Genomic DNA, 72,089 nt, shown 5'->3' on the forward strand with positions numbered 1-72,089 from the left:
AAAAAAATGCAATCAAGAAAATAATTAACTCTTTCGCCAAATCAAAGGCAAATGGACCTCAATATCCCAATGTCAAGGATAAGGAAACAATCCATAATCCATGGATCACATGCAGCCACCAAGAACATCCATGTACAGAACAAGATTCGTTAAGATGACTAAGGAAGATTTTTCCTCATCAGGTATGGAAAACAATGAGAGGAAAGGAATCATTCTAAAAAAAAGTACTAAGAATAAGGGCAGGACTTTGGAATAAAAGAGATTTCAAAGCATTCCTCACCTTGGCCTCCCTTGGGATTGTTCTGAGTCTCAACAGAGACTTCTTCATTGTCCTGTGGTTGCTGACCTTTTAGTTTGTTTCTCCTTTTGTTTTCTTCAGACAGCTGGGAAAGAAGAACAAAAAGAAAAATCTCATAGTTAAATCCGATAGAATCGCTGATTAACGAGCAAAAAGAAAATCAGCCCGGTGTCTTCAGCCTTCTTACATTTTGCAATTTCTTCTTGAGCTCCAAATTCATAGCCTGATATCCTTTCGATGTGGCATTGAGATAGTAGATGCTCAACCTAAAGTGGGGAAAGCGTATATTTTATGGCAGTTAATGATGATGACAATGACACCGGTATAACAACCATCTTCAAGTTCAAAAGATAAATGACTTATAAAAGGAAGAGAGGAAAAAGCAGGCTGTGTGGAATGGAATGGATATACGAGTTCACAAACTACAGATTGTTCCCACCGAGATTAAAATCCTTCCTGATTTTCTCTGTCTCTAAAATTACCCACCTTACAGGGCTGTTGTGCAGATAAATAGGAAAGGGAGGCTCACGGAGCTTCTTGGGGGAAAGGGAGGACAGCAATATAATAAATGGAATAAACATTGCGATGGGGAATGTTGTACGTACACCATCAGAAGAATGAAAGGTAGGATCACACCAGGGTTGGAGACCAGATTGAAAACCTTCCGAAACCAGGAAGGGAAGTCATGCTCCAGAGTTTCTCCAATAACTTCAAACATTCTGGTTTTACCACTAGTAACAGAAATACACAGAGATGTAAATAAAAACCGCAAGGTTGTTAGTAGGGCAATATTGGAAGAAGGAATCTTTGCCTACTTTGCAAGAGTGGTTTTCTAAAGTATCTTATCTGGCGGAAATGGCAAAGATTTCGGCTTTTTTAAAGGATCAATCGCAAGAGAAGTTTTTTGTGGTATGGGAAAAATGGATAGATTTTATACAACACAAGTTGGATATAAAAAAATATTATTTAGTTTTTCAATAACTTATATATAAATTTTAATATTTTATAGACTGTATTATTTTTTCTTTTTCTTTATATTTTTTATTATTACTTTACTTTCTTATATTTCTTTTCTTCTTTCTTTCTCTTTATTCCTTTTCTTTTCAAGTATTTTTTTCTTTTCTTTAATATTTATGGTTTTTTATATATATATATTATTGTTAATCATTCTATTAGTTGTTTAAGTAACATATTTAGACTTATCTATGGTTTATACTTTTTTTAAGAATTCAAGAAACTTTTATTAAGCCTATATTCAGCTCTGGGAAGGTTGAGGGAGGGAGTGGGAGGGTTGGGGTGGGCTGGGGAGGGTTGTTTTTTTCTTGTAAAAATTTTAAAAATTTTCAATAATAATAAAAAAGAAATACACAGAGATGTAAATAAAAACCGGATGAAGACTGACTTCAAATTAATACCAAATAAAAAGAAACGGCATTTCTAACAATAGCAAGAATATTATTGCATCAGTCTGGATGGTTTATTTATTTATTTATTTATTTATGAGACTTATATACCGCTTTAAGTGCAAGCACTCTCTAAGCGGTATACACCAATAAGCAATGTATATTTACATTGCCCCCAACAATCTGGGTCCTCATTTTACCTACCCCGGAAGAATGGAAGGCTGAGTCAACCTTGAGTCGGTGAGATTTGAACCGCTGACCTGCTGAACACAGTCAGCTAAAGTGGCCTGCAGTACTGCACTCTAACTGCTGCGCCACCTCGGCTCATGATTATTGGATTCCAGAGTGTGTTAAGGAAGAATCCTTTCATGGAGACTTCTTACTTCTTATAGGAATTTCTTCAAAGGGGTAACTTTGTTTGAAAAACTTCCAGCTATGGACACCCTATAATTTCAGGAAGGAAGCTGTTCCGTTATCTCATGGTCAAAAAAAAAAAAATGCTCCTTATTGGTGAAAAGTGGAACAGTGCAGTGGTTGGAATTCAGTATTGCAGGCAGCTTGGAGTTTTGTCCTGATGGAGCTCAAGGTTGACTCAGCCTTCCATCCTTCCAAGATCAGTAAAATGAGGACCTAGACTGTTGGGGGCAATATGCTCTGTAAACCACTTAGAAAGAGCTGTAAAGCACTAAGAAGTGATATATAACTCTACATGCTCTTGATAGTATTTTCAGTTTGGATTTTTCTCTGTGAATCTCCCATCTATTGGTCACAGTCTCCCAGCCCTAGGAAACAGGGAGTGGCAAATCACTTCCAAAATCTTGCTTTAAAAAGCCCTTTAGAGATTTGACCAGACCAAGGATAGGCAACCATGGCTCTTTTATGACTCGTGGAGCCATGCTGGCTCAGGAATTCTGGGAGTTGAAGTCCACGAGTCATAAAAGAGCCAAGGTTGCCTACCGCTGGTCCAGACAGTTGTCAGGAATCAAAATTGACTCAAAGGTGTGTGCCCATAAGCACACTTTCACACACACGACTCTGAAAAATGTATGGAGCATTTCTGCAGATCACCAGTGATACCACAGATCAAAGATTATTACAAATTCTCATAGCTAGGACTACCTTGCACGTTTCTATCTCCTTCACCAATTTTAGCCCTCAAACATTGTCAAAATCCTTAAATACAACTAATCTGCCCCTTTGAAGAGTTTCATGTTCCGAAAGGCAGGGACCTCTACCTCTCTGACACTGAGCAATGATGTCAACAAGCAAGACTTCTTTTCTTCTATCAATTCTAACATATATACTGTAATCTGTTTTCTCAAGCTAAATCTTTTCTGTCTTCTGGAACTGAAAAAAAAAAGCTTACGAGTCTGTATTGTATAATCATGTATCACACTGAAAATGTCACATAAGAAAAACCCTCTGGGTTCAGCTTGACAGATCTTTCCCTTCCTGTAATGATTTTTTCTATAGCTTGTTATAACCAATTATACAAACTGTTATGAATTTTAAAAAAGGTTACACTAACAAGTTAACAAATACTGCAAACTGAATACAACTAGCATGTAACTGAGGCTCTTTTAAATGTGTTTGGAAATACCCCAGTTGCCCTTGTGATCAACAACCATAAACCCTCAGCTTTTTTAGACTAGTAATTTTAAGAAAAATATATGCACTGGCATAAAAACTGTGAAATATGGACATAGATACTCACAAACACCCTGAAAGCAAATCTAACAAAATCTCCTAACTATTGGATGCTCTCTACTACCTCTGATTTTTGTCTGTTTGTTGGCTTGTAGGTGTCCTGTCCAAAAAAGAAATGAATTTTATATTGTAAGCATATCTGGTAAGCATCAAGGTATGTTTTGCTGACCATGTAGGCACCCACAATTCTTCTATTGAAAACGAAAGGTGATATGGTAGTTCAGACATGTATGTTACAAGGTTCAATCCACTTTACTCCTGGATTCAAATAATGTGATGTGAACTATTCATCTTGTAAGAATCTACCCAATATTATTAGTTATCTATTCATCAGTCCCATATCACTTAATAAAGAAAAGGATACTTGAAGTAATAGACCTGAATGGACCACAATCAAATGATGGTGGAATGGATACGATGGTATAGACAACGGGCAGTGTCGAGAGGAATAGAATGAACAGAAGCATCGCCATGTAGAAGTTATTGGATCTTGAAGCTTTGAAGACTCTTTCATGGGGAACATTACAGCACATCACAGCCCAACACTGAAGGTACATAGATGTATGGAGGCGGAGAACATTGATGGCAGGAAGACATGGTGCATAAAAAGAACCCATCCTAGAAATAATAATAATGACAACCAAAGGATTACATGCTGGTCACGACTGAGCTTTTATGACCCCTGAACCTTTCTCTGCTTGTTGACTTGGTTACAAAGCTTACAAGTGTGATTTTTTTCTGGATCGTGAGTGCCTGACCCACCAGACCAGGGAGGCAGGGAATGCTACAGGTCTTCTCTCCTAAGAAGGTACAACTAACAGGACCAAGAAGAAGGCCGTCTCCCTGGTGGCTCTCTCCCTATGGAACATCATCATCACAGAGAAAAGATTGACACTCTATCATAAGGCTTTGCCAACAGAGTAGGAACCCATTAAGTGGCTTAAAAAATAATCTTCAACATAGTTTACCAATCTATATCACTTTATTTGTTCAGAGATGCTTTTCACAGAAGCTATTTCCAGTGTTGTCATATAAGGTGATGGATTAATACATTGTATACTTATTATCTCACATGTAAGATCATATTTTTATTCTAAGTTCAGTTGACTAATATAGAAGAAGATGAAGTCCTTTTATCATTTTCCTAGATATTCTAGATTTTTGATTGAAATAAATGACCTGGATGTTCAAGCAAATAAATAAAACTGTGTTAACAAAATTGGCCATGCTAGATTTTTGCTAAAAAAAAAAACATTTTTAAACTGCTTTCACCGACCACTATCCATTTCAGCAAATGGAGATTTCCATACCAGTCAATAAGGTGGACAAATTAATAGGAGTTGTTCATTTTTAGAAGGGGCAAGGACCTCTTAAAGCTTCATTTCAAAATATCTTGGAATTGTTTCTCTTGGTAACCCACTAAGTCAGGAGAAAGAGAATAGGGGAGGAAAATAAAGGAGAGGAAGATGAAGAAGAGGGGAGAGAGATAAGTTAAAGCAGTGGTTCTCAACCTGTGGGTCGGGCCCCATTTGGGGTCGAACGACCATTTCATGGGGGTCGCCAAACAACACAGTCCGCCATTTTTTTCCCCTTTTCCTTAGCTGTGCTACTCCCTTTTATTCTATTGGCTTTTGAAAACCAATAGAATAGACTCTCTTGAATAGAGTCTAATTCTATTGGCTTTCAAAAGCCAATGGGAATTGCCCAGATTGTCTCTGCCCTGCTGAGCCCGCCAAAAGTCCCGTTCTGCAAACGGTGCTGCGCCAGTTGAGTAGTCCTCGACTTACGACCGGTTGAGTAGTCCTCAACTTACGACCGGTTGGGGGTCGCGGCATTAAAAAGGTTGAGAACCACTGAGTTAAAGAAACTGGGCAAAGAAAACAAATGCATTGGCTATGGTCACTTTCATCCCTGACTGGTCTACCTTAGCTTCTGCCCAGAGGTCTGCATGGGGGAAGAAGATTAAAAAAACTAGGGTTTCAATGCATGACTGTGGTTGCCATCTGGACCACCGGTAATAACCTTTGAGAATAGCCTCTTCTGTGTCATTAAGTACTATTATGTAACACTTGGCTGAAATTAGCAATAACAATAGCTCTTAGACTTATATACTGCTTCATTGCGCTTTACAGTCCTCTCTAAGCAGTTTACAGAGTCATCCCATTGCCCCCAACAATCTAGGTCCTAATTTACCAATCTCGGAAGGATGGAAGGCTGAGTCAACCTTGAGTCAATCAGGATCAAATTCCTGGCAGTGGGCAGAGTCAGCCTGCAATACTGTATTCTAATCACTGCATCCTTCAATCCTCAATAATAATTGAAGGAACTTGGAGCAAGTTAAACCTGAAATATTGAGTTAGCTGGGCTTGTCCCCCAAGTAGCCTATGTCACGTGCATTTAATGGCCTATAGTGGAATGAGCAGTGAGTTAGCCTGAAGTACTGCATTCTAGCCATTGCACCACCATGGCTCCCTAGGAATTAAGAATGATTATGGTCTCAGAGAAAAGTAAAAAAGTGCAACAAGAGCAATACATTCCACTTTTATTTATGACAGCTGACACAGAGAACCAGCAATGTTGCTTGAGCAGGCATATGTTTTAGATTAAACTAAGTGGTGTTTACTCCTTTTCTCTCCTGTGGGATATAAAATTGTGCAAAGCAGACTGAGATCTAACAAAGCTGAAATATCATTCCTCCCCAAAAGAGGTGAGGGTGAGAAAGGACACTAGACACTAGATTTTGGCATAAGAGTAATTTTTACGGGGTCCTTGGTGCTCTCTGAATTTGGTGATCTCTGACCTTGGCCCCGATGATGTTACTTAGTTTAGTAATGAAACATCTGCAAGAAAACAACCAAGCTCTGAGAGCACCAAGGACCCCTCATTTCAACCCTGAGCTACAAATATTCGCCTGTATGAGTAATTTTTTGCTAGACATTTAGTAAAATTCAAGAAAATAATCACCTTGTTTTGATAGTTCATGCCTAGTTTTGGAAAACAGATATAAAATTTCTTGTCACAAATACGTAGTCATCATCTCACCGGAAGCATGATGTCAGAATATTGGGGTCCCTTAAATCCATATGTTGAGCACTAAAAGAGGAGGCAATACTATACCCCACTACTTCTTTCTAAATGCATTACTTGAACAGCATAGGTGAATTGTCTCAATGGATTCACAACAGCATCGATGTTCATTACAATATAAGGAGGTCTGTGCCGAATTAGTCTTGAAGTGATTGATGGGATTTCTAATTCTGGATGACCTATTACGGTATTAGCATATAATTGTTCAATTGCTCAAAGAATTTAGTAGTTCACCATCCAGCTTCTACGGGGGATATGAATATTGTGAGTTTAAGGGAGGCTAAAGCAAGCGAAGGCAATCTGCGTCCTAAGGCACATCCTGCCCTTAGTTTAACTTCATAGAGGCCGGTTTTGGAAGACCTTTGGAAGTGAGCAATTCAGCCCTCTAAAAAAAACTGGCTGCAGGAGGAGAAAGAAAAGAGGATATCAGACTGTGATAAAAGGAGTGGCCAGAAAAATGAAGGGATCAGGAAAAAAGGTGACTGTATTTACAGATAGTCCTCGACTTACAGCCATTCATTTAGCGACTGTTCGAACATTACAACTGCATTGCAAAAAGTGACTCACGACCGAGTTTCACACATAGGACCGTTACAGCATCTCTGTGGTCATGTGATCAAAATTTGGACCCTTGTATTTATGACAGTTGCCGTGTCCCCAGGATTATGTGATCTCCTTTTGCGGCCTCCTGACAAACAAAATCAACACAGAAACCAGCTTCACTTACCCACCGTGTCATTAACTTAGCAACCGCCGTGATTCACTTAACAACCGAAGCCAGAAAAGTTGTAAAATGAAGCAAAAATCACTTAACAACTATCTTCCTTAACAATGGAAATGTTGGGCTCAATTGTGGCCGTATGTCGAGGACTACCGTAATCTGTTTGCTGCTTGTTTTAGACCTGCTTACCATTGGCATGTAGCATGCCCACAATAAATCAGCCTTATGAAAAAACATATTACCCAGAAGGCCTGTGGATTAATAGGTGTCGTCCAATCAATACACCCCAGCAGGGCTTTTTTCCCTCATAGAACGCCCAGAACAGAGTTCCAGCACCTTTTTAAAATGGAACCTTGTAGGGTAGGCAAGACAGGTTGTATGACGTGTGTGAGTTCCGGCACTTTTTTTTTTTTTTTTAGAAAAAAAGCACTGCACCCCAGTATCAATTGCCCCACTCAGACCTGTGAAAGCTCTCCAGTCTACTGGCCAGGAAGGAAAGCGGGGGTGAAAATACAAGCTCAGTTTACTTTCTTATGTCTGTTGCCAATCTCCACGCAACTTCGCGAGTGACATTTTTCAGAGGAGATGGCCCACTTTCCTTTGAGGTTCTCCCTGAAATAACAGAATCTGTCCCAAGCTGCTAACATTCTAGTGCAGGGGTTCTCAACCTTGGCAACTTTAAGACTTGTGGACTTCAATTCCTAGAATTCCTCAGCCAGCTTTGCTGGCTGAGGAATTCTGGGAGTTGAAGTCCACAAGTCTTAAAGTTGCCAAGGTTGAGAACCCCTGTTCTAGTGAAGCCTGTCTTGACAAAAGAGACGTTGTGTTATAGCCAATTTTTCCCCCTGTGAAATGGAACAGAGGGAGAGGAGATCTGCCAATAGAAGAGCATATTTGTAACTCAGAATTGAACTGTAGAGTCCTTGGTGCTGTCTGAGTTTGGTGGTTTACTTGCAGACATTTCATGACCCAACTAGGGCACATCATCAGTGCTAGAAGAGAATGGGCTTGTTATATACTAGTGGCTTTCCCTTTAAGTGTGTGTGGGAGGGTGTTCTGGTGGTTCTTGATATAATCAAAGAACTACCTAACCAAGAACACTCCCACTGACAGTGACAGGGCAAGCCACTAGTAAATAATAAGAGAGCAAATCCCACTTTCTTCTAGCACTGATATTGTTATCTGGTTTGGTAATGAAATGTCTGCAAAAAAATCCAACCAAGCTCAGAGAGAACCAGGGCCTGTTCTATTCATCCCCGTTTCCATTATCCTGAAACAAAAGGGGGGGGGGAATTGCATGGTGAAATGATCCTATAAAATCTAGAGCAGTGGTTCTCCACCTGTGGGTCGGGACCCCATTTGGGGTTGAACGACCATTTCATGGGGGTCGCCAAACAAGGCTGTCTGCCATTTTTCCCCCTTTTCTTTGGCCACGCCCTTGGCACCCAGTGATGTATAAGTGGTTGGGGGTCACCACAACATGGGGAACTGTATTATGGGGTCGCGGCATTAGAAAGGTTGAGAACCACTGATCTAGAGCAAAGAACGGGTAGAGTAACCACAGCAGGACCCTGCCAATCTGGGAGAGTTAGGGAAATATCAGAGTTGTTGTCATCCAGCAGGGCTCAAAACTGTTGTCATTGGGCTCCTTCCCTTGGGGCTTGATATAGTGGACTTTGAAGTCTGGGAAGCATCTTGAAAAATGAAAACAACACATGCAATTATATCACATCCTTGTATCTACTGAGTTCCTCAGGTTTTACCCTCAAGGACAAACAGATGTCACAGCAACAGCACTGAGTATAAACTATTTATTAATAATTGCCATGAACATGTTGCTTCTAGTTTTCAAACAGTAGCTTTGCCAGTCACATTCATAAGACAATGGAAGGCACAGAAAAGTAAATCACAGAAGGAAGAAAGTGCATTTCTAGAGGAAGGCTGTGACCTCTGTGTGAGATTTTTGGAACAGAAATTAATGGTCCGTTTTCTCATTTCAAGTGGTTAACGAATGAAAACAGTGGTGTTCAATTACTTGCCGGGAAGATGGGATGGCTTTTGTTTGAAGGATGCCAACCCATATCTTTCTAACTTCAGAGAAAGAACCAGATCTTGTGCCCAGTTTATACTAGGTTATTTCATAGCAGCCAGCAGGGAATTTCAGGTCACACAAAAGTCAAAATTGACACCATGAAATGGAGACTCAAAAGGATCAGAGGGACAGGAGATCTGCCAATGGAAGAGCATATTTGTAGCTCAGAATTGAATTGTAGAGTTCTTGTGCTCTCTGAGTTTGGTGGTTTACTTGCAGACGTTTCATGACCCAACTAGAGCACATCATCAGTGCTGAAGAGAATGGAGTTTTCTCTCTTTTATATATATTAGTGGCTTGCCCTATAAGTGTGTGTGTGAGGGGGGGGATGTTCTGCTAGTTCTTGATATAAACTCCTTCATAATCAAGGAACCACCTAATCAAGGACACTTGATTACACTTAGGTGTAATCAAAGCCATATTACAATTGTGATTACGTGCCCGGATCTAGAGATCGAACAAACAATTCACTCTCATGTTACAACCCTGTTCCCATGTTGTAGCCTCTACAAAATCTTTTTTTGGGGGGGGGGGGTGACCTTTTGCATTTCCTAAGTTGCACTGACCAGATCATGCCTTGATTGAAGATCAGACCAAGCACATTTCCACTAATGTCAAATTCTGAATAGGAAGGCTGAGGGAAAAGAACAGAACATTTTCTTAGATTTGCACAATAACACCATTTAGGATGGTGTGAAAAGCAAAATTATTCCACTGCAATTGTTTCGCAATAGGCTTTCCTTGTGCCAACACATATTTTTGAACAATAGTTTGCCACCTGCAGGTAGACATTTTAAAGCTGAGTTTTGCATTGTGTTAGTAGAGCTATTTAAGCATAGAGACTTCTTTAAGGTTCTATATTATTTATAACTTATACAGAGGCTGTCAAACAAGTCAATCAAATAGTACAACTCCAAAACATTATTGACCAGGATTGCTTGAAGGATTTGAGAAGAGAGGCAACAGGCAAATGGCAGCCACAATAGTGCAATGGAGATTGTTTTTGTGTGCATGATAGTGTTTCAATAGCACTGTTGTGGCTGTCATCTTTATAATACTTTAAGGACACCTTTATTATTCAATGATGGGAGGGTGGATAGGAGGGTGAGGACATTCTCCCCACATCTACCATGTAACAGCCTAAAATTTTGAAGGCCGATGTGTCTCTCCTCAATGCATTGTGTTTCCTGAATTTCTCTAAAAACTAGAAAAGGCCTCCCTACTCTTTTAACCTGCTTTAAGATCAGTCCATAAGAAGGACTTATTATGTTCAGTCCAGAAATGAGGGCAGAATTCACGCTTTATTAAAAATGGGCTTTGACAGATAGGAAAAATGTGTAAATAAACCTGACTAAAGTTATCACAATTTTCTAGAAGAGGGTTCTTTATCTTTCATAGCTGCATGATGAAGAAAAAATAAATAGAAAGAAATAATGGCTAAGGCTAAAAACCAGGAGATGGTGAGTTCTAGTCCTACCTTAGACATAAAAGTTGCTGGGTAACTTTATATCAGTCATCCATCTTACCTCAACTCACCCCACAGCATTGTTTTTGTGGGGGAAATAGGAGAAGGAAGGGATATTAGAAATTTTTCCACCTCAAGTTATGTATAAAAATAATAAAGGTAGGATAAAAAAAATCAATAAATAGAGATTTTTAAAGTGTTGGAGGGGGGGGAATCCTTCCACCTGCTATATCTGCTTGTCACCCACTTTTCAAAACACAGAATCCAAACAAAAACATATCATTGTTTCCCAAACTTAGCAAGTTTAAAATGCATGGATTTTAACTTCCAGAATTCTGCATTCTAGTTGGGGAATTTTGGGAGTTGACATCCTTGCATCTTAAATATACCAAGGCTGAGAAACACCTGCCTATGTTAAACACAAAATCTTTGCCTAAACTCAAATGTTTTATGCTGGTAGATCAGAAAAGAATATGCTAATCCCTTAAACGCACTGCCAAAAACTGAGCAAAATGTACGGATGTTACATCTCAAGTAAGGAATTAAGCTGATCATCCCTGACTCATTTGGCATCATTAAAAAGGAAAAGTGGCGATAGTTTTATGCAAAGTTTTAGGTATTGCAAAGAAGAGTAAAACAAATAGAGTGTCTAACATCTGAAATACAGATTTCGATTTCCAGAAATGGAAATTCACCACCGTCTGTTAGTAACTCAATGAGCTAGGAGCACTTAGGACAGTGATGACAAACCTTTTAGAGACCAAGGGCCCCAAAACTGGCCCCATGCCCACTCCACCCCTGCCCCGCCCCTGCCCCACCCACACCCCACCTGCCCGCAGGGCCATTCACCGCTTCCAGGGCCCACTGCAGATCGCCCAGGCAGGCCACCAGTGCCATGGCGGCCATGCCCTCTGCCTGCGCTCCGCAGCATAAACTGTGCGGGATGGGGCATGAGGACAGAGTCTTGTCTATGCTGCCTGGCTGCCATGTCCTTGGCTGCGCTGCTCCATGTGGGCCACGCTCGGGGGCGACTCTCCTCAAGGGGGGCTGCTGGTGAGGAGGGGGTTGTGGGGGGAGGCGAAGCTGGAGCATCGGCACGTGTGCCCACAGAGAGGGCTCCGAGTGCCGCCTCTGGCATGCATGCCATAGGTTTACCACTACTGCCTTAGGAGAATCATAGGCAGAACCTAAAATTATGCTAAAATCCTGTATTTTCCCCTTATATTAGTTTATAACCCTAACATAAATATGTATTCCACCACTTGAATTTCAACCATTTTCCCTTCTGGGAGTTGAAGTCCACAAGTCATAAAAGAGCCAAGGTTGCCTACCCCTGGTCTAGTGGTTAAGGCACCAGGCTAGAAACCAGGATACTGAGAGTTCTAGTCCTGCCTTAGTTGGGCCAGTCTCTCCCTCCCTCTCTCCCTCCCTCCCTCTCCATCTCTCCCTCTCCCTCTCCCTCTCTCTCTCTCTCTCTCTCTCTCTCTCTCTCTCTCTCTCTCTCTCTCTCTCTCTCTCTCTCTCAGGGCAACCCATCTCAGTGGGTTGTTGTTGTGGGGAAAGTAGGAGGAGGAAGGTATGTTTGACATGTTCGTCACCTTGAGTTATTTGTAAAGTAATAAAGGTGGCATATAAATAAATAAAAATATTCAGAGGAGATTTATGTCTCCATATACAATCTGAGCTTAAATACTTTTCTAGTAAAAATATAAGATGGGTGGGAGGGAAATTTCAATTGACATTAATACCAATGTTTTGCTTTCTCACATCCTCTCCACCAAAGGAAGGCAATTTAGCTGGATTCACTGAGCATAGGAATGAATCTGGCACTTTAAGTCAATGGTACAATATAAAACTCTTATTTCAGCCTGTAAGGTATAATAACGTTTCTCATAATGTTCTCATAATGACTCTTTTGGAAAGATTTGCCCTTCACAACCCCATCAAAATTAGTTCTATGCCACCCAAAGTCGCTTGCGAGATGAACGGCTATGTAAATTAAACAAATAAAATCAACTCAAGGTGTCAGTACTTACAAAGCCATATTCCAAGTCCCAACACCAGCAATGATTGAACAGCCTGACAAAAACAGCTTTTAGGAAATCCCCAATTAAAATTGTGATGTAGGTTGTCACAGTGTCAGAGACTGTTAATCGTACAAATTCCTGCAAGGAAAAAAAATGTGTGGATTGTTTTTATCACTGGACTGATTCGCTTGTGTCCCCACCACACCCCCATTTTCTGTTTAAGTCAGGGATGTCCAACTTCGGCAACTTTAAGACTTGTGAACTTCAATTCCCAGAATTCCCTAGTCAGCCATGTTGCCAAGGTTGGACACTCCTGATTTAAGTAAAGTAGTCAGCTTGAATCTTACACATGTGGGTTTGGTTGTTCATGTCTACAATTTATTTATTTATTATCAAATTCATTTCCTGAGTTTCCACTAAAATTTACACACAGTCAGGTAGCACTGGCAAGATCAGTGAATTAACTAAATACAAAATAAGTAAATAATGCTAAAATTGTTATATGGCTTGGAATAAGCAGATTCACTCAGAAAAGTTCAGGCAGTTCCCTTGTGACTCTATAGTCTCAAAATATGGATTCATTTAGATTAATTTTCCTAGGAAAAGTACGATTTCCTAGGAGCATTGATATGCTCCCTAACTGTATTTTCCTTCTCTTGCTGTTGAGCTCTACCTAAAGCAATTCCAATAGGAACATTATGGGGAGTTGTGATAAGAACTTAACAACAGCAGAAGCAACTAACGGTACGCAAACAAACATGATTTCAATATGAGACCTGCTTTACCTGACCAACCATGGTTTCCCAACAAGGGCCTCTGGGAACATCTGCAGGGTTGACCTGAGCAGGAGGAGTTGTGATGTTTTCTGGCAGGGTTCCATTGTACAAACTAGCTAGCCAGATTGTCATGTTCTGCTTTACAATCTTCTCTTCTTCCAGCTAAAAAAAGAAGACTCTTTTTTTCCCTGGATCACATATCTTATTAATTAATATAAATCAGAGGCAGTATGAAAAAAACCTGACTATAACATAGAATGATAGGTAGGTAGGTAGGTAGGTAGGTAGGTAGGTAGGTAGGTAGGTAGATAGATAGATAGATAGATAGATAGATAGATAGATAGATAGATAGATAGATAGATGACCTTTATTGTCATTTTTTACTGCGGGCAGAATGGCACACATTAAAAATGAAATTTAGTTGCTTGCTCTCAAAGTGTACACATAATAACACTCATTTAAACATACTATATACAACATACGTATAGACCTGCACCCTTACATATAAGTGACATATAAATATTAATCACTGCCCATCTTGAATACATAATGGAAGGAGGAAGCTTTATAGTTCACAAGGTTAATACTGTATGGAACAAAACTATGACTGAATCTGGAGGTTCTGCTTCAGATACCATGGAGCCTCCTCCCAGAAGGTAATAAGAAAAGGAGAAGCAGTTAATAATAATAATAAAGTTGGAAGGAACCTTGGAGGTCATCTAGTCCAACCCCCTGCTCAGGCAGGAAACCCTATACCATTTCAGACAAATGGCTGTCCTGTCTCTTCTTAAAAACCTCCAGTGTTGGAGCATTCACCGCTTCTGGAGGCAGGTTGTTCCACCAATTAATTGTTCTAACTGTCAGAAAGTTTCTCCTTAGTTCTAGGTTGCTTCTCTCCTTGATTACTAATAGTAGTAAAGTTGGAAGGGAGGTCATCTTGAAGGTCATCTAGTCCAACCCCCTGCTCAGGCAGGAAACCCTACAGTTTGGCGTGATGGTTAAGGCATCAGACTAGAAAGCAGGAGACTGTAAGTTTTAGTCTTTTCTTGGGCATGAAGCCAACTGGGTGAATTTGGGACGGTCACATTCTCACAGCTTTAGAAAGGAAGCAATGGCAAACCATTTGTGAAAAACCTTGCCGAGAAAACTGCAGGGAGTTTTCTGAACTATGGATGGTCCAGGAAACCCTAAACTGGAAGATTCCTTGTGGATGCAATAAGAGCAGAAAAATATTGATGTTTCACTGCTGTAAATGCCACAATAGGCCTTAATAGTGGCTCTAATTCTTGATTCATCCCTTGTCTTCCTCCAGTAGGGTTCTAGATCTCTCTTAACCTTTTTCAGGTCCCTCAACTGCTCCATAAACTATAGGGAATGCTGGGAGTGGTGGGCCAATGGAAGTCATAAGGTCCTGCCTCTGTCCAAGGACCATGCAGCAGAACCTCAGATATCCTATGAGTCCATCAGTCACCAATCAAATCGGTCCTATCTCCCTGCAGAGGAGGGTAACATGAGAGAATCTCAAGTCACCAGGATGTGATCTGAACATGACAGGAAATAGAGAGAGTTCCCCTCCTCCTGCGATCAAATTGCCACTGCTCTGACAAGAAAGCCAAGTCCAGTATGTGATCACTGTTTTGAGTTAAGCCAAGTACAGATATATTTTTTGGTCAAAACATGAGAACTCTAAGCAATGAAATTCAGGGGAAATGAAATGCAAAATTACATCTCACCTACATCCAGGAAATCGTGCATATATTGCCTGTAACTGAGAATAACATTTCACAAACACAGTTCTGTTCCAGAAAGCACATGATAAGGCATCAGAAGATTGCTATTTTTGCTTTGCTTTGATTAAAACCAGCTGTCCAGCAGTATAATGTATGTTTAAACTTCTTCTACAAATATTTTAATTTAAAGGCAAATCTATTCCCTTCCGACAATAAGAAATATTTCCTCTTTAGCAACTCAAAATCCAAGATGTCACATTTGTGTCCCAGATCAATTTAGTCTGAGCGAATGGCAGTTAAAGCCAGTAAGCCTTAACTAGCATTCCATGGGTCTCAATGTGACATTAATAAATAGCCGAATTGGGGCTTATAAATATATCTTTCTAACTTCTGAAATTCAAAACTTCGGATCGGAACCTCTTTCTGGAAAGCTGAAAATATAGAAAGTAAAATACTTGCCTTGAGGTTGATTTCATCCATGAGAGCAATAATGAAGGTGTACAAGTTGCCCAGAAAAAGAGCGAAGATGCGTCCCAGCTGCCATCGTAAAGCTATTCGGGGATGATAATTTTCAAGGGTGCTGATGACATCAAATAAAGTTGGACAGAACATTCCTAGAAGTGACATGACCATATTCACCTGAGGGAGGGGGGAATAAAAGTTAAAACGTTTTAATATAATGATCAGGTCCTGCTTTTATAGCAATAAATATTTATTCACTTTTTAAAGAATAAAGAATATATAACAAAAATAGTAACAGTACTATTATCAGTATTGTTATTTGCCCTATTGTCTTCTACTCCTTCTCTTTTCTTCGCCATTGAAAGGTGAAACTCCCAAATAGTTTGCCAGAGAATAACAAAGTTCTATTGTAGCTTGTAATCAGAATAAAGCACTAAGAGGTCTACCAGTGAAGAAACTAAAAAAAAAAAAAAGGTTTTTCTTTTTACTAGAGAAAGGGCAGTAAGACAGTGATAGATCCTTAAATCATCAGATGAAATAACTTTGGGAAAAAGGTACATGTCTGATCTCATCAGGTAATCAACTGAATCACTCAGTCAAATACCATATTGTGATCAGAGAACATCAGGCAGGTAACAGAATATCTACCCATAAAATATAACTGTGGGGGTTACCTTCCCAAAAAATAGTATTAAGAAACAGGAGAAAAAGTCACCAAATTCTCCTACCCTTGAATCTATTGGTTTGGGTATTCATATTATGAAAAGCACACATATCTGAGAAATGCACAAAGTTCTCACCTGGTTTTTTTTAATTTACAGGCTTTATACACTGGGGAAATCACTTCTATACCAGTAACATACAGCACCTTCATAGAATTACCCACCTGTCTTTAAAGCATTGTTTCTAGCATTGCATAATTGTTTATGAAACCTTATCTTAATGCGTGGATTATATTTTGTCATATTTGAGTCAAATATTATTTTGTTTATTTAATGCATTGTTTATTTTGGGGGGAAACATATATTTTATTTATAAACTGTTTTTCTTAGAAAAGAAATGCCCAGTGCAATAAACTATCCTTTTAAAAATAAGCAAAGGAAACATTAAAAATTTTAGCTATGTAGTTTAAGACAGAACACCAATATTGACTAGTTTACTTTTGGGAGAATAAAAAATCTACATTTTTATTTTGAGAAATAAATAAATAAAGATCCCACTAATGAATGACCTAATTGTTATTAGCAGTAAGATAAGAAACATAAATAGATTTCTGTTCTTTACAGCTGATAGTATTTTCTCCCACTGAAGGAGTCAAACAAACTGGAATAGGTTCAGAAAAGGTTGATGATCAAGGCATCTAGAAATTAAGTTTGATGAAGTGAGATGATCAGGACTATTAGAAGAGATGAAAGCACTCTTTAAATACTTAAAAGGATGTCACATGGCAGTTCAAGGCTGGTTGTTTATCAGTCTAAATTAATTGTCAAGACGTTGAGACTCTAGAAAGAGTACAGAGAAGAGCAACAAAGATGATTAGGGGACTGGAGGCTAAAACATATAAGGAACGGTTGCTGGAATTGGGTATGTCTAGCTTAATGAAGAGAAGGATGAGGGGGGACATGATAGCAGTGTTCCAATATCTTAGGGGTTGCCACAAAGAAGAGGGAGTCAAGCTATTCTCCAAAGCACCTGAAGGCAGGACAAGAAGCAATGGGTGGAAACTAACCAAAGAGAGAAGCAAGCTAGAACTAAGGAGAAACTTCCTGACAGTTAGAACAATTAACCAGTGGAATAACATGCCTCCAGAAGCGGTGAATGCGCCAACATTGGAAGTTTTTAAGAAGAAACTGGACAGTCATTTGTCAGAAATGGTATAGGGTTTCCTGCCTGAGCAGGAGGTTGGACTAGATGACCTCCAAGGTCCCTTCCAACTTTATTATTATTATTATTATTATTAACATGAAGGAAGGTCTTGATAGAAAAAACTTTCTAACAGAAAGATCAGAAAAAAATTCCAGAAAGAAGGTGGACTTCCGTCCCCTGAGGTTTGACAACTCCTGTTGTGAATTTTTAATTTGGATTCCCACTGTTAGTACAGGATTAAATCAATGGCCTACATCAGGGGTCTTGAAACTTGGCAACTTTAAGACTTGTGGACTTCAACTCCCAGAATTACTCAGCCAGCCAGGGTTGAAGTCCACAAGTCTTAAAGTTGCCAAGTTTGAAGACTCCTGGCCTTTGGTTTTTGAATGTCATCTTTCTTCAAACCCAACAGTACAGGTAATTGTCAAATTATAATACAACTGGGAACAGATTTTCCGTCGCTAAGCAAGGCAGTTGTAAGTAAGTCATGCCCAATTTTATGTCACGGTTATTAAGAGACTCACTTAAGCAGTTAAGTGAATCACATGGTCATTAAGCAAATTCCATTTCCCTATTGACTTTGCTTGTTGGAAGTGTCTAGGAGGGTTGCAAATGTCAATCACATGAGCCCAGGATGCTGCAAACATCGTAAATTTGCCAGTTGCCAAATACCCAAATTTTGATCATGTAACTGTGAGGATGCTAAGACCATTGTAAGTGTGAGGACCATCTGTAAGTTTTCAGTGCTATAGTAATTTCAAACAGTCGCTAAATAAATAGATGCAAGTTGAGGACTATCTCTAACTGATACTGAGACTTTGCACTTCTAAGTATCATTATGAATTTATATGCAAGGCTGAGATTACAGCCACATTCTGGCATTCTCCATATTCCAGTTCCATAAAAACATTTAATCTTGTCTGATGGCCATTATAATGTACCTTGATTAAGAATGAACAGCTGTATATTATAAATCATGCACTCAAACTCATACTGTGTGCGGTAATAAAAGTCTTCTCAGACATCCCAGCTGCAACAGTGAATAATTATAAAAAAAACCTACCTTTTTGAGTAAATATATTTTCTTTCTGCATAATTAGTGTAATAATTAAGAGTTATGTATTTATTATGGTTATACACTTGCTGGAAAATTTAATATAAGCAACGGCAGAATAATTCAAGTTTTCAACTCACAGGTTTGCTAGCTAGACTATTACTTCTTTCTGTCACATAGCCTACATATGTCAGCTTATGCCTGATTGATATAACAAGTAAAAAAAAATCTAATAATGACAAACAAGGAATGTAATTGAAAGTAAAAGAGGAAACAAGATGGAACCTGAAACTTGTCTACTCAAAAATTTGCCTCAGTCATCCTAAGCCAGGGTTAGGCAACCTTGGCTGTTTTATGACTCGTGGCTGGCTCAGGAATTCTGGCAGTTGAAGTCCACGAGTCATAAAAGAGCCAAGGTTGCCTACTCCTGGCCTAAGCAATTCAGTACAAATTGGAAATATCCAATCAACAACAATCAAAAACAATTCTTTGTTTTAGCCTAGAATATAACACTTAACTGGCAAACTTATTTCTCAGTTGTAATGAATCGTGGCAATCTGATGAGCATTTGACCCTGATCAAGATGAAAAGATTTACCTTAGGTGAATAATAAAATGAAATTCAGTGGTGAAAAAAGTAAGGTTCTACATTTAGGCAAGAAAAACCAAGTGCACAGGTATAGTATAGGGGGTACCTTGCTCAATAGTAGTAACTGTGAGAGGGATCTCGGAGTCCTAGTGGACAATCATTTAAATATGAGCTAGCAGTGTGCTGCAGCTGCCAAAAAAGCCAACACAGTGCTAGGCTGCATTAACAGAGGGATAGAATCAAGATCACGTGAAGTATTAATACCACTCTTCAATGCCTTGGTAAGGCCACACTTGGAATAGTGCATCCAGTTTTGGTCACCACGATGTAAAAAAGATGTTGAGACTCTAGAAAGAGTACAGAGAAGAGCAACAAAGATGATTAGGGGACTGGAAGCTAAAACATATGAGGAACAGTTGCTGGAATTGGGTATGTCTAGTTTAACAAAGAGAAGGATGAGGGGGGACATGATAGCAGTGTTCCAATATCTCAGTGGCTGCCACAAAGAAGAGGAGTCAAGCTATTCTCCAAAGCGCCTGAAGGCAGGACAAGAAGCAAAGGATGGAAACTAATCAAGGAGAGAAGCAACCTAGAACTAAGGAGAAACTTCCTGACAGTTAGAACAATTAACCAGTGGAACAACCTGCCTCCAGAAGCAGTGAATGCTCCAACACTGGAAGTTTTTAAGAAGAAACTGGACAGCCATTTGTCCAAAATGGTATAGGTTTTCTTTCCTGAGCAGTGGGTTGGACTAGATGACCTCCAAGATCCCTTCCAATTTTATCATTATTATTATAACCCAAAAGCATTTTCTTGTTGTTTTTCTTTTTTTTTACATACTGTTTTTCTGTAACATTGTGTTTAAAACCCTTTCTTGCTCTCAGGTATAGGGAGTGCTAAATAAGCAATGCCATTCTAAAATCTCCTATAAAAACAGAGATTTTTTTAACTTCTAATCATTCTTTCAAATACCTGATCGGCAGCATTCTCTTCAATATAACATGTCACTTTACATATAACATTTTAGAGGTATACACAAAAATCTTACATATATCTTGCAAAAGCAATTTCTGTCTGCTTGTAACTTACAAGTAATGTGCCAAAGTTACAGCCTTAAGAGGGATGGATTAGTCATCTTTGTAATATGCATTAGTGTTAGTTCATCCTTATGTTAACTAAGATTATATAAAACTTTTCTTAACACATTCATATTTGGGCACACCTATCCCTAATATCCTTTTTTTTCCAGAGCAAATTTTTGAACACAATTTCCCCCATGTATTAATTTTGGAATCAATTTTTTGTCTACATTATTTTTATAGCCCTGTATAATTCTAATCACTGAATCCCCAAACCAACATTTCAATTTTTTTTTCCGTCTACAGAAACATCTTATAGAACTTTGTTTTATGAATGATAACAGCAGCAGGACTTTAATCTTTGGATTCAATTTTTGAGCTAATAAATATTTTGAAATATAGCAGAATTACTTTATAATCATTGCTAGCAGAATTCATTATTTATGTGTTTCTGCATGAGATGACAAATGATATTCTGCTGGCTAAACCACTGCACTTGAAAGTAATCTCTTCAGTCAGTCCCTAATGCTGTGCAAATGTTCAGTGTTTGCATTAAAACCCATTTTGCCAAGATTTTGAAAACTATACACCGAACAAATCTAACAAAGCAGGATTATAAACCATGCTTGCAGCTAGATTTGAAAGAACCACTAAAATCAAGTAGTTTACAATATGAGATATATTTAATTCAAATAGGAAGCACGGACTCAAGTTTCACATGTGAAAGGAGAGAAACATGCGAATTGTCTTCATTTGTGATCCTCCGAACCATGTTTAGAGAATCATTTGAAACCAGGGTATAAAGTTATGATGAGTGATATGGGTCTTTATAGTCTTATTATCCATGAGTTTGGCATATTATAGAACATAGAATCTAGTCCAGTGGTCCCCAACCTTTGTGGCTTGACAGCCTGGCTAGGGGAGAGAGGGGAACTGGGCTGCACGAGCAGCAGGCTGGCATATACACACACATGCAGCCCTAACATGAGTGGCAGGCCAGTGCAAATAGTGCACCAGTGCACATGTGCACAGATTGATTTGTGTGAACGGAGATCTGACTGCCGGCCCGCTGTGTGTGCTCCAGCCAGCCACTCACAGGGCCCAATTCCAAATAGGCCATGGCCCAATATTTGGCCGCATCCTGGAGATTGGGGACTCCTGTTCTAGTCCTATCCCCTGGTCAAGGCAGGAGACCTTCTACCATCCAGGTCAAATGGTTATTCATTCCATTCTTGAAAACCTCCAGTGATGGAGCATCCACAACTGTGAGGGGCAAGCTGTTCAATTGATTAATTGTTCTCACAGTCAGAAAATTTCTCCTTACTACTAGGTTGGATATCTCTTTAACAAGCTTCCACCCATTACTTCTTGTCCTGCCCTCTGGTACATAAGTCAATCTTCCTGCCCTTGGAGAATAAGTCAATCTTCTCTTCTCTGTGACAGCCCCTCAAGTACTCAAGTACTAGAAAAGAATTATCACGTTCCCCCCCACACACTTCTTCATACTTCCTATCCATACTTCCTATCTAAGCTCACCATCTATGATAAATGGATTTGCATAGTCAGGGGTTTGACCTTGTTCTGACCTTATGCTGATTTTACTCACTCATAAAAGTACCAGTCAAACTACCTCATCTTCCCAGCAGTCTGTTGCTGATTTTCCTTTTCAGCCAACCCAGCTCAACCACAGAGTTTCTTTCCCTCATATACTTTATGAAAAGTATAAAGCCCATATACTTTATTCCTGCAACATACCACTGTTCATTGCAGAGAATTCTTGGCCATTTTCTGGAAGTCTGGAACCAGATTGTTCAATTCCCATAGATTCAAGATCTTATTATCAGTGGTTTCATAATTCTGCAGTTGTAAGCTAGAACAGAACTCTTGCTGAAATAAGGTGAGCCAACTCTAGTCTTGCCCTGACCCAAGGCCATCTATTTTACATATGCTGGATTCAGAATCTAGATCGGTAGTAGTAGAAGACAATCTAATAAAGGAGAATATTTGTGGCTAAGGCTTGAAATGAGGGATCCTTAGTGCTCTCTGAGCTTGGTTGTTTTCTTGCAGACGTTTCATTACCCAAACTAGGTAACATCATCAGTGCTAGTCCAAACTAGCACTGATGATGTTAACTAGTTTGGGTACTGAAACATCTGCAAGAAAACAACCAAGTTCAAAGAGCACTAAGGATGCCTTAGACAATTTATTATTATAACACTGAGTTACTCTGAATATTAGAGCATTGTGGTTTGGAGATATAAGCACCTCTTCATGGATTCTGCTTTTCTCCAGCTGGATCCAACTAGATCCAAAGCATTTCACAGTCCTAATAATATCAAGCATAGTATATTTAGATTGTGAAACTCTGGTGCTGTAATCATTAAATATTACATTCCAAATCTGACAAGAACATGTGTTCATCGCTTGTACAGCAGAGGTGTAATACAGCTGGATTTCACATTTGACTGAAATGTTTGAAAGCCCAACAAATTTTGCAATTGCATTACTTCAGCACAAATGGTATTACAGCGTTACATAGAAACAAGTTGAGTATTTAAGTGCAATTTTCACCAAGTTATTCACCTTAGCTGACCTAAGTTTATGGGACATTCATAGCCTTGAATTATCTTGTTAATTTCTGTGAAAATTAAATATAAGAGTACCACTGATGCATTTGAAAACTTCTTATGAAAAAATCATTTCAATAACATTACAATTCCTTTATGTCCATTCTGCAAATGAAAAGCTTCAGTGACAAGCTATGCGAACACATACATCCTGGAACAGCTAACATAAATAACAGCCAAATTATGATGCAGTAGGCATCTTCCTTTCTCCAAACATAACCTGATATAATTTATTTATCATTACACTCTATCCCTCTGATTTAATTGTGTTAGACTAATAATAGTAAATACTTTCCTCTTCAAATTACAGGTAGTCCTCGGCTTATTACAGCTGAGCCCAAAATTTCCATTGCTAAGTGAGATATTTGTTAAGTGAGTTTTGCCCCACTTTACAACCTTTGTTGTCATAGTTGTTAAGTGAATCACTGCAGCTGTTAAGTTAGTAACACGGTTGTTAAGTCAATCTGGCTTCCCCATTGATGTAACTTGTCAGCAGGTTGCAAGAGGTGACCACCTGACCCCAAGATACTGCAACCGTCATAAATATGAGTCGGTTGCCAAGTATCTGAATTTTGATCACGGGATCACAGGGACGATGCAATGGTCATACATGTGAAAAAATAGTCATAATTCACTTTCTTCAGTGCCGTTATAACTTTGAACAGTCACTAAACAAACTGTTCTAAGTTGAGGATTGCCTGTATTTATTTTTCTCTGCATAATTTTAGCTCTCCTAAATCATGTCTGTTTTAGAAAATAAAGTGTGCTGGAACGCACTTCGTTCCTCTCCCACCATCCGTAGTTTTCAATGCCTGCTAGAGCGAACTTCTGGGATCTTCTCACAACGAAGTAAATAAGGTAACCGCTCCCAGCCAAAGTGCACAAAGCAAAGAAATTAGCCAGAACCCTCAGGAATCGTGTCAAGTGGATGTTCTCTTCTTTCCGACTCTCTTGCTCCTCCACAATGGCTTCCTGTGCTTATTTGACACATTAAAAAATAATAATATATAAGTAAGCAGACAGGGAAGGATCAAGATACCAGCCAAAAAAATCTTACTAGACAGAATATTTCTTTTGCTCTTGATTAGAGCCCCTGTACATTTAACTTTATTAAGTCCCTGCATGTTGCACCATTATTAAAAGATGCTACAAAAGGCATGGATGTTTTCAAACATTCATGAAAGTAAATATTCACTATAATGCCATGAATGAATATAATAATATACAAGGGAATTCAAATATTAAAATTAATTCACAGGGCTATATAACTAGTTTGTGAATGAATAACTAGAAGGCTTATGCACTAATTACTAACCTGCTGAGCATGCATGCAGGACATTTATGTAGATCTAAACTCCTGCACCTCATCATTTTATATGAGAGGTTTGGCTGAGATTTAGGTCAGAAACCCTTCAGGTAGAGCCAAACATGTAAAACTCATTTCCACAGCAACATTAAGCATGTAATATTACAAACAGAGAATGCTACCATGGGTCTAATAGAAATAGTCAAACTTTCCGCTATTTTTTGTCCATGAATTCCAGAAAAAATCTAAACCAGTTCCCTTGTTGCCATTGCATATTGACCCAAATCCAACCCATTATGGATTGGATCTGGGTCTTTTTGGATTTGGATCAATATGCAATGGCAATAAATGAGTTGGTTTAGGTTATTTTTTTCTGGATTTCATAGACAAGAAAGTGGAGAATCTGAATGTTTCTGGTAGACCCATATAGCATTCTCTGTTTGTAAAATTACATGCTTAATGTTACTGTGGAAATGAATTTTACATTTCAGATAAAATGGGGAAAAGGGGAAAAGGTTTACATCTGCATATATCTGCTTCCATACATGCTCAGCAGGTTAATAATTAGTGCATAAGCCACCTAGTTATTCATTCACTAAGTAATTATATGGTCCTGAGAAGAGGAAGCAACAAATAAACAGGAAGATCCCTGTATTGTGCCAACTGAATTTCTACATGTTGTCAGCAACACAATTACCTATATTGTAAGATGGCCTTGTTACTGACTGATTTGGGTATTGATTTCACAGTAATATGTATAGTAATATATACAGGGCTTTTTTTCTCATAGAACGCTCAGAACGGAGTTCGGGCACCTTTTTTGGATGGAACCTTGTAGGGTAGGCAAGGCGGGTTGTATGACGTGTGTGAGTTCCGGCACCTTTTTTTTTTTTTTTTTAGAAAAAAAGCACTGAATATATACAATAATAGGGTAATATCACTCTTGTCAGTAAAATTTCATTATTCCTACTTATTAGTCTGAACGAATGGTGAGCAAAGATTACCTTAAAGCTAGTAGTTATTGATGCAAATTTATTATCTGCTGTTTCAGGATTGCCAATCAAATAATCCCAGCTGGTGAACATTTTCCAACTGAAGTTAAAACTTGTGTCATCTCCTCCACCATCATTATGTGCGTTCTTTGCCATTCTGAAATGATCAAAAACAGAAGTGTGGCTTAAATGATTTCTTTTTTCAAGGAAAAAATGATCTAAACATCTCTTTCCAACCCTGTGATTCCATGTTAATTGATTTCTATATACAGAGATTTAGATAGATATCATCTCAGCTTCTTTCCTGACTATCCCTTGTTTTCTGATCTGTTCATGGAAAAACAGAAAAATAAGCAAACACGAAGCACACAAATCTTTTCAATGTTTTACTGTGTTTGATGAACTCATCAACAAGCTGAAGAATGTAAGAGGATTTACTTTCAAATTTCTCTAAATATAGATCAAGATTACCTTGTGGCTATATGGAAAGTTAATATGTACAGATTGCATGTTTTATGCTAATTCAGGGGTATTTCTTCTTGTTATGCCCTAGAGAGAGATTGTGCTGTAAGATTTTCTTTCTTAATAAAAATTACTAAGTAGCAGTTACTTAGCAATCCTTTCTTAATAAAAATTACTAAGTAGCAGTTACTTAGCAATCCTTAGGAATCTATAGGGGAAAAAAACTTCTCAGGCACACAAAGAAATGTGGTTAATGTTTATAACAGGGTTGTTGGGTTTTTTTAAAAAATATATAATTTGTGTGTGAAATTGTTTTTATACTTTAATCAAATAAACAATAGATATTGAACAGAATGAGGTACATAATCCTTAGACTTGGCACTGGGAGATTCCACTTTTTTCTGAATCCTACAGCTCTAGGCTGAAATACTCTATGATCCTATGCAAAAAAAAAAAAAAATAGCAAGCAGGGCATTCTAAATCTTGGATTCAAACATTCAGTTTCTAGTCAATATTCAACAAAGCAGTGATAACTACAAACAGATTTTCACAGATTACCTTAATGGGGTCTAGAGGTTATAGGGAAAGAAATTTAGATAACATTGAGTTGGAACAAAACCACAGGAAGGCACTGCAAGTTAGATCAGCAATATTTAGATCTCACTTTATGGCTTTGTAAATAGCCATGTCTCAATCTACTTAGCTTCCTAGGATATAAATGTAACATAATAACCCACTTAATCATTAATTACCTGCTTTTAATCCTTTTGAATTACTAGAAACTTACGTGCGGATGACAACCATGAAACTATAAGCAATGGTCCCAACACCAACCAAGAAATATGAAAGAGGCATTCGGAATTTCAGCCACCCAATTGTTCTCTGATTATTGTAATAGCCATAGAAAAGCACAGAATATTGTGCAAAGCCCTGAAAAATTAATGAGAAGAGTTCAGAAAAAATATAGTTCATCAGACATGGGCAAACTTTAGCCTAGCATGATTTAATTTGCTTTTCTAATCACCACATCTCAGTCTGGCATCATCCAGAAGTGTCAGGACTACAATTTCCAATGCTTCTAAACCTTGGAATACTTTGGGAGATGCAGTTCTGAAAGAACCTGAAGGCAGGACAAGAAGCAATGGATGGAAACTATTCAAGGAGAGAACCAACCTAAAAATAAGAAGAAATATCCTGACAGTGAACAATTAATCAGTGGAATGACTTTCCTTCAGAAGTTGTGTGTGCTCCATAATTGGAGGTTTTTAAGAAGAGATTGGGTAACCATGGTATAGGATTTCCTGCCTGAGCAGGAGGCTGGACTAGAACGCCTCCAAGGTCCCTTTCAACTCTGTTATTCTGGATCAATACCCAGTCCGAGCCACATGCAAAATAATAGCTGCAGAGCTGGAACCAAATATTTATTGCATGACATGATTCACCTACTGTAGCTAATTCTGTTAGTAACTTAGAATTGGAAACTTTAAGAAACCTTTGAAGCCATCCTGGTCCATTAACTCTCTTCTACCTACTATGACCTCTTATCTAAATGGAAATTATGCTATGTATAAAAAACTGAACATATCCTCTTGGGTCCATTCTATTACACAGGCACACAAGAGACTCCCTTGAGTTGAGAGCTTTGATTGGGCTTAAATATTGTGAGAAAGAAAAAAAGGAATCCACAAAGTATGTCAAAACCCAGGGCTCTATAAATCAAACCCAACTTTTTGGAATATACTAGGAAAGCAATTAAAAATAGGCATATTAAAGCAAAATCATCATGGGAATGAAGAAATAACCTTCTGCAATGAGATTGCAGATGTTTTCCAAAATAAAAGGGTAAGTGTCCAATGAAGGGTTACAATCCCTGCCAAATGTTTTCATTATAGCTAATATTGGTCGCAAGTGTGATCACTCCTGGATAAAGTCAAACTGCTGTAGACTTTGAAGGTGGCCTTAATAAATAGAACAGAGTTTGTTCTCATATGCTGCTTCTGTCTAGGACAGGGATATCCTACCTCGTCAATTTTAAGATTTGTGGACTTCAAGAATTTCCCAGCCACGCGAGGGAATTAAAATTGGGAAGGTTGGATACCCCAGTATAGGAGTTCAGTGGGATGGGGTAATGAAGAGAGCAACAAAGACTTTGCAAGTGATCTCCATCAATGCTCTTTCCTTGTCCTTTATTATTTCTTCTCCTGTTATTTCTTTAAAAAAAATAGCAGATTAACCTGTAAAAATCCTTCATTTTCATTTAGTTAACTACAAATTTGGTATATTGAGCTATTTAAGGTGAGTTATGCCCCAAAACTGCTAAGCCTCATTTGCAATCATTTCCATGATAAAAAATGAAATATTAATATAGAGCAAGTACATATTATTTGACTTGTAGTGTAGTTATCAACTTCTTTTATCAAATGCAGAGGCATTGCTTTAACTGGGTGAATTGCAGAACCAAGAGATGGCCAGTATCAGTTTGGTTGGCAGTATGAGAATTCCCACTACAATGGCCACATAAGAAGCACTTACAGGTAGTCCTCAACTTACAACAGTTCATTTAATGACCACTTGAAATTACAGTGGCACTAAAAAAAAGTAATTTATGATGGTTTTTCATACTTACGACTGTTGCAGCATGCCTGTGGTCACCGGAACAAAATTTGAATGCTTGGCAACTGGTTCATATTTCTGAAAGTTGCAGTGTCCCAGGTCATGTGATCATCTTTTGCAACCTTCTGACAAGCAGTCTGACTTTGCCCACTGCCAGGAGTTCGATCCTGACCGGCTCAAGGTTGACTTCATCCTTTTGAAGTCAGTAAAATGAGGACCCAGATTGTTGGAGGCAATATGCTGCCTCTGTAAACCATTTAGAGAGTGCTGTAAAACACTATGAAGCGGTATATAAGTCTAAGTGCTAAGTGCTAGTGCTAAGTGCTAGTGCTAATTAAAAAATGTCAAATGCCCTGGAAGCATGCCTTCTTTGTAGCATGCCTACCCTGTGGTTCCCCTGGAGATCAAGATGGGCCTGATTCTGCTGTTATTTGGAAAAGCTGCTCACCCAGGCCTTGACAACGTCGAGTGAGATCCCTTTTTTTGTTTCCATACAAGTATGATAAACGAATGAATGAAATCTGTCATCAATCAAATCTTTGTGTCTCCAACGTTTTGAAGGTGTCTAAAGGATATTGAACTGGGCTTCTGGCAATGTCATCTTCTGTTCCTTATTTAAACTCATTTAAATGAGTTTACTGTTTTCATCCTTACATAGTTTCCTACTTCCATACACTTTTCCAGTGTGAAACAATCCTGATCACACCATGTGACAGAGTGTTTTTAATTCCCACTGTTATTGAGAAGCAATACGTGGCAGCAATTGTTGATGCAACAATATAGATAAAAGAACATATGCAAAGAGCCTTTCATTCTGCTTCTGTGGATGATAGTTTCAATTTTAAGCCATGATTCCATGCCAATAACCCTGCTGGTGTTTGCCTCCAATTAATCTCTGCTCATTGTGAAATTAGCTAGTTTTGATGCAAATCTTTTCCTCTGGAGAGAACAGATGTGGCAAAGTTGACATGGACTGTGGGTTTTACATGAAAAATATGTAAACAAATTACAATATTGCTGACGGCTCCTGTTTGCAATATTACAGTGTTCTTTATTGGCTGCATAGATAAAAACCAAGCTCTCTGGAAAAAAGGCTGGGAATGATGGAAAAAAAGAGATCAACCAACAGCAGGGGTAGGCAACCTTGGCTCTTTTATGACTTGTGGACTTCAACTCCCAGAATTCCTGGCTGGCTCAGGAATTCTGGGAGTTGAAGTCCACGAGTCATAAAAGAGCCAAGGTTGCCTACCCCTGACCAACAGTTGCAGTGGTGATGGATGCACCACTGCAAGAAAGGTCAGGTTAGGGACAGGTCATCATGGGGGGGGGGAATTACCTATGTTGTTGTTAACACCAACATGAAGACATAATCAATGACAGGCTTGCCCGAACAACATGGCTTTTTGAGTTTTACATGGGTTCTGCATTTTTATGCATTAAGAAAAATCCTGTTTCTGTTCCACTACTTCTCTCTGCTCTGGTCCCCTCTTCTTCTAATTCCCAGATTAACTAAAAATGTTGCATTGCAATTCCAGAGTTTCCATATTTTGCCTCTCTTTTTCATTTCTATTTTATTGATGCACACCTGGGTGCACACCAATAAAATGCATCTGAGATTATAAACAATAATACAATAGCATCAGTCTCCCTTTCCTGGAATGATCTAAAGGCAATGTCAATCTATGCATGCACTGTGTTTTAAAATATTAAAGATAAACAAAAAAAAACATTAGTTCCACTAGGTTTGCAGTAAAATACAAATGTAACACCACTGTAAATTTTTCTTGTGTGATTATTTTATTGTATGTCACTCAGAGTTGCTGGAGAGTTGGGCAGCCTAATGAGCTTACTAATTAACATTGATAAACTATGGCTGGATTGTTCTAAAACTATAATGTAGATGTATTGTTTGGTTTAGAAGAAAATGTGAGCCCGGCACCATTGTTTGTAGGCAATGATTGTGAGTCAGCAGTGGTGATGAATACAATTTCCTTGTCGATTTTTCAACAAGCAGCACAATTTTGTTCTGCTTTCTCATTGGTTCCCTTCGTGAAATATTTTTTTTCCAAACTATTTGAAGGACAGGAAAAAAGCCAAAATTTATGACACTGGGTGGCAGTAGCCACCAACATTTCCACTCTTCCGTCTGTGTCTGGCTGATGAGCCACTCAACGTTTTAGCAGGTAGGCTACGATTAGTAGATTTTGTTGTAAAACATCAGGCGAACCCTAGGAGCTCTGGAGGGGCCATCGTGATTTTTGTAGCCCAGATAGGGCCCATCTAAGCTATGCCCTTAAAAAGTCAAATCATTGTGAGCTCATCTAAGTCCTCATTCTATCTTGTCAAGGAACATAAAATAGAGTATGCAAGGGTGCACGAATTACCTATAGCCATGGTTCACTCAATAGTGATGTTTACACAGAGTTATAAATCGGATTGTCAGAATGCAATGGACTACTCACACAGCACGATAAAACAGTGGCAGATTTGTGTAAATGCAACAATAGTATCATGGATATATTTTACAGTAGGGTCATTTCTCTGCACGTTCTCCACCATATCTGGCCCACAAAACCCCAAACGACTCCTAGAAGGCAACAGAGAGAACACTCATCTCTTTACTATATTTATTGATCATCTGGATTGTTTCAGCACAGATCTAGTAGCCTTACTGGGGGGGTCCTGATATATTCTTTATTATTTTATCAGTTTTTATCCCATATTTTTAATATATTTTGGTCAACTCAAGGTAGCAAATATATGCAATATCCCTTCCTCCTCCTATTTTTCTCATAACAACAACCTGTGAGGTGGGCCAAACTGAGAGAGAGTGACTGGCCCAAAGTCAGTTGGCTTTCATGCCTAAAGCAGGATTAGAACTCACATTCTCCTAGTTTCTAGATCAGCACCTTCACCATTACATTATCTCTCACAACTTCATGACTTCATGACATGGGGCACCACATACATTTAATGTAAAGTTCATGTTGCCATTTCATGCTTGTGAGAAGCACCTTCTGACTACACTTTCTTTCTCTCCATCAGTTTTCTTTTTAAATACATAATAACTTTATTAAATTCCAACCTCATTCCAACATCAAACCTTAAAATACAAACTAATATAAAAGGAAAAGTGAATAAAAGAAGCAAATTAAAAGTAACAAAAAAATTATATATCAAACAAATTTATAATATCTCTCCAGTGTCTTTCAACTTGATTCATGAATCAGCATTTTTAAAAAGATGCTCTTTTTTTTTTAATGACAACTTTGTATGGTTGTTGGATAAGCAGATCCCTCTGAAGGTTAATACTAGGATTTCTGAATTTAGCCTGGAGGAATCCCTCAAGCTCACAATGTAATATACTGTATGACTTTCAAACTGATTGAAATCAGTATCTCAGTTTTACAGAAAACAACATATTAGTAATGGTCTGAATAATGTGTGAGATTGATTCACCTGGGACCGTGCTGTTATTTAGTGTATTTAATGGCCACTAAAGAATTTGGAGAAGACCTGCCATGAGAAAGAGTAGCCCTGTTTCTTTTTGGTCACAGAAAAGACACAAATACCATCTCTATATATCACATACAGAGAGATTATAATTGCTCAGTGTGAGGAGTTTTACACTTCCTGGCTTGCAGGTACGACTTGCTTTTACTCCTATTCAGGTTCCGCCTGAATCTATAAGCTCCTCCTTCTTCAGTCTTTGGAGGTAATAGAAAAGCAGGCTGATCTACTTTGCACTCGGCTGGGTCATGAACATTATCAATTAGGATCATTTGTAAGCCAAACACTCTTGCTAAAAGAAGACAGAAAATGCTACTTTTAAACTAGAAGAACTAAAGAGGGATATAAACTGCCCTCCTAAAGCTATAACACGAAGATGTATTACAGGTAATCCTCAACTTACGGCCACAATTGGGGACCAGCATTTCCTTTGCTAAGCCAGGTGGTTGTTAAGTGATTGGCCCCAACATTATGATCTTTTTGCCACAGTTATTAAGCAAAGAAGCACAGTTGTTAAGTGAATCATAAGGTTGTTAAGCAAATCTCACTTCCCCCCATTGACTTTGTTTGTCAGAAGCTGGCTGGGAAGGTCACAAACGGCAATCACATTGACCCTGGATGATGCGACCATCATGAATACATGTCACTTGCATGCCAAGTGCCTGAATTTTGATCACATGACAATGGAGATACTGCAGTGGTTGCAAGTGGGGGAACTTGTTGTAAATCACTTTTTTCAATGCCACTGAAACTTTGAACAGTCACTAAAGGAATGAGTTGTGCTTTGGGCTTTGGCCAGAGGGGTGCAAGAATGAGACCTGAGGGACCCCTGGGATGCTTCCCCTTTTTGAGATTCTATTCATAAATATAAGAAAGAAAAAAAGAGAGAGAGAGAGAGAGGGAGGGAGGGAGGGAGGAAGGAAGGAAGGAAGGAAGGAAGGAAGGAAGGAAGGAAGGAAGGAAGGAAGGAAGGAAGGAGATAAACTCTATGAAAAAATAGAAAGTGCCTAAATTTGAGAATCTATGTAAATTGTAATCCAGACTTTCCTACTAGCTGAACCTTTTATCTTCTCCTTTAGCCTGCAGGCTTATTAGGGAGCATGAAGGAAGGTCCTGTTGTTGATAACATGTGGATGCAAAAACTGGGTTGTAATCAAATGTGGAAAGCAGCTGTTTCCTAAACTGGGATATGAGGGAGGGGCAGGCAACTTAATTCTCTGGGCCCACTACATCAGTTTTCACCCCTACTACTAATTGGAAAGCAGTGGCATGTATGGCCTGATCACTCTTGTTGCTTCCTATTGCCTAAACTTGTACCCTTGACGGCATGTCCGAGCAGCGTCGGAAAAATCAAAGCTATCTGAGGAAGATGAAGCCCAGAAACACAAGTAACATAAGCAAACCATAGCTAGGAAGATTTCAGTGCCCAATAATCCAACCAATCCCTCAGAAAAACTAATGTGGAGTGGGCTGATGTCCCATTTGAGTTGCTGGGGTCATTTGCAAGCCTTGTAAATACTTGATTGCTTGGAGCAGGGGTGTTCAAACTTGGCCCTTTTATGACTTGTGGACTTCAACTCCCAGAATTCCTCAGCCAGTGTGCCTGGCTGAGGAATTCTGAGAGTTGAAGTCCACAAGTCATAAAAGGGCCAAGTTTGAACACCCCTGACTTGGAAGGTGTTGCCATTTTTAATTCTGATAGCAAAGCACAGGGGGAGAGCTGCCTACAGAATCAGAGGCTTAGCTTGGCTACTGACCACATGTTGTCTTTCAAAGAGGGCAGGCTGTGGCAAATATTTACTACAGGATAGACAAGAATTGTACATCTCCCACACGCAACTGCTTCCTTCAGCACTGTTGCATTACAGTAATTTGGACACTCTAATAAATAGCTTACTGTTAATCCCAAGGAGTTACTTGCTAAGAGTGAAAAGACGGGAGTGCAATTCATGGTTAGAAGCTGGGGCTTTTTTCTCTCCTCACTTACTTTCCTTGTAACTGTCACTTTTCAGACTTACAGACAGATAGGGCCAAACTAATACAACAGAATAATTCTGCCCCTGAAGCAAATCTCCCTAAAGAGTTTTCAAACATTATGCATTTGTCCTGGAGCAATTTACGAAGAATCCCCTGGAATCCATTTTATAGCACATCAACTTAATAAATATAAAATGAAGCGAAAGATCTTCCATCTTCATTATAAGAAAAGTGTGACAACTCAGTCCTGGGTTTTTATTTTGTGTTATGGGAAAGTTCCACTGAATCCAGTTGGTGACCATTTTTATTCTTGTTCCCAAAAGAATTTTGAATGTTTTTGCTAAATTCAACTAAATATCATATATGGAATTAACAACCCATAGAAATTTGCCAGTGTTTCAGTTTTACATTTTCCATAAGGCAATAAAACCAACACTACCTAATCTTTCCCAGTCAAATAGCCTCCAAATGCTGGGACACAATTCCCAAATTACTAGTCAGCATGCCAATAGGCCAGAAGAGCATACTGAGTGTCATCCCACATAATAAGAATCCTCGTTTGGAGATGATTGCTGTAATGTAGCACACGTTTGTAAAATTGTCTACTTACACTGAAATCCCACAAAGTGGCAAAGTTCATAGCACTTGCTTCCTCTGCTCTTGGCACAGTTTTTCTAGGCAAAGACCCATATGCCTTTCCCATCAATGCCTGCATGCAAAAACAAGGGGGATGGTTTCTACTGTACAGTATTCACATCAATAATCCAATAGTGATTGAGGTCAATTTTTTATTATTCCACTATGTTGGAAATTGGATGTTACATATTGGAAATGTAACATGAAATTCAATGTGCAAAATCATTCACCAATAAGAGCTCAAATATTCACAAACTTTAGAACTATTGGTTTTGTACTGGGAAAGGAGAAAGGAGCTTTCATTATCTTTTTTTTAGCCAAGGAGTTTTAGGAATCTGAGCCTTAAATGATCACAGGTCTACCAAGAACACATCCCAATAGTCCTGATCATCTCACTGTTTGACTATTATAATGTATTCTACAGGGAAGGTTGGTGCAGAACACAGGATAGTTCTTGGGGGTTCATATTACACCACTGTTCCACAAACTGCACTAGATGCCAGTTTGCTTCCAGGTCCAATTCAAGGTCTTGGTTCTTACCTTTAAAGACCTTCATGGCATGGGTCCAGGTTATCTGAGAAAGTGTCTCATCCCAGTGGGATTCACCCATTTTACCCACATGCTGTGGATCCTATCAGTCAAGGAATTCTGGCTGGTGGGATCCAGAAGAGACTGTTCTGCCATAGCTCCCACCCTCTGGAATATCACACGTCCCCCTCCCCCAAGGCAAGAATCACACCTACAAGTTCGGTCTTCTGTAAGGGCTTGAAGACCTGATTCTGCCAACCGGCCTGGGGCACCAAGAAGGGGCGGGGGTGTCATTCTGGAGATGGTCAATAGACTAAGATAAAAACCCTGTGTGCATCTTGCTCCTTTCCTCCATACCTTTGTCAATTTTAAACCAAACCTAGTGTTACTATTTATTGTTTTAATGTTTCATATTGGTGTTTTACTAATAGTAAACTGCCTAGAGTTGGGCAGTATATAGGTTCAATAAAGAAATAAATAAATAAACTGTGGCTGTTAAAGCATGTCCTACAAAACAAACACATGGCTATATCTATAAAGTTCATTCATAGGAATTAGTTAACTGGGAATTGTTTTAGCACTGTTATTTGTGCAAAAAGAAGATGAAGGGAACTTTTCATTTTATATCTGGTATGCCCTCCAAATACGGCATCAGTCTCAGTTAACACAGCCAAAGATCAGAGTTTATAGAAATTGTAAGTCAGAGCTTTTAGATGACCATACGGTCCACAATGCTGTTCTTCTTGACATTCCGTCTGCCTTAATTGCAAGATCCATTTGCATTGTATTTGCCCAGTTCTCACAGTGAAGCTTTATGAATCCATGATGTGATGAGGAGCTTTGTTTTCCAGCCAGTTTATTTTATAACAGATACTGATTTGGGCTAAGAGGGAATGACTGGGTCAAGGTCATTTCATGCCTAAGGGAGAATCAGACTTCAGGTTTTCTCATCCTGGTCCAGCTCTTTATCCACTAAGCATTGCTGGTTTACAGGCTCCTCACTGTTAAAATTGCTATACAAATTATTACTGTGCTAAAATTAAACAAAAACAGCACAGAGTCTTTAACGCAACTTAAATCAGAGAACAAGATACATACGGAAATGAAACTGTGCTCACCTCAGGCACCATGACAAGACCAAAGGTCAGCCCGAACAGAACTATATTTATTCCATACATCCATCTCAAAAATATGAAGTACGATGCAACTGAAGAGCCAAAATGACCTGTGACATATTCAGATAAAGGCAAATAAAATGACAAACTTTCCTTGTCTTTTAAAAGAGAGAAACCTGATAAAACATTGAAGTGAGTTTAACAAATTGATGTATCAGCAAGTAACATTTTTCCATGATCATATATTACTACTTGATATGACAAAAAAACTGCAGATGAATACAAAGGTAGGCTTATATGGTAAAAATTGGGTGGGATTTGGAAAAAAATAGAATTCAGCATCCTGAATAGGAAGGCATATTTTTTAAATAAAAACTGTGGAATAATAGTAATTTTAAACAACAGAATGTAAACATTAGAACTAATCTAATAGGTAAGGAAACTAAGATGAACGAGGTAAGAATACAATTATGAATCTACAAATTTATTCATGAGCATAAAACTATTCAGCTACAGTCATAGAAATGGAAGGGCAGGGCTGTTTTTTTGTTTCGTTTTGCTGTCCCTGCATTCCAGTTCAATGGAGTTTTCCACATACACCTCATCTTTTTCTTGAAAGTTGTAAGCATTGTTCCTTTCCTTAATTCTATAAAATCCCAGAGTCTGGCTCTCTGAGAAGGAGCCTTCACAAAATTATTTCAAAAGGATGCTTTCTGAACAAGAGAAATATCACAGCTTGCATTAGCTTTGCTGCAGGTTGTTCTGTTGGAGAGGCTGATTTGATGATTAATGTGTGGTTAAGGCACCACTCTAGAAACCAGGAGACTGTGAGTTCTAGTTCCATCTTAGAAACAAAGCCAGCTGGATGGCCTTGGACCAGCCCCTCTCTCTTAGCCCTAGAAAGTAGGCAATGGCAAACCACTTCTGAAATCCTGTCAAGAAAACTGCAGGGACTTGTCCAGGCAATTGCCAGGAGTCAAGTGCCTCAAAAGCACCAAAAAGAAAAGAAAAGAAAATATTTAACAGGAGCTGAAGAAGAATCAGACAATTAGCACAGGCAATACTGACCTAGATGGAACATCAGGCTGAAATTTTTTACAAGACAGCTCCTTAAATATTGAGGGAGGAGACTATATTGCAAATACTTTCAGGAAAACTTAAATTCTTCTTTCATCAAGTATGATTCCCAGCAGTGTGCCACTTATTTTTACCAAATGGGCAAGTAGAGGAAGGGCATCAGCCACTTACTTTCAATTTCTTTTATTTTCATTTCCCATGGTATGCAGGCTGTTTTAAAATTCTCAAAATCACGCTGAAATTTCATCCATTTCTAAAAAGAAAGATCACACCGCACTGTAGCCCATTTGGATAACATGGAAAGCAAAGGAAATGGGGGGGGGGGGAATGACAGGTATAAATCTCTCTTCCTATATCCATAATGCATAGACAATCCATTTATTGGAATAGCTTTGGCAGAGATGTCTCTAATACCTCTGTACGTTTCCGTTTCTTTCAGAATGAAACCTGGTTACCTCACCAAAGCAAGCTGCTATGTTAATTAGCCCTGTTGTACAAATGGCATCAGCCTATCTGAGTACAGGTAGTCCTCGATTTATGAGCACAATTGAGCCCAAAAATGTCTATTGTCGAGCAAGACATTTGTTAAGTGAGTTTGGGCCCCATTTTACGACCTTTCTTGCCACGGTTGTTAAGTGAATCACTGCAGTTGATAAGTTAGTAACCCAGTTGTTAAGTGACTCTGGCTTCTCCATTGACTTTGCTTGTGGGAAGGTTGCAAAAGGTGATCACATGACCCTGGGACACTGCAATGGTCACAGATATGAACCAGTTGCCAAACATCAGCATTTTGATCACACAATCATGGCGATGCTGGAAAGATGTTGCCTATGAAAAATGGTCCTAAGTCACATTTTTCAGTACCTTTGTAACTTTGAACAGTCATTAAACAAACTGCTGAAAGTCGAGGACTATCTGTAATCTAAAACTTCTATTTCTCAGATATTATGAAAGACACCTAAATGTTTCTGTGCCCTTTCAGTACCGATACCTTTCATCCCAGAGCCATGGTTGAGCAGTAGTCAGAATGAAGTACTCTAGGCTAACTCACTCCTCAATCCAGGAGTTCAGTCCTGAGCGGCTCAAGATTGGCTCAGCCATCCATCCTTCTGAGGTCGGTAAAATAAGGACCCAGATTGTTGGGGGCAATATGCTGACTTTGTAAACCACTCAGAGAGGGCTGTAAAGCATTGTGAAGTGGTATATAAGTCTAAGTGCTATTGCTATCACCTGAAGTCTGGTAGAGCTGTGCCTCTATCAAAACAGTTGATGTTTTAATCCACTTTATTCTGTGAACATTTCTTTTTTTTTCCTAGCTAATTTACTCTGGGTGAACATACTTAAAACTGCAGTTCTAAATACATATTGAGGTACTTAATGTTAGTGCTCTTTGCACACTGTCCTTCTTTGGATTTTTTGCAGTGTGACTTCACTGAAACATCTTCAGAATTTAATACACTATTATTCAGACCATGAAATCTGCAAGAAGCACTTGCTGATTTGATTTATTTTACTTTATTTTTATTTACTTTATTAAAAATACCTCATTGTTTTTAATTTCATTTTATTTCTTCTTTTTCATAAATATTATAGACTGCGAACAACTATGTCTTCAAAGTTTATTACAAAACCAGGATGGTGTTTTGCAGTATTTGTCTCATCCTGAATGCAATTGAAGTGAAAATGGAGCTATTTAGTCTAGAAGAGGTATCTGGGGAGAAGGGACTAATAAGCTATTTCAATTGAGATACTTCACAGAGTTGGAATAAGGAGAAGTTAGGCTTACTTTCATCATCATCACTTTATATGCGTAAAACTTCTTTCCTTTGCCTTTACCAAGAGCCCCTTCAAATTTTTCCACAAAACGCTGGGCATCTCTAAACAAGTTTTTTTAAAAAAGAGATACATTGATATATCAGAAATAAAAACATTGTCCTATTTGTTAACATGCTGAAACCAGTAGAAATCGGGGCAAGCTACTGTATATAAACTGGGAGCAAACCCCCACACCCACTCGCACTGATGAAGTTACCTAGTTGGGTAATGAAATGTCTGCAAGCAAATAACCAAGCTCAGAGAGCACTGAAGATTCTACAGTTAAACATACTTGACACAGAGTTACTGACAGGCATGTTATGACATGTATATACTTAGAGCTGTAGGTATATAAAGCTCTTTGAACATATTATGACATTTGAAATTGAAGTTCTGTGAACAATCCATTGAACCAAAATGTTAAATAATGCTAAGTGTCATCTCAGCCGCTTGAGGTAGTGTCAAAAACACAGGAAATATGGAAGTGGGTTTTCCATGAATACATGTTCAGGGTAAATTCTAAATAACACATGATGGACTAAAATGAACATTCTGAGTTAGCCCATGAAAGCTTTATTAAATTAAAGGAACTTTAATCTAATTACCAACACACGCTATATCAAAGTTTCATTAGCCCATGCATAATTGTCCTTAAATGGCTTGGCTTAATAATTCATTGCAAGTGTAGGGTTACAACTCCCAAAGCATGTGGTGTCCGGTGCTGAGGCTGTTTCAATGTTGCCACAGTGAGAATGAATTACTGAACTTAAGAGGTCACCACTGAAAATTTGAATAGGTGGGCCAATGTTTCATTAACAGGTCAAGAGGGATTCAGGCATCATTTCAAATCCCACAAGTGAGAAAGGTCCTACTGATGTTGATCAATTTCAACTTTTCAAGTCATCTTTTTACAAATATTGGATTTTCACAATGCCAGTGTTCAGTTGTGTAACCCTGAAGAATATGACTGGAACATAATTTAAGGCAGATATTAGTTCACCTTTTCTGCAGCTTGATTGGGTCTTAGCAAATGATAGCAAATGTCTTAACATGCTTAGATTTGGATACTAAGCAGAGTCAGGCCTGGTTAAAATTGGGTTGGGAGATCTCCAAGGAAGATCAGAACTGTCTAGATTGTTGTCAAGAAAAAACCACATGCCCATGGAGTCACAAGGAGGCTCAGTTCAAAAGAGAATCTACATCTTACATTTTACCATTTCTACATCTTAAATGTTATGATTTTCATCGAGTACTGAATACAAAAAGCAAGATGGATCTATGGGAGGAAGAATTTAAAAGCAAATGAAATTCACAATTCAAACAATAGCTTAACTATTCCATACATCCAGACCCTACTTCAAGATTTTCAGTTTCTTTTTCATACTCCAAGGTTTGTTTCGCAAAGTGGAAATCAGCTTCTTTTTCTCTTCCACAGCTTCTTTCAACTTGGCCAGTTCTTCTTCTGTCATTTCCTCTTCAGAAGTAGAATCTGAGCTTTGGGGGACAAAGAGTCACAAACCATGAGGGTATAAAAAGGACGAGACTTTTCCTGACCATTTATAAGGTGGTTTGGAAGTAGCTATATATAGTCCAAAAGTCTACCTGATTGCACCTAGGACTTAAAATACTGAAGTTAGAAGGCAGAAGTCCAAGACTTACCAGGACAAAAAACTATCCTTCTTCCCACAGAAACATACTAAAATCTTGATAATGAACATCCTTATGCTATTATTCTTTACCACATTATGTCTATTAACCAACACTCAGATAGGCAGAAACCAGTAAAAAATAAACCAATAAACCAATCAAGGTTGGTAAATAAGCTACCACATATATACTGCCAGCAAATTTAAGTTTTCCATCTATTCATTATGTTTCCAGCTTGGTAACGAAACATCTGCAGAACATCAACAATGCAGTATTGATCTACACATATTCTCCACTATTTCAGTGTGATCCTAAGTGGCAATAGGAGAAGACAATACTTTACAGGAGAAGGAAGAACCCAGAAAAAACCAGAATCAGGACAAGCTGAGGAGTGAGGTTGCTAGATGGGACAAAGTACTGTACAGAAAGAGTTATGTATTTGTCACCCTCAGTAAACAAGATGATTGCTTAAGTAAACATTTCAGATTATTTTATAAAGAACAAACACCTGTTAGTCTGTTGGCTCAGATAATAATAATGCCACTGAGCACTATGAATAAGAAAAGAGTACCTTGATCCATTTTTTTTCTTGTCTTGATTTTTCTTTTTCTTCTTCTCCTTCTTCTTGTCCTTGCTTCTTTTATCCTCATCCTCTTCATCGTCACCATCTTCCCTGGACTCATCCCTAATCTTCTGATTTTCTCTGTTCTTCCTGGTCTTGTGGGCTTCCCCCTCCGATTCGCTGTCTCCATTCCCACCATCTTTCCTCCGACGTCTCCTGTATCTTCTCCTGCGTTCTGCAGCCGTCTCTTCTTCATCTTCATCCTCTTCCTCAGTTTCATTTTTCTTCCTTTTTGATGCTCTTTTCTTTTGCTCAGACTGTTCCTCTTCGTAGGAAGGAAGAGAGAAACACTCAGCTTAGTCAGCACAAAAGGAACCTGGTTTCTCTTCTGTCCTTCATCCCAGATGTAATTAATATTTTCACAGGACAATCTCATGCCATGAATGCATTGTTTGATAGACATTCGTAATATAATGGTTGAAATATAGGTCCCACAATTTAAAGGGTGATCATTTTCTGAGAACTCAGCTTTATTCTCACATGTTTTAAAGTACAGCATTTCAGTCTGAAATTTACAATTGCCAAAATAGCAAATTCTTCATAATTCTGTTAGAATGACTAAACTAAATTTTTTCTCTAGAAGGGTTTACATGAATTCAGTGATCAACTGCATCAAACAGTGCAAAGTACTAAGGGATATCTAAAGTACGATACCGATAACTTTGTTCCCAAACTAAGCAATATATTGTGTATTTACTCAAAACATGGTGTATTTACTGTAAACACTGAAAGTGCTATAATTTTTAGAAATGATTCTCTTCTTTCTTGGCACAACAACCAACTGCATTTTAACTAGGGAGTTGTGAGAATCCAGCCTATGTTTATTCTCAATGTGTCTTGAAAATCCCCCCAAAAAAATTAAGTAGCAGACACAGCAACATAAATGACAGTGTAAACCAGTTTTAGCTATCTTCCAACTTCCTTATAAACTTTAGATACTATTTCAGCCTTGTCTAACCATGAAGCTACCCAAATATATTGCACTACAAATCCTTTTATCCCCAGCCAGGATTACTGCAGTTGACAGCACCTTTAGCATCAACACATGTGGGAAGTTCAGAGAAGGCTGTGTCTAGAGCTGAAGTTGTTTTCTACAACATAGGTTTTAGAGTACCGGTAGTTACCTTCTTCACTTTCAGCAGCATTGCCTTCCTCTCTGTGTCCTTCAATATCCACTGTGGAGAAAAAGCAGATATCTGTACATTGTGAAAACTTGGTGACATCTTGTTGAAAGAAGAGAATAAAATTCGCATATATTAATTGTTACGTACACCTATGAGTTTAATTTTGAGCCCAAAATGCGATCAGTAAAATAGGCAATGTTCAATTTTATTGGGAATTCCTCATCCATCCCATGGATCAGAGACACGAGTTTCCCAGTAAATCATAGAAGGCTCTTCTCTCTTTTTTGACCAAAAAGCCACAGTCATCCCACAGATCAGGGACTACAGCCACTCCATGGGGCTGAGTCAGGGCTAGAGTAAAGCAGGAAAGACACCGTGTTTCATTGGGTGACCTGAATTCTTCTCACTAATGTGTTTTGGTCTAAAGCAGAGTATCCAGACTTGGCAACTTTAAGACTTGTGGACTTCAACTCCCAGAATTCCCCAGCCAGCATGGCAGGCTGGCAAATTCTGAGAGCTGAAGTCCACAGGTCTTAACGTTGCCAAAGTTGATCATCCTGGTTTAGAGGGAAATGGGATCCTCTCTTGCTGCACTCATCACTCTCCTTAGTAGTGATAACAGAAGTGGGGAGAGAAGGCTCTTTACCCATTAGGTCTCTGATTCATTGATCAACTGGGAATTGGAGAATAATTGGTGCAATGGAAAGCCCAATGGAAAGAATTGAACCATCCAGGTCAAGAGCAAAACAGTCCTGGGAAAAGTGCTCTGGAACCAGAGGGAGGGCCCCTGCCTCCAGCAATCTAAAGCAGCCAATAGAAGCTGGGGCCCTGATGATGTCATTAGCACATTACTGTGAAAGTGTTGTAGATGAGGTATACCACAAAGCTTTTGCCAGAAGAAGAGGGAAAACACTATTCCTAACAAAAGTTTTGTAGTATATACTTCTGCCTGATTGAGTTAAAGTAGTGCTCTTCTTCTCTTTTAATGGAAGACCAACACTGGACAGGCGAGGTCAAAAGTAGTAAGAATTGAAATTTAGATTGGTTTGTCTGCATTTTTAGGAATTTTTTTTTTGAGCTGATTTTTTAATTATCCTCCCTATTATAAAAAAAAAAAGAAGTGGCAATGGTTCACTCTTAAGGTATTACTTGCTGTATTTTGTCTGATTGATTTGGAGAACTAATGTCAAGATGAGTTCAGTGGCGACACTGAGCAAATCACAACCTCTATGAAAAAGCTTAACAAAGAGAGTTTGGAGCAAAAGCCCTACTGAGATCCAGAGGTATTTTCAAGTCCTGAACCAGGTATAAAGCCATACAGGTGGTGAACCCCAAAATTGATGGAATGTTTACTGCTGATAGGTAGATACTAAAGGAATATTTGGTGGAGAAGAGGGAATGATTCTGATGCCAACTCCAAAGCTAACAAAAAACGTCCCCTAGTAGATGCAGCAAGAAGTCCAAAGCTTGAGGAGGCCTCAAGCTGTAACCCAGCTAGGTTCAAAGATATTCAAGAAATGCCGAAACCACACCAAGGAGAAACAAAATTTGTTGTACCCATGGCTCAAGAAGAAAGAGGATGCAAGGGGACAGAATGCAAAGAGCCCCTGGGTCAAAGATCAAGGGAGAAAGCAAGGATGGGTTGCTGGAAGGCATTTCAAGAATAAATGAGAACTGTAAGGTTCAGAGAACGAGAGGAGGAAGAAGCAAAACGTTTCTCAGATGCTAGCCCTGTTTCAGAGCATATTAAGATTCCCCAGTTGCAAAGGAGAAAGAAGTTGAATTTTTGTGATTTTTTTTATTTATTTAAAAGTTTTATAAATTTATTACAATATAAACCCCCCACCCCTTCCCCTCTCCCCCACTTCCCCGAGCTGATTACAGGGTAAAAAATAAAATAAACAAACATAATCTAACTAACATAAACCAACTATACTATCAATCAAAACCATAACACACTTTAACTCCTTCTCAAAACAAGTATTAACAAATTAAGTCAAAAATAATAATATAATTAAAACTAATAATAATTATCTAAAATCTACTCAAAAGCAAGATAATACTTTTCAATTTCATATTTTTTCTGAATGTAATCAATCCATCTTCTCCAAACCATAATATAATTTTCTTGTGATTTTGAGAGAGAATTTTTGTGATTTTGAGAGGGTAGCACTGAGTGGTCCATCAGATTCTCAGTTTGACTGGAAAAGCCATAAGAGATTAAATTTAAACTGGAGCAAAAAAAAGTACAGAGGGGGAAGAGTTACACCTTCTCCTTCTCGAAGCTGCAATCCATATCCAAATTCCAGCAGCAACCTATGGCTGCTATTAAAAATAACAGTGGGGCACAACCATTTCACGTGGCGTCCACTTTGGCACTCAGGTGGTTTTAGTTACACACACGCGGATTCATCTTTTTCTAATAAAATTTAAGACGTCTACATTCTTTCAATCGTACTAGGTTCCATTGCTTTCCCTTTTCACATCATCTGAAAGAAACTTAGCCCACCTGAAAAATGCAATGGCATGCATTTTCGCTGGTTAAAACAAAGATTTCATTTAACAGCCTCCTTGCTGCTTTGCTAAAGCAAGAGTGGAAGGAAGGATACAAATCATGCCGCTGTGAAAAACAGAGCCACATTTTATCTTGTTTTTGATAGCTGAATAACACATATACATTGTTGTTGTTGTTAATTGCAAAGTCGTGTCCGACCCATCGCGACCCCATGGACAACGTTCCTCCAGGTCCTCCTGTCCTCCACCATCTTCTGGAGTTCATTTAAGTTCACACCTACTGCTTCAGTGACTCCCATCCAGCCATCTCATTCTCTGTCGTCCCCTTCTTCTATTGCCCTCAATCTTTCCCCGCATTAGGCCCTTCTCCAGTGAGTCCTTCCTTCTCATTAGTTGGCCAAAGTATTTGAGTTTCAACTTCAGGATCTGGCCTTCTAAAGAGCAGTCGGGGTTGATCTCTTCTAGGACTGACCGGTTTGAACGCCTTGCAGTCCAAGGGACTCGCAGGAGTCTTCTCCAGCACCATAGTTCAAAGGCCTCAATTCTTTGGCGCTCAGCCTTTCTTATGGTCCAACTTTCACAGCCATACATTGCAACATACATGGATACATATACTGCATGTATGCAAAGCAGAACTTCTTTCTGGAAGGTCAGTAAATATGTTAGCCTTTGGACAGGAGGGAGGATGGGTGGAATTTGACTATACACTTTCTATTGAAAGCAGTCATTGGTTTCCCTTATAGACAATCAAAATCTTTGCAGTGTTTCCCAAGCTTGGCAACTTTACAATGTGTGGGTTTCAACTCCCAGGATTCCCCAGGCAGCACGCTACTTTAGAGGGATGAGGACAAACACCTTTCAAAAAATATTTTATCTTCTGGAGCAAAGTATTATCTTTTATTAGCAATAATGCGTTCACTGGTTGTTCCAGAAGGACAATTCTCTTGGAAGTTCTGTAATCTAAAACTAATGGAATGGCTGCACAGTGGATTCGAATGAGTTCAAGCTTGGGGTTTATGATATGTATCGCAACATACACTAAAGCAATGGGTTCACCTACATATACCCTTCGTGTGGAGACCTTGGTGCTCTCTGAGCTTGGTTGTTTGCTTGCAGACATTACATTACCAATCTAGGTAACATCATCAATGCAAATTTATTCCCTGTTTATATATAGTAGCTTGTTCAGCCAGTTTTGGTGGGACGGTGGTTTTCACCTTGATAGTTCTTTGATTAGAATATCATTCATCATTTCTCATTCCTATCATTTAAAAAAAGATATTTCCAAACTTCCCCCTTTCCCATCATACAAAAAACTAATCAAAGAACAACCGACAGAAAAGCTTGCTTTTAATGGTTTAAGACAGGGGTCTTCAAATTTGGCTCTTTTATGCCTGGCTGAGAAATTCTGGGAGTTGAAGTCCATGAATCATAAAAGGGCTGAGTTTGAAGACCCCTGGTTTAAGAAGACAGTTGAAGGCTATAATGATCTCATAAAACACCACAGAAGCTGTGATGGTCAATGATGCATAGAAATTACTGATATTTCTCTCCTCCCAAGGTGAAGGGGAGAAGGAAAGAAAAAGTCTTGTGGACTTCAACTCCCAGAATTCCCTAGTCAACATGGGTGTCTTAGCTTGGGTGTCTCATCATGGCTGGCTGAGAAATTCTGGGAGTTGAAGTCCACAAGTGTTAAAGTTGCTAAGTTTCGAGACCTCTGTTCTAGCCCGTTCCTCTCAAGTGTACTAATTAAGGATGTTCAAAGTTCTGAAGAAGAAATTGGATCAGTAGATGTTCCCAAATCTTGTATACACAACAAACTGGATTGGTATGAACGTTCATAAAGGAAGGTTAACATCTACCTTTGGACTGAGGGGAGTGGTTTTCATTAGGAGACACCATATCAGTTTCCTTGGGGAAATACTAATTATAGTTCCAACCTTGCCATTGCTACTTAAATTTATTAGGGGTTTTAGATATAGGGCAGAGCGCATTGAGGACAATTTGCCAAGATCCAGCTCAAACGTAGAGCTAATTCTGAGCCAGCTCTCAAGGAAACAAAGTAAAAGCTAAGGCAGATGATGTTCTATTGCAAGGGCAAGATTGTCATCCATCTTTCTCTTTGAACTTGGTAAGTGAGACATATAGGAAAGTAAATTCCACTGAACCCAGTAAGTAAGCAGTCACTAATAAACATGCTTGGTGTTACAGTCAATTAGTCTCAGATAAATTAACAGTTGAAATAAGCATTCTGAATGTAAATTAATGAAAACAAGTTCAGTGTGTTATTTACCAGAAAAATAAAAGAGAAAAATTAGAGAGAGGAGAAAAGAAACTCATCTGAGGAATGTGAATGTTATTCTAGACCACAGGTCGGCAACCTGCGGCTCCGGAGCCGCAAGCGGCTCTTTGAGCCTTCCCCTGTGGCTCCCAGCCTCCTCTGCCTTTGCAGAGAGAGATAGAGACAGAGAGAAGCAATTACACTTTCCTGCTTCTCTCTCTCTCTCTCTCTCTCTCTCTCTCTCTCTCTCTCTCTGTGTGTGTGTGTGTGTGTGTGTTTGTGTTTTTATGTGCGTGTGTGTGTAAAACAGAGTGCACTCACAGTGTTCTCCGAGGAGCTGAAAAGCTTACTGGGCAGAGCTCCTCCCTTTGCTGCGTCTCTGCAGGAAGCAGGAAGCAGGAAAGGCAGGAGAGAGCTAGCTAGCCCAGCTAGGCTGACTCAGGAATTCTGGGAGTTGAAGTCCATGAGTCATAAAAGAGACAAGGTTGCTTACCCCTGAGCTTGTTGGACAACAGCTTGAAGCTTGCCAGGTGAGCAGCAGATAGGAGGGGGGGGAGAAAGAGAGAGAGAGAGAGGGAGAGAGAGAGAGAGAGAGAGGAAAGAGAGAGAGAAAGAAAGAGAGTGGGGGAAGAGGAGTGGCAGACCAAGGGCAGATAGAGAGGGAGAGAGAGAGAGACCCTTTTGATGTCTAAAATGAAGATAACACTGCATATATCCTTTTTTTACCTGTGTGTGTATGTAATTTTATTCTCTTAAAGCATTCTCTTGGTGATCATTGTTTTAATAGTATGAATATTCCCAAGAGTCATATTTTTACTTTTATTTTTAATGTGTGTGTGTGTGTGTATACACACACACACACACACACACACACCTATAATAAAGGTAAAAAAGGATATATGCAGTGTTATCTTCATTTTAGATATCAAAAGGGTTTTGCGGCTCCCGGTGTTTTGTTTTTGGTGGGAAACGAGTCCAAGTGGCTCTTTGAGTGTTTTGGGTTGCCTACCCCTGTTCTAGACTTTTTAATTAAATTGAGTTTTGGCACAAGTTTTAAAGTTTTTCTGATCCTAAAAATCACTGACATTTGTATAAAATGAGCTGATGCTTCAGAAAGAAGAGATTCTAGTACTGAAACAAGAAAATTTAGAAACACACACACACACACCAATTTATTTTTGGAATTAGCTATATAACATTTACATAATAAAGTATATGTTTTCCTTCAAAGAAATAATTATTCTCTAACGTATGAACCAATGTTAACTTGAATTATCTTTTATTATTTTAGTGCTTCGTATTTTTAAAAAAATATAAGAGGTGGATAACACAATGGAAGGAATCAAGTACAAGAGATGAAATACGAGTGGATAAATGACAAATCTAAAAAAACAACAAAAAATATTTTAAATTATTTCATATCCATTTTATGTTGAATGTTGAGCTAAAAATGCTTGGTTAACACAGCTGAAATCCTTAAAAGTAACTGTAGGTTTTACACAATACATTAAATCAGTTCAGTAAATTCTATATCAAAGTCTAAAACCCAAATTTTGGATATGGTACAATTCTCTATATAAGATTATAATCCAAGAATGGTTCCCAATGAGAATTAAATTCTACGATGTGTCTATTTATTTTTTAAATACAGAGTTATTCTAAAGTCCCACAATTTAATTATTTAGACTTCCAAAGGGTGAATCAAAGATCTTTTCCAACAAAAGATATATAAAATCTTGCAGTCATTAACATATACAATTTAATTTGGTGTACTTTGAAGGGATATACAGTTTAGTGAAATTTAGTTAAGATATCTTAGGTTGCAACGGGATTACAATTTTCAAAATTTGCTCCATTCTACATTAAATTACTTTCCAATAATGTTTAATGTTACAGCAGATACGATTTATATTAACCACACGCAGGGTGGAAAACAATGTAATTAAAATGTATGATCCAGTTTCTCGTGTATTTTTTTTTCTCAGAAAGGGTATGTCTTCTTTTCCATAGTAGGCAAAATCCTGATCCCAACTAGCATAATTAATTTACATGAACAATTTCTTAGAAAGCCAACTTGTAATACCATAAAACCAGATGACTTTCAAAGGAAAAATACTCTGCTGATGTTAGCAAGCTAGAAAAACTAACATTTCTCCCCATCTCACGACTGCCAAATTGCGTTCTTGTAATACAATATATACAAAGTCATGTGTGTACTGAGACTTCAAGCTGAGCCCAAACTGTGTTTTGTTTTTTTGGTTTTTTTGCTTTCTTCTCCTCTCTTAGATGGACTGCAAAACAAGGAACAGCCATGTAGAGTTTTCATTTATAAGTAAGGAGTGAAACCACCAGAATGAAAAGAGAAAGCAAAAGCTATATGACCAAAGTAAGCTTCAGAGGCAAAGCAAGTTGTCTCAAAGAGAAGTAGGTGTCAAAAAGGAGTTTCCATATAACCTGCTTCACACCAGGACTGTGCACCTAAAGACTGCAGGAATAAGATGTATAATTAAAATTGCCATTACCATTACTTGGGGAGGCCGTTGGCTTCTCACGTCTAGGCATGGTGACTGTATTTCACAAGAGTGGTTGAGCTGCTGCCTGCATTGGCAATTATCAGGATACGTAGCTCAAGATAAAGTATCTCACATATCAACATAGTTTTGTCTGCCAGTGAAAGGGTCCTACTGCAATTTCATTCTCTGAAATTGAAGAAGGGACTAATTTCCCTGGTCATTCATTTTTCATGAAAGTTTAGTTTATCATTTAAGGGCAGCATAAAAGGGTCAAGAGAGTTGAGGCGTTTCTCTCACCAACAATGTTTTCTCCCACTCCCCTCGAATAGAATGAGAATACTACTTCTGCTATGATAGGAAAGTTTCTAGAAGTTGGCATGGAAAGACATAGCAGATTATTCTGTAAGAATTCTCTACGAAGAAAGAATCAGAGGAACTCTGAAGTCATTTCCTCACTAACATCTTCCAGTGTCTTCTAGAGCTTTCCAATCATTGTTGTGCCAAAATAAGAGTCCAGTAATGAGGACAGGCTTCATATCACTTCAACAATAGCTGGGTGATGCTATAAAGACATTGTAAGTCACTAATGGTGAAATGTCACCAGGCACTGTAAATGATACAGAATAAATTAGAACAATGGTTCTCAACCTGTGGTCCACAGACCTCTGGGGGGGGCATGATGTCATCACAGGGGGTCCATGAAAGCTTGAAGAAATGTTATGATTTAAATCTTGAGTTAAGTCTTGGGGGGTCTGCAGCCATGGTCTGTGGCCACAAAAGGTATTTAAAAGGTGATCTGTGGTAAAGAAAAGATTGAGAAACACTGAGTTGGAAGATCATCCATTATATACCTAGTCTTGTATAATGTCATAAATGCAGTGTTCTGCACGTGGATGTTTGTCATCATGACAGGCATTAAAACAAGATTCCAGGTCAGTGAAAGAGCAGATATTCTACATACATAATGAGTTAAAAAGTGCTATCAATATAATTATTTTCCTAAAGACTTTCCTAAGACCCAGTGATTTGATGCTCTTCCAAAATACTGACTTTGCAATCCAGAATTCCCAGCTGGTAGCACATCTGTCAGGTTCTGAAAGGCCCCCAGACAAAGTAGGCAATATGGCAGAGATACACAAATGTGTAGCTACACTACAACTCTCAGATCTCTCAGCCATACTGGCAAAGCTGTTTGGAGTCATCTGTTACCAACATCTAGACTAGAGGATCATATATTCCCAGTCCAGCAGTACTCAGAAACAACAGCCTGACTCAGTACAAAACAGTTGACTGAGTTTCATTCCCCACAGAGCAGGCTGGCAGTTTTGTGTTCTTCCAAAGAGATTTCACAGCAAGGCCAGTGTATTCATGATCATGATTTAAGTAGGACAACACATTTAAGATTCCCAAATAGCCTAAACGAACATATCGAAAAAGCAAGAATAATAAAAACCAGCATTTTATTTGGTTCATTTTGATTTTGCCAAAAGAAACCTTTTTTTCCACAGGAAAGAAAAAAAAGAAAAAAGAAAAAAAATCTCTAAAAAAAACAGCAAAGTAATAAAGGCAGGATACTAAAACAAACAAACAAACAAACAAACAAATAATAACAAAACTAAAATATCAGTCTATTTAAGAAAAAATATATTTTGAATGCTAAAGTCTTAAAAAACTAACAGTGCATATTAGCAAACAAAAATTGCCTATTCCTCTCCAAACCAAACCAAGACCCAATCTCAGTAGAATTTGATAGGAGAGACAATCTAGAACTTGCAGGACTGTAGAGTAGATTAAGAATAGCCCAGGAATTTCAAGTAACAGAAATTTGTAGCTACTGCTATATGTATTCTTTTTCCTATGGCTTTCATCCTCCACTGATAGACCCGTGTGTCTGAAAAACACCAGAGTCTCCCTAATCATTATAGTATGGGGATTTAAGAATCCTGGAAAATTGCTATTAGGCCGTAGTAGTAGTAGTAGTAGTAGTAGCAACAGATACCCATGCAATACATACACGCGCACACACACACACACACACACACACACACACACTGCCCATAGGAAGGAAACTCATTGGTCAGTGCTGGAACAGAATAGTGGGAGGGCACAGCAAAGAACTGTCCAATGGGAGAGCATTGCAGCCTGCAATCTGGACTGAATCCTTTTAAGCATCCTGCATACTTCTCAGTCCAGATAGTTTTTTTTTTCTTAAACCAGGTTAGATTTGAACTCCCATGATCACAGGACAGGAACAGTGCAGCTAAACCCCTTAAATTGCTTGATGAACACGTGTGGAAAATTTGGAAGTGAAGCACTTGAATGGTACTTAGGAGAAGCAGGAACTCCTTTCCTGGTTCACACATCCCCAAACCAGAATGTGTATGGGTGATTGTGAATTTGTCTATTTAGCATTATCCATTAACTGTGGCTTACTCAACAAACCACCATTTAAACAAATGGGAGTAACAATAGCACATAGCTTATGGCCTCAGCCCTCAGAGCATTCTCTCCCTACCTACACACAGCTTCCACCAGATTTTCCACCCATTTGTCTGAATAATGTTCTTACATAGATCTTCTTGTGGGAGGTTGGGTTGCTACTTTGTTGCTGTTGTTGTTGTTATTTTGTTTGCTACAACAATACTGATGTCACCTAGTCAAGTAATGAAATGTCTGCAAACAAACAAGTTCAAGGAGCACCAAGGAATCCATATAGTCTAAGTATCTTAGTTGCCTTGCTATGTGATACATTTTATAAATAAGGGAATCATTCCTGCTTTGTTAGACTTCTGCTATGAATATACAGTATAGTCATTTTTACTTTGCCATATATTCTTCAATTCAACAACAGTCCCCCAAACCCTCACTGATAACCAGTACACCTTGTGTAGCAAAATGCTACATTGGTGTACCAAAGTATACACATAACTGCTTCCATTGATGCATTCTGTAGCTGTTGAGTAGTGTTCAAGGACAGCCCCATGTAGAGCACATTTCGGTAACCCACACATGAAGTAAAGAACGACTCTCTATCATTATATATCCTTATTTGGTATATCCCTATGCCAAAGGGTCACTGATAGCCAAGTGACAATTGTTTTATTTCATTTGTTAAGCATGAAGCCACAATGATTTGGGGAGGAGGAGAGGAGGGAAGGAAGGAAAGGAGGAAAGAAGGCTCCTAAGCATGTGCTATTTTAGAATTCAAATTCTCTTAAACCATTGCCCCATCATTACTATTGAAATAAAATGGAGCATTACTTTTGCTCCTGTGATATTACTCACAAGTGCAAATATTTGGAGATGTTAAAAAGAAACACAATAGATTTAAAAGTTAAAAAAAAAATTTTTAAAAAAAGTCCATGCCCAGTAGGGTTGCCTTGACAATTAAAAAAAACAACCAGTTTTCTTTCTGGATCAACCCATCATGGAATCTGCATTTAATGTCACTCCTTCCCATGCTTTTGCCAGACAACTTCAAAAAAGATGTTTGTCTCAATGTGTGCTCAATTCCAGAACAGACAGAGCAATTGAAGATCTGCTGGGGAAAACAAAGAGAAAATGAAAAGCTATTCTTTCTTTCCTCCAGACACAGGTTGCTTTAAAAAGTTACACAGGCACGGTGCACCATCAACCTAAATACCGTGTCAATCATCTTTATTTGATAGCTGACTTATAACTAAAATCTAAGTCCTATTTAAAAAGTACTGCATATTACTATAATGATCCAGTCACGCGTGAAGTACAAACAGTTCTTTCACCTCAAAGTAACCAGAAACAGTTCAACAACATTTGGATTAGGAAAAAGAACATTAGTTCAACTCTAGAACCTAGCCAGCAACAATTCTCTAAACTGCAGAGCATGTTCTGCAACCGGTTATAACAGAGTTCCCCGACCCTTCCTCAGCTTTGCGCACTGGCGGGGTAGGGGAGAGAGGGGACGGTTCCGTGTGAGCAGCGGGTAAGCACGCATAGGCATGCACAGCTCCATTTTTGTGAGCATCGGGCAAGCATGCCCACTGCTCGTGTGCCCACCGCTTGTGCATATGGAGCACACATTCACATACTCACATTCTGTTCATGTAAGTGGGGAGGGACACATACATGCACTCGCCCTCCACTTCCGCTGGCTGGTTCCAAATGGCTCAAGGCCTGGAGGTGGGCTGTGGCCTGGGAGTTGGGGACCTCTGGGTTATACTATACCAAGGGTAGGCAACCTTGGCTCTTTTATGACTCGTGGACTTCAACTCCCAGAATGCCTGAGCCAGTTGGCTCAGGAATTCTGGGAGTTGAAGTCCACGAGTCATAAAAGTGCCAAGGTTGCCTACTCCTGTACTATACCATAAATGCCCACATTGACATTTTTTTAGAGGACTAGGTTCTACCTTCCTGCCAGAATGTTTCTAGATAAAATATAATAGTACAAAACCAAAATGACAATTGACAGTCTAACAAAATATAAGAAAGCATCTTTCCTTTCAAATCCAAAAGCGTGAGCCAGCTAAAAGCAGATTGAGCAATCCTAATATAAAAGAGTCTGTAGCTGCTGGAGATAAGGAAAAAAAAATGCAGTTTGGGGTCTCTGGACAACAGACCTCACTTTAACCCAACATTCGAAGGAAAGCAAAGATGATGTTGGACCATCGATTCTTGGGAGGGAATTTCTCATATATGGTGATGTTTACAAAATGGTTCTGGCTGCCATTTTGCCCTATCTTTGGCAAGTGAGGTTATTCAAGGACAGCCTTCAGTGAAGTCGCCAGGTGATAAATAGGGTCATAAGGAAAGAGGCAGTCTAGTACAGGTACAACATAGTTCATTTAGTGACTGTTCGAAGTTACAACTGCATTGAAAAAAGTGATTTTTTTTTTATTGAAAGTTTTATAAATTTTACAAAAAGACAAAAACAATACAAAACAAAAAACAACATATACAGAAAAAAACTAAACATCACATATAAAAAAAAAACCCCATCCCCCACCCCTCACAAACACCCTCCCTTCCCCCCCCCTGAGCTTCCCAGAGCAGAATATAGGCTTAGTTAAAAATTAACAAATAAAGATAAGAAATTAAATTAAAAAATTTATATTTATATATATAAAAAAAAATATCTATATATAACATTCTCTATATATAAAAATAAAACTTATGAAAAAGCTATGTGATATTTTCTTATACCCAATCTAAATTGTATAAATTTTATCCATTTGTCCCAAACGGCAAGAAACTTCTCTTGCGTTTGTTGCTTTAAGAAAACCCAAATCTTTGCCATTTCCGCCAGATAAGCTACTTTAAGAAACCATTCCTGCAATGTAGGCAAAGATTCCTTCTTCCAGTATTGTCCTACTAACAGCCTGGCGGCTGTAATCAAATTTAACATCAATACAACCTCCTTTGTATCACAATCTGTAACAATGCCCAACAAAAATAATTGCGGAGTAAATTTTACCCTCCTTCTAAAAATTCTCTGGATATTCCACCATATTTTGATCCAAAATGCTTTTATCTCTCTGCATGACCACCAAATATGATAATAAGAAGCATCCGTATAACCACATCTCCAACATTTGGGTTGTACGTCAGGGTACATAAGAGACATTTTTTGTGGATCAAGGTGCCATCTATAAAACATTTTATAAAAATTCTCCCTAAGGTTCTGTGCTTGTGTAAATTTGACATTTCTCACCCAAATGGTTTCCCAGATGTCCAATGAGACTGGGACACCAAAATTCTGCGCCCATCTAATCATGCAGTCTTTAATTAATTCCGTTTCTGAGTCCATTTCAACTAATACCCCATAGATTCTCTTGATGTGGGTTTGTCTTTGATCCTTGACTTGCTTAATAAGATTTCCATCTTCTCTAAGAAAACCCAATTTACAATCCACCTTCCATTTATCTACTAGTTGCCTATATTGGAACCAAGAATAAATAATATTTTCTTGCGCTAAATCTTCCCGTAATCTTAACTGCCAGTTTTGCCCATCCCATCTAAGTAGCTGACTATAAGACACCATATCCATTTTTACACCTCTTTTTATTCCTTCTATCGCATGCCAAGGTATGGCCCATAATGGAACTTTAAAATCACTTTTATAATATTTTCTCCAAGTCCTAAGTAAAGAGATTCTTAAAATATGAGATTTAAAGACCCAATCCATTTTTTTATTAAATATTAAATAGGCATGCCACCCATAAAGTAAATCCCATCCCTCTAAATGAAGTATCTCAGGATTTGTCAAATTTACCCAATCACTAATTAGTGTTAAAACCACCGCATCATAATATAATTTCAAATTTGGTACCTTGAGTCCACCCCTCTCACGGAAGTCTTGCATAATTTTAAACTTAACCCTTGGCTTTTTCCCTGCCCAAATAAATTTATTAAGACCCTTCTGCCACTCACTTAAGTTAATCTCATTTTTCAAAATCGGTAACATTTGAAACAAAAAAAGAAACTTGGGTAGAATATTCATTTTTATCACTGCAATTCTTCCCATGAGGGATAATTGCAACTTCTCCCAATTCTTCAAGTCCTTCTGTACCCTGACCCACAACCTTTCATAATTATTTTTAAATAATTTTACATTAGAAACAGACAACATCACCCCCAAATATTTTACCTTATTAACAATCTCAAAACCCGTCAAGTTAGCCAAAATCTGCTTCTCCTGACTAGACATATTTTTAGGTAAAATTTTAGTCTTATTTACATTAATCTTAAAACCCGAAACCAAACCATAATAATGAATCAACTGTAATAAGTTTACTACAGAGTGATCAGGTTGCGACAAAGTAACAACCAAGTCATCCGCAAAAGCTCTCAACTTATATTCTTTTTTGTTAACTTCTATTCCTTTAATTTCCTGAGACTCTCGAATTTTGATCAATAATATTTCCAATGTTAAAACAAACAACAATGGCGATAAAGGGCACCCCTGTCTAGTACCTTTCTCTATTGTAAAAACCTCCAACAAACCTCCATTAACAATAAGTTGTGCCGTTTGTTTTTGATATATTACCGTAAGGGCTTGTAATATCTTTTCGCCAAAATTCATTTCTTCCATTACTCTTAGCATAAAATGCCAATTCAATTGATCAAATGCTTTTTCAGCATCTAAAAATATGAGCCCTGCAGGAACTTGGTTGTTCTTGTCTAAATATTCTAATAGATTAATAATTATTAAATTATGAAAAAAGTGATTTATGACCGTTTTTCACACTGACAACTGTTGCAGCATCCCCATGGTCACGTGATCTAAATTCAAGCATTTGGCAACTGACTCGTACTTATGATGGTTGCAGTGTCCCAGGGTCATGTGATCACCTTTTGCGAACTTCCAACCAGCAAAGTCAATTCACTTAACAACCTGTTGTACTAATTTAACAAGTGCGGTGATTCACTTAACACCTGTGGCAAGAAAAATAAAATGGGGCAAAATTCACTTACCAAATGTTTCTCTTAGCAACAGAAATTTTGGGCTCAGTTGAGGTCATAAGTCAAGGACTACGTGTAATAGGAATCAAAGAAGAGCTAGCTCTGATTTCCTCCTTCTAGGTTGGAAGAAGAGGAGATTGAGAGAAAGAGAGAAGAGCAAGTCAAAAAAAATCTTTTTTTAATTAAATGTCATTTTCTGAACACAGGTCAAGCAGATGTTACAGTTTTAACCAAGGCCAACAGGATAAAAAGATAAGGAAAACAGAACAGCTGTCCTTTGACTATTAGTAATCATTAAGATAATAAGCAGACTCAGGAATTACCTTGACTTACCAAGGTTGAATGCAGTGTCAATACAATGGAACTGATGCCTGAAATACGTTAATTAAAATTAAAGGAGTAATATTTAAAAAGAGAAAAGTAACTGATCTGAAGATGTACTAAGCTGTTTTTTTTTTAACATTTCCCATGCGCCCTCAGTGTTAAAGAGCAGATAACTTGGCAATATATTTTTATTTGTGGCTAAAAAAAAAAAGTTAATACAAATAAAACAAAAGCTATACTTAAAAGCCATTAAAGCTAACAAGGAAAAAGACTAAACTGAGTACACACTCCAGATACAATAATGATTACATCTATACAGAAATTGCTACAGCTCGCTTTTTGAATAACAAACTGAATCATGGCTACATGGAATCGCATTGTTCAGTTTCTCCTTCAAACTGATAGAGATCCAAGGCAGACACTCAGCAGAATCACATTTCATCAAGCCAAGCTTTGATATATGATCCACAATTGTCTTCTTCAGAACACATAATGAACTCTTTGGCAACAGTCCAGGCTTGCTGGACTGGTTCTTCCTAAATTCCAAATTTGTGGAATATAATTCAACAACTCACTGACATATTTAAATCATAATTTCATCATAAGATCTAGTTTCAAGATAGTAAGAATATCCAATCAATTAAAGTCTACCAGGAGAACCAATCGGGTATAGTAGTCAAAGTCCCATTTTAAGTACAACGCCAGCTGTGTGACCTTGGGCCAGCCCTAGAAAGGAGGCAATGGCAAGCCACTTCCAAAACCATTGCCAAAATACTGAAGGGACCAGGAGTCAACACTGAGCTGAAGGCACCAAATGACAACAACCAAAAAGCATATGCCAAAAAACAAAAACAAAGTCTATGCCTTCAAATTTATTCCATTTCCAAAATAAGATCAATGACATTTTAGACATCCATCAAGGAGCCCACAAAGTTTTTTAAAAAGTGTTTTCTTAAAATAACTTAATCTGTCGTTAAAACAGACTTGTTGGTTTAGTTCCTTTAATAAAAAAAGCTGTCTATAATATGTTCAAAATCAGAGTGGTTTCCAAGGCAACCAACTTGTCTGGTCCAAGTAGAGAGTAGAACCAATGTTGTAATGGATCTGGTGTCATTCTACTTTTCCTAATCTTTCCAAAATTGTACTAGTAGCTTTAAGAATTGGCTGACTGAAGCTAATTATTCCCTTCAATTCATATTTCCCAAGCAAAGAAAAAAAATTACTCATCCTTTAAAATTTATGGATTATTCTTAAAGAACAGGATTCAAATTTTAAGTTCCTACCCAATTCTTGCCCAAATTTTAAATTCTTATTGCAAAACAATTACTTTCCAGTTGGGCCTTCCATAGTGATCATGAATATAATTTTTGTTCCAATACAATGCAGACGTTAGCAGATATGCTGAAGTAATAACTAAAAATGAGGAAAAGTAAAGCATGCATCTTATATAAAAAGCCATGGAGATTTGCCATTTTAAAGGAAAAGCCTTGGAGATGTACCATTCCCTAAAAATTAATATCAATAATTTATCAGTTTGTTAAAAGTATCTAATATATATGTACCTTTTGGAATACTCTTGGAATTTTATGACATATTTTGTGGCAGTCATTAAGCAAACACAGTGGTCGTAAAGCAAACACCACGGTCGTTGAGTGAATCCATTCCCTTTTTTGCCATAAGTAAATGGCAGTTTCCAGCAAAATTGTTGCAAATTGCAGTTGCCTGTTTGTGGGACCCTGCAAATGGTCACAAATGCAGGCCAGCTGCCAAGTGCCCAAAATGGGATCATATCAACAGAACAGTTGGAACTTTAAATCCAACTCATAAGTATCTTTTTGTGAGTCTGACAGAACTTCAAACGGTCACTAAGCAACCAGTCGTAAGTCAGGGATCGTCTGTACAAAAGGCAAAATGCGAATCCTTGTTGAGTTCCAGACATATATAACCTCTGTTTATATAGGTGGAATAATCTCATTAATCTCAAGGAAAAGGACCAGAATAGTAAAAACTTAATCTAAAAATACACTTGGATGGAAATCTGTTTTGCTTCTAGCACTTATTAGTACCAACAGTATCTAATTAATACCATTTCAAAGGTTTACTCCATTTCTTTTTTTATTATTCACATATCATATTTAGAAACTCCCTATCTCCCTCACGGAACAATTCTGGGTGGCATACAAATAGACATAAAAAAATGTCATATATAGGCCTTATAAGAAGCAGTTTTAAAAAAGAATAAAATAATTTTAATTTACCATTCCAACAAGGAATGGCTGTTTCATATTTCTTAGAAAGTGTTGCTTTCTACTGCTGTAGTATTCTAAAGCTCCTTCTCCTCACTAATTTAGAAATAACAAATAACAATAGCTATTTTATGAACTGTGCCATTCTTTTATTATAAAGGACTTCTGGAATAGAATTAGCCTTTCCTCACCCCTGCTATAACAAGCCTCTCTTGTACTCTGATTTGGCCCTCTCTAAGGAAGCGTGGAAACATAGAAAATCCTTTCGCATTTCTGTTATCATCGAGTATTTCTGTAGTATTGCTTTCACACACTTTGCCGATTCCCTTCTCTCTGCCTTACCTCACTGCTAACCTCACACAGATATTGATTGCATGAAAGAAATTTGGCAGCAACAGAAAACCAGGAGATGGCATTAATTGCCACTGTTGCCATGAAATAATCCTGCAACATCATTCTCCATGTGCTGACTCAAGAAGACGGGAGGTGTATCTCAACATTCGTGAAGAATAGAAAGCGGTGAGGTCATGCTCTGGTCCAAATCAGAGGGACAGTCAGGGCTTCTATTTTGAACTCCAGGGCTCTTTCAGTTCCATTTGAACTTGGAGAGCCAGGGAGATGACCTTTCAGAAGGAATCCAGAAACTGTTAGGGAAACATCAGGTGCAGAAGAAACATGTGCTAACTCCAGAGAGATGGAAAGGTTATTCCACCACTTTCTCCAAGAGAGAGAACTGAAGATACAGACAGACATGCAGGAATCTGTTATTATAACCCAGGAGTAGGCAACCTTGGCTCTTTTATGATTCGTGGACTTCAACTCCCAGAATTCCTGAGCCAGCCATGCTGAGGAGAAATGGAGAGGTTTCCATGCTGAGCCATATCAGCTCAGGAATTCTGGGAGTTGAAGTCCATGAGTCATAAAAGAGCCAAGGTTGCCTACCCCTGTTATAGCCTCTATCAATAAAGTACAGGTAGTCCTTGACTTACGACCCTTTGTCAGGGACCGCTTGGAATTATAACGACACTGAAAACAAGTGAATTATGACCATTTTTCACACTTACGGTGGTTGCAGCATCCCCACAGTCACACGATCAAAATTCGGATGCTTGCAGTTTGCTCACATTTATGACAGTGGCAGTGCCGCGGGATCAGGTGAGGTGATCATCTTCTGTGATCTTCTGACAAGCAAAATCAATGAGGAAGTCAAATTCATGTAACAATCATGTTACTGACTTATCAACCTGACAACTGCAGTGATTCACTTAGAACCATGGCAAAAAAAATCGTAAAATGGGGCAAAACTCACTTAACTGTCTCACTTAGGAACAGAAATCTGGGGCTCAGTTGTGTTTGTGAGTTGAGGACCAACTGGTGTGGCTCTGTACTTCCTATGGAGCTGTTTCCTAACTTGGTCTGTCTTGAAGGACTGAAATCAACAGTATATACATGGTAGGGCTTTTTCATTATTACTATTTTGTCCTGCTCTGGTCGTTTAATCAAAATTGTTAAATAAGCATTGTGGAGAAGGGTGATCCATTAGACACTGAACTGTCCAATTTGAAAAAAAGAATACTGTTTTCAAAGATGAAGCTCACATATGTTGTTGCTACACAATTCAGAGAGATCCCTGAACTCTAACTAGTTCAAAACAAAAAATTCTGATGAAAAACATCACCAATATCTCTCTGTGTCAAGGCAACTTTGCAACTGTCTCCTCTGTTCACTGGGTTTTAGACAAAGTGACCTTGTTTATATTTAATCTGTCAGAGATCAGATTTCAGCCAGTACTTCTCAAATGTGCTTCTGGCACCTTACCTTAAAAACAAAACAAATAAAATGCATACTTGTGCTGGGTTATGACGAACAGATACTATTTGCAGCTGATGTAAAACTCCAGTGTGGCTCAAGAGTGTTTATTTAATGTTCCTGACTATTAAAAAGAATGTTTTTTAAAAAAAAACCTTGAGGAGAATCCATTTGGGCCATAAGGTAGTTAAGTTAGAGATAATAATCAGCACTCTTAAAGTGAGAGTCTCTTCTGTCGCTCTCTGGACAGTTTTCAATAAATAAGAAGGCCAACATCTCCAGTTACCCCTTTCTGATGTATGAGAGGAATGGATGACACTGAAAGGTGTCTGAAAGACATAAGAGTCAATCATTACATTAAGCTGAGACAAGTGGAATAAAACCTATCATCACAAAGCCATCACAAATAGAACCAAATAATAAAATAAATTGTGACAACACCCAGTCAACCTGCCTGATTTCAAAAGCTATGCAGGTCAGGTGTCATTAGATGAGAAAGCTTCACAGAATTCCAAAGTTATGGTCAGACTAGAGAATTTTTTTTTCTTCCAGACTGGAGAATTTTTTTTCTTCCTCATTCTGAGAACTTCTCCAAAGTTTTAGGCAAGTAGCTGCATGTGGCCCTGGACAGTTAGTAATATAATGACTGTAACTTTTCCCAATGAAGAGCTATGCTCCATTTATGGTGTACGAGGTCTAACTCAGCAAACTGGAAATTAATCAGGAGCTAAGCCCATTTTCTTGAGGACCCATGATAGAATTTGAAGTCAGAGGCTAGCTTTTACAAGTTCTTCCTTCATATAAATGAGATAGACAGGGAAGGAGGAAACAAAAGTGGACGTCTTGGCTTATCTTAGGAATCCTATCCAGGAGTATCAATGGAGTCAAAATCAAAGAAACTGAGATGATGGTCAAAACCATGCAATCAAAGCCACAATCTTTGCACATGGGTGCAAGATTTATTTTTATTTTTTTATTGAAGAAAATTTATATGGCTGCCTAACTTACTCTCAATGACTCCTGGTGGCTAGCAAGAATAAAAATCCATTTTGAAAGCAATAAAAAAGCAATAAACACCCACCCCCTGGTGACAAGACTCAAACAAGCCATTTGATGGGCTCATCCTACTCTGGGGTCTCCAGGCCCATTGGCAAAACTATGCCTTTAGAGCCTTATGAAAGAGTATCTTAATCTTATCTCTGCAGGGATGATGTTCCATAAGGAACATCATCTTCTTGGTTCTGCTAGAGGAACTTCCTTAGGAGAGGGAACCTGTAACATTCCCTGCCTCCTCACTCTGTTGGGTATTAGTATTATTAATGCACATACAAAGGAGAGGAAATTCAATCACATGGTCGTAACTGCCATCCTGACTTTTTATAGCCCACTCCGTGGATCCCGCTGGAAACTGTAGTGCCCTACCAAAATTAGGATTTGTCACAGTTTACCTTTAGTCCTAACCTCAGGGAATACTGATGTACTTGCTTTTAAGATACCTTCAGGGATAGAAACTGTCTATACATTACGACACTTAATCTAACTTTCTTGATTTTGATCTTGGCATGAATGACAGGGTGGAAACTTTGGGCCATGAGTCAGAACTTCTTTAAGGTGACCAACTGTCCTCCTTTAGGGAGGACAGTCCTCCTTTTGTGAGTTCTGTCCTCCCTCGAAAAGTGTCCTCCTACATGTCCTCCTTTTTGATATTTGAAGACTAATCTGCAGGCCTTTTATTTTCTCATAGAATGCTCAGAACGGCGTTCCGGCACCTTTTTTTGATGGTTTTTTTCAACTTCTGCATGAGCTGTGCTACTCCCCCTATTGGCTTTCGAAAGCCAATAGGAATTGCTGCTGAGCGCACCAAAACACCCGGCCAGCAAACTTTGCACATGTAAGTTGTCTGCAGCGAAGGCGAATTGGCAGGAACTTTGCACCCCTCCCTGCTACCCAACTACACCATCTCCTAGTTAGTCCCGAAGATACCTGGAGGAGACTGGAGTGGCGACACCACAGTAACTTTCTCTTGATCTTCGGCCCTGCTAGGGCAATAATGGCTGCAAGCACAAGAGGCAGGGGTGGCAGGGCTGCTGCAGGTGGGGGTGTGAGGGGCGACAGTGGCGACCTGCCCCCCCCCGTGCTGTGGGAGCCACGAGGCCTGCTCTACAAAAGGCTGCGCAGGGTGGATGGTGGTGCTGGCGGGGTGGCTGCAGGCGGGGTGTGTTGACGGCGGGCTGCCCCCCAGGGCCGGAGCTGGCATAGCTGGTGCTTTGAGAGCTGCAGGGCCCACTCTACATGGTGGGGCAGAGTGCTGGCGGGGCGGCTGCGGGCGGGGGCGTGGCATGTAAGCATAATTGCAATATTAAATGTTATTGTTACAAATGTTTTTTATTATGCATTTATCATATTATAGTGTATTCTGTATTATTGTTGCAATGAATAAAATGTTTCTTTTATTTACGATATTTTTTTCTTCAATTTATTTGTGTCCTCCTTTTCATTGTAAAAAAGTTGGTCACCTTATTTTAATTGAATGGAATTGTCAAAGGTTTTCAGGTATTCTTTAGTGCAGGGGTGGGCAACTATGGTCCCTTCACAACCTGTGGACTTGAACTCCCAGAATTCCTGAGCCAGCATATCAGGTCATTAAGGGGCCATAATTGCCCACAAATGCTTTAATGATTCCCCTTATTAAAGTCAATTGTCGTCTCTGCAGGCCATTCCCCCATCATGTTACCAGGTCAGTTTCCAAGTAGCCAAGGGTGGCCTTCCCACATTCCTAATTAAAAATCAATTTGTTATGAATACTCTATTAAAAGTGACCCTTTCTGGTTGCCCCTCCGGAGCAGTCAGACGCTGAAACATGGAGACACTGAAAGGGCATTGAGTGAAACCACACTGTGCTTTTCTCTGATTTGTGCGGGGGAGTTGGGCCTTTTTTGCATAAGAAATGTTGACATTTTACAAGGTGGGGGGAAAAAATCAACCCTTTTTCCTGTGAATTGAAATGTAATCGTGCATCCATACTTTTGTTGTTTTAGTATTTTCTCAGATAATTTGTTTCTGTGTCCGAGGAATAAACATCGGGAAACTAGGAGAAACATCTCATCTGATTGGTATACCCTGCTTAGGCCTTCTACTGTAGCTTTTGTGGGAAAAGAAGACAAATTCCACGTTTGGCTCTGCCTTCTCCATGGCATTCCTTTGGCATGGAACCCATATTCTTCTTCATTCCTAAATCAGAACAACTTTGGCTCAGAATTCCATTTTCTCTATACTCTTATTTGCATCAGAGAGCTCAGCTGAAAAAAAATAGATAGGAAAATGGTAGGGAACAAAACATTTGGGTGGTATTGGTGTGCACCCTTTTCATAGCTGAATTCAAAAGATCTAGATCAGTGGTTCTCAACCTGTGGGTCGGGACCCCATTTGGGGTCGAACGACCATTTCACGGGGGTCGCCAAACAACGCAGTCCGCCATTTTTTCCCCCTTTTCCTTAGCTGTGCTACTCCCTTTTATTCTATTGGCTTTTGAAAGCCAATAGAATAGACTCTCTTGAATAGAGTCTAATTCTATTGGCTTTCAAAAGCTAATAGGAATTGTCCAGGCTGTCTCTGCCCTGCTGAGCCTGCCAAAAGTCCCATTCTGCAAACGGTGCTGCACCAGTTGAGTAGTCCTCGACTTACGACCGGTTGAGTAGTCCTCGACTTACAACCGGTTGGGGGTCGCGGCATTAAAAAGGTTGAGAACCACTGATCTAGATCTTCCGTTGCTAGTTAAATGGTTTTTTCCTGAAAGATAGACCAGTGAATTGCATTTAAGAGCAGCTTTGTTGGCTTATACGTATTTATATGATTTCTAGGCTGGCTAACTCACCATCATTCTGGGCAGCTTACCAATTAAGGCTTTTTAAAAATCACAAAACCCAAAGAAGGAAATACAAAAGGCACCTCCAAACAAGATACTACCAAAAAAGAAACCCATTCCATTCATAGTTCCTGCTTATCTTATCTTTAGTAATCTTAATAGTCTTTAATAGTTTCCCGGATATCATTACAGGTAGTCTTTGCATGTGTCTGCATTGGCTTTGCTTGACAAAAGCTAGGAATAAAGGCTGTAAATGGCAATCATGTGACCATGGGACTCTGCAACATCATAACTGTTAGGCAGTTGTTTTGCATTTGAATAGCGATACTGTGACTTTGGGAACACTGCAACATTGGTAATTACAAGAACCCATAATAGGTGCCTCTCTCAAAAGTGCTTTTTCAATTGGACTTTCTTTGTTTTTCCTTGAAGACATTTCACTTCTCATCCAAGAAGCTTCTTCAATTCTGACTGAATGGTGGAGCATATAAGAATGAATATTCCTTGAGGTCATCTGGTCTTTAGCACTCTCTCTGAGAATCGTTGAGGCCACTTAGAGGTTTATCTGTACTCTCAGGTCACCTGAATAGTGCAAATGGATGTGGAACCTTCTTGGAATTGCTGAAAGGACAGTGTTGTAAACAGGAGACAGTTAGTGTCATATCCCTCCCCCTCTGTTGAGAGAGGGCTGTTGAGAGAGGAAAAACAAAGAAAGTCCAGTTGTCTTTTGAAAAAGCACCTTAGGGACAACCATGGCCTGGATGACTGAGAATCTCCATAGACGCATAGGTACCTCTCGTTCAGCACTGTTGTAACTTCAGTCACTGAATGAATAACTGTTAAATGAGCACTACCTGTATTCCAGAAAGCATGTTTCTTGGGGCCGACAAAATGTCACTAACTATGGGGCCTAGGGGGTGCCCTCTCTGCGTGATCCTTCATATAGGGATTATATGAAGAAAGTGAGGCATATTTTTTCTGCCAGTAACTCATCAGACGGCAAAAATAATAGTCAACATATATGATAATAACCATGAGACAAAGTCTTTATCAATAGCATTCCTAATTTTATGGAACTCTGTTTCTAGAAAGCCTCTTACAATACAGTATCTCAGATTTCAACAGACAGGTGTTTAGCTGGAAAATATATGTGTTAGGTAGACTTTATATATATATATAAAAATAAAAGTCAAAGCAATATATATACATATTACATATACATATTGCTTTGGCTTTTATTTTTTGTTGCAATTTAAAAGTGCCTCACCCTTTTAACCTGCATGTTAAATGGATTATCTGCTGCCATCTATTTAATATTTAAGATTAACAATTAACAAAGTCTCAGTTGTAAAGTTTCTAAAACTTCAAAATCATTTCCTTCTTGCTTGCGGGAAAAATTAGGGATGAAGAGAAGAGACGCCCTTAATAGAATTTTACTGTGTAATCCTTCTGCAGGGTTTATGAGAGGTGAAGGGGTTGTTCCCATGAGCGGTATGAAAAAATGATGGGAACTCTATTCAGGCAACATGACACCCATCCAAGGAAAAGGCAATTCTAAAGTGTTTACACACACTGACTCACAACTGTCTCTCCAGTTTTGTGATAAATATAGCCCAGAGCTGAGGTGCACATGATTCACTGTGTGGCAGAAAATCCAGGAACACGCTCTCCTTTTCTAAAAAGCCATGAATCAAAGGGGATTGCCTAATGAAGGTGGCAATTAAGAACAGCCAGGTTTGCAGCAGAGAGGGAGGTTAGTGGTTGATACTCCTATTTTGTAACCATCTTGGCCAACGATTTCCAAATGCACCAGCCCCTGGGGCTTCCTAAAACACCTCCTCTCTGATTTTAAAAAAAGCAAGAGGGATGACCTTAGCTGACTTGCTAAGGCTGCTTTTTTTTTCAATTGGTTGTTTTTCTGCTGTGTCAAGACTGCAACTCACAGTATGCTTTCGATAATTAGAACCTCACCTTTCCTTCCCCTCAAACACTAGGGACTTCAAAACCCTAATAGCTGTACATTGTACTCAAATGCCATCTGATCTTCACAGAGAAAGATGAAGCAAGTGGGGGGTCCTCGGTGCTCTCTGAGCTTCTTGCAGACATTTCATTACCCAAACTAGGTAACATCATCAAAGCTAGTAGGGAGTGGGGTTTGCTCTCGATTTACATATCCCAACGGCTTGCACTCAAGGTGAAGCAGTCTTTCCAATGCAGTTGCTTAAGGCCTGCTTACCAGAAAGACATGGTGTTTTACAAGGAACAATCAAATTGAGTATTGCCTACTGATGATCAGAAATAAGTTTACAATATTCAAATAAGGCTCAGTTTCACAGAGAAGAGTCTTTGGTTCAGCTTGTTTATTACATGATCAGTTGAGAAGGATTTCATAAAGCCAAATGTTGGTAAGTCATTTTCATGACTCACCGAAGTTTCTGCTTCAATCTCAGACACACCTTTCATAATGTAGTTGTCAATGAATCTGCCGTGAAATAAGAAATTCCTTTTACCTGCAACAGTAATCCCTGAAAACAAGGCCCCAAAGTCTATAATGCTTGCAACAATTGGGCTTAAAAATTAGCATTTCTTTTCACAAAACAAATCTATCCAACGTTTCGGGGAGAAGAAACATATCTTCATAGTAGATGCAAGTTTCAAAGCCACTCACCCAAGAAGCCAAAACAACTTCAACATGGCAAAGTTGAAGTAGAGCAGATATTAAATTGACAAGCAAATTCCTGCCCAATAAAGACTGGAAATGTACAGGTAGTCCTCAACTTACAACAGTTCGTTTAGTGACCATTTGAAGCTACAACGGCATTGAAAAAACTGACTCATGACCTTTTTTCACACTTATGATCATTTGCAGCATCCCCATGGTCACTTGGTCAAAATTCAGATGCTCGGCAAATGACTCATATTTATGACCTTTGCGGTGTCCCAGGGTCACGTGATCACCTTTTGTGACCTCCTGACAAGCAAAGACAATGGGGAAGCCAGATTCACTTAACAGCTGTGCTAGTAACTTTACAACTGCAGTGATTCACTTAACAACTGTGGCAAAAAAATGGGGCAAAATTCACTTAACAACTGTTTCACTTAACAGCTGACATTTTGGGCTCAGCTGTGATCATAAGTCGAGGATTACCTGTAACTTGCAGTTTGTTCAAAGGTTTCCCCAACTCACTGGGAAAAGTGAGCACCGCTATATACAGCTACTGGCCCTTGGTTTATTAAACTAGACAGTTTTATTCTACTTTTAAAGAACAGGAAGCCCACAAAGCAATGATTAAGCTGTAATACTATTAGTAATTAGTAACAATCATAACTGCAACAAAAGTTTTGCCTAAAATGTATATTGGCATAGCACAGTCCATAAAAACTTCACTTTCTCTATTGAAGCTGTCCAGATCAGGAAACAGGCTGACTGGAAGACTAAAACTAAGCTTTATTGAGATAGATTTTATTAACAGAATCTTGAAAGTCTGTTTTTCCTTCCTTTCCCTCTATATTACCTTAGTGAATCAGGGAGGAGCCAGCTTTCTAAAATTGTCTCCCTCCCCAGATTTAAGGAATGCTTTTGCCATTGTAACAGCTTCTGAATATTACCCCCAAGGCAATCTTCAAGGTCCTCTGTATCAGCTCTCCCATTTGACTTGGGCTCTCCTCCCATATGCAAAGCAAAACCTTGGTCAGTCATGAACTTCAGATTCACATTCCTTCCCTCCCTATTTAACTACTCCCTGAGATCACTAGACAAGTCCTGCATTGCAAAGACAAAAGACACAGCCACAAGTTCCACAACTCCTCCTCCCCTTCATCCTATCTGGCAAGTAGATGGAGTTGGGGAGTCTTCCTTTGAGCCAGGCTGTGCCCTTGCCTGCTCATGGGAACCCATCATGCTGGGGACCACAGACTCATCTTCTGTAAAAGTAAGGAAGGTGATATTGATGGAGATAAGCCAGCTCCATGGCCAAGGTAATAAGAGCTCAAACATTTTCTGAGTCCAGAATGTCCAGATAATGTTTGGAAGTAAGTCAGATAGACAGCTCCTTAATTCAATGAATGATAAGAAGGGAATAGGAAGTATAACATAACCAGACCTGCAAGATTCTGTTATTACAAAAGTCTTAAAAAATAGTTTTGCCTTACTACAGAGAAGATTTATCGGTCTTTCCTACCTAGTAGGACTGACATCTTCATCCTGGAACCACTTGTAGCAGTTCACATACATGGAATTTGCCTCAAAATTGTAGGAGTTGTACAACAAGTGGAGTGTGGACATCTGTTGTATTTCCCCATGATTTCTTTGATTCCATATAGACTTTCCAGTGACTTAGATACTCCAATAATTTCTCCTTGTGAATAGGATCCAGAACAGTTTTCACGCCATACTCTTCTTCTCCAACCACCAGAGGGCATGGTGGAGCTGTCTTAAAGCCTATGTTGGGTTAGGGTCCTCCACACAAGTAGGGTCCTCCACAAGTGGAAAAACAGGATGAAACTTCATTGATTCAGGCAACTGCAGACGAAAGGCCATTGAATTTATTTGCTGAGCCACTGGAATGGTGCTACTGTAATGAACTTTACATTTTTAGAAGATTAGTGAGAAGTACAAAACTTTGTTGAAAGTCACATTAAATCTCTGCAATTCTTGCCACGCTCTTGACTCTGTCCATAATGGGTCACTTATATACAGCCTTTGCCAAATCTTTTAAGAGGTGCTAACTAGCCGACCTCTCCTGCAGGAAATCTGAGGCATAAGAAACTGCAGATGCAGGAGTTCTACAAGGAAAAATGTGCAAGGAGAAACCTAAAAAGGAGACATACTGATGAGTTGTGGTAGGCAAGTTTTGCATGAGGCAAGAGTTCAGTCCAATAGTCTTGTGAATAATTAACAGAACACCATAGATGTTGTCATAGCATCCGGCTTGTTCTTTCTGACATTAGGAGCCAGATATTGAGAATATGACAAATAGACTTCGATGTTTAATCACTGGAAAAGAGTCTTCCAAACCTTGGAAATAAATTGAGATCAGTGATTACTGAGACAGTTCCCTAGGTTTGTGTACCTAAAAACACGATCTACAAAAAGTGATGCTGTTTCCTGAGATGACAGAAGGCCCTTGCAAGGAATGAAACAAGCCATCTTTGTAAACTAATCCCCAATTACTAGAATGCTAATACAGGGGGTGGGGAGATTAGTAATAAGATCCATTGATATATAGTCCCAGGGATGGGGAATTCAGAAGCTAAAGCAAGCCAGCTGGCTTTCTGGGCATAGCCTTTGTCTGGCAACAAAATGACAGGATGAAATTTAGTCCCTGACATCTGAGGGATGTTACCAGAGCTAATAACCAAATACAGGGTTTTTAAACACTCTTTCCAAGGCAGAGCTGTAAAACTTCTTCCCCTAAAGGAGGTGGGACAGCTGTCCTTTCTCCAAAGTGAAAGGTGAATAAACAGTCTGTGGGGCTCCCTGGCGGTCTTCCATAGTGGCCTGGCAGAATCATCTTGTTGCTGCTCGATCCTAATCTCATCCACAAAATCCAATCTGCCTCCAGTTTTTTCTGGAGGTTCTGGCTTTGGGAGAAAAGCAAAGCTGCAGAGTTGTAATAATGTGATGATGGACCTGAGTAGGAAAGATCATATACAGGTTGATGCGGTATGGCATCTGGAAGCCTGCCTTGTGAACCAGGCATACGCAAGAAATAACAAAACAGGAGAAAAAATTTGCCCGTCTGATCTATCAAGAAGTGAGAGATTTGTGTTAGAATGGTTGCAGGAATTGGGTATGTCTAGTTTAATGAAAAGAAGGACTAGGGGTGACATGATAGCAGTCTTTCAATACCAATATTGCCACAAAGAAGAGGGGGTCAACCTATTCTTCAAAGCACTTGAAGGGAGAACAAGAAGCAATGGATGGAAACTAATCAAGGAGAGAACCAACTTAGAACTAAAGAGAAATTTCCTGACTGTCAGAACAATTAATCAGTGGAATGAGTTGCCTCTAGAAGTTGTGGGTGTTTCATCACTGAAGGTTTTTAAGAAGAAACTGGTCAGCCATTTTTCTGAAACAGCTTGAGCAGGGAGTTGGACTAGAAAACCTCCAAGGTCCCTTTCAATTCTATTATTCTGCTATCTGTTATCTACTTCTAAATTCTTGTGGTCTGGGTGTATCTATTTCAGGGAATAGCTTCTTTCAGGAAGTGCCTCCATTGCCGAAATGCCAACATTACTACAAGCAATTCCATATAAAAGATGTCATTCAGTTGGTAAAAAAAAAAAAAACTAGAGTAAAACATATATGGCAGGAGATCTGCCTCCATCACGTTCACTTTCTCTGTCTGGAGAATTGTTCCAACTGCAACACCTGATATCAGCTTGTATCATAAACTGGTGGGTGGGATATAGGTATTTGAGGAGCAGCTGTGAAACAAAACCCCTTTTTCAAGTATACAAATGCTATGTGCTCTTGACTAGACCATATGAACATATGACCTTTCTTTAGCTCTTGAGACAGTAAGCTGATGTTGTCTGCTTCTATACAAACTGGCAAAGCCTAGAAACACTATATATCCTTCACATTCTGAGAAGAATGCCACTAAAGCATGCATAGGGTTTATTTGTATGGTTTCAGATAGTTCAGTTGGGATACATCAAATGTACATTTCTCCAATTTAGTAAAAAGCTT

The 72,089-nt window shown here is 38.8% G+C and overlaps 1 protein-coding gene across 1 annotated transcript; it reads right to left on the minus strand.

Annotated features, from left to right (window-relative positions):
* Positions 1–307: 307 nt before the first annotated feature.
* Positions 308–41,359, minus strand: TMC1 (transmembrane channel like 1). The gene is made up of 16 exons (XM_039360960.1): positions 41,232–41,359; positions 40,370–40,507; positions 38,985–39,075; positions 37,370–37,451; positions 36,125–36,231; positions 34,453–34,551; positions 26,530–26,672; positions 25,293–25,437; positions 23,760–23,954; positions 15,766–15,945; positions 13,586–13,738; positions 12,810–12,938; positions 9,875–9,942; positions 3,787–4,026; positions 904–1,029; positions 308–564 (listed from the first exon to the last, which is right to left on the minus strand). Exons 2-16 carry the CDS (start codon positions 40,480–40,482, stop codon positions 459–461), a joined length of 1,977 nt encoding a protein of 658 aa, XP_039216894.1. The 5' UTR covers positions 40,483–40,507; positions 41,232–41,359; the 3' UTR covers positions 308–458.
* Between the last annotated feature and the right edge of the window lie 30,730 nt (positions 41,360–72,089).

This window comes from Crotalus tigris, unplaced genomic scaffold (assembly GCF_016545835.1).
Source record: "Crotalus tigris isolate CLP2741 ecotype Arizona unplaced genomic scaffold, ASM1654583v1 scf7180000017585.4430047, whole genome shotgun sequence".
Classification (NCBI taxonomy): Eukaryota; Metazoa; Chordata; class Lepidosauria; order Squamata; family Viperidae; genus Crotalus; species Crotalus tigris.

Bases quoted from the DNA above. Each gene is read 5' to 3' on its own strand.
- TMC1 (XM_039360960.1), bottom strand. From the start codon at position 40,482: ATGACAGAAGAAGAACTGGCCAAGTTGAAAGAAGCTGTGGAAGAGAAA. The intron at 39,076-40,369 runs GTAGGGTCTGGA...AAACTTGTTTAG, and splicing joins AAGAAACTGAAAATCTTGAA to AGATGCCCAGCGTTTTGTGG. The intron at 25,438-26,529 runs GTAAGTTTCTAG...TGATCATTTCAG, and splicing joins TTCATGGTTGTCATCCGCAC to AATGGCAAAGAACGCACATA.